This window comes from Bubalus bubalis, chromosome 17, assembly GCF_019923935.1.
Source record: "Bubalus bubalis isolate 160015118507 breed Murrah chromosome 17, NDDB_SH_1, whole genome shotgun sequence".
Lineage (NCBI taxonomy): Eukaryota > Metazoa > Chordata > Mammalia > Artiodactyla > Bovidae > Bubalus > Bubalus bubalis.
The window spans coordinates 36329861-36401949 of NC_059173.1; positions in this window are offsets into that span (position 1 = coordinate 36329861).

The following is a 72089-nucleotide window of genomic DNA, read 5'->3' on the forward strand; positions in this document are numbered from 1 at the left end:
CTGGTTCCAATTTGGGAAAGGAGTATGACAATGCTGTATATTGTTTATTTATAAATATACTCTGTTTATTTATCTTATATGCAGAGTACATCATGTGAAATATGGACTGGCTGAAGCACAAGCTGGAATCAAGATTGCAGTGAGAAATATCAATAACCTCAGATATGCAAATGATACCACTTTAATGGCAGAAAGTGAAGAGGAATTAAAGAGCCTCTCAATGAAAGTGAAAGAGGAAAGTGAAAAAAGCTGGCTAAAGCTCAACAGTCAAAATATGAAGATCATGGCATCTGGTCCCATCACTTTATGGCAAATAGATGCAGAAATATTGGAAACAGTGAGAGACTTTTTTTTTCCTTTGGGCTCCAAAATCACTGTGAAGTGTGACTGCAGCCATGAAATTAAAAGATGCTTGCTCCTTGGAAAAAAAAGCAATGACAAATCTAGACAGTGTATTAAAAACTTTGCTGATATTACTTTGCTGATAAAGGTCTGTCTAGGCAAAGCTATGGTTTCTCCAGTAGTCATGTATGCATGTGAGAGCTGGACAGTTAAAAAGGCTGAGCATCAAAGAACTGATACCTTCAAACTGTGGTGCTGGAGAAGACCTGAGATTTCCCTTGAACAGCAAGGAGATCAAGCCAGTCAATCCTAAAAGGAATTCAACCCTGAGTATTCATCTGAAGGACTAAAGCTGAAGATGAACCTACAATACTTAGCCCACCTGATGGGAAGAGCTGACTCTTTGGAAAAGGCCTTGATTCTGGGAAAGATTAAAGGGAGGAGGAGAAAGGAACTACAGAGGATGAGATGGTTGGATGGCATCACTGATTCAATGGACGTGAGTTTGAGCAATATCCAGGAGATGGTGAAGGACAGCGAAGCCTGACATGCTGCAGTCCTTGTGGTCACAAAGAGTCAGACACAACTGAGTGACTGAGCAACAACAAAACTCAGCTTGCATAGAAAATATGACAATAAAACTGCAGTGTTCTTCATATACAGACATGGGACTTATGACCTACCCAGAATGCTTAGGCTCAGCTTCAATTTTACCTTACCAAATTTTCCTAAAGCTTTAGTAAAATAAATTACATGGTATCTAAAATTGTGCCTGAAACCCACCAATAATTTCTCAATAAATTATTATTAGTATTCTTTCATAGAATATAATTTTCACAGATTCTATAAAATCAAGTTTATCTAAGATTAATGGTAATTTATCGTACAGGACTTCCCTTGTGGCTCAGCTGATAAAGAATCCACCTGCAATGTGGGAGACCTGGGTTCAATCCCTGGGTTGGAAAGATCCCCTGGAGAAGGGAAAGGCTACCCACTCCAGTATTCTGGCCTAGAGAATTCCATGGACTGCATAGTACATGGTGTCTCAAAGAGTCAGACACGACAGAGTGACCTTCACTTCACTTTCACCATACAGGAAGATTTACGATGGAATAATTATTTCTAAGAAATATATTAAATCACATGAATTAATAAGCAAATGTAAATAAAAATCTGGAAAGCTCAATTTTCACTATTAATTTCAGAAAATCATAACACACAACACTATGGTTAAATATCCCTAACATTACTAGCCTAAATGTATTGATGTAATTAATTTAGAAAATAAAATGGCATAAATATCTCTAATCTCAAGAATGATCAAATAATTTAAACTCAGGGGAAATTTTATAACAATAAATATTTGATGGGTTTCAAAAATACATATCAAGAGTGTATAGATTATTGAATGTTCATATAAAAATTGCATGACAAAAAAAGAAAATTGTTAATTTATAAGCAGTAAATAGCAAATTTAATAATTTTATATAGGCTACTAGTAAATTTAAATATCCTATAAAATAAGGCAATTAGCTATTAAAATGTCATCAAACAATGAAGGAATCTATTAATTTAGTATTAAATCAGGAATTTTATTTCAGTTCAGTTCACTCTCTCAGTCGGTCTGACTCTTTGCGACTCCAAGGACTGCAACACACCAGGCCAATAGAGTGCTGCTTTAGTAAAGTAGAATTTTAATAGAGTGCTGCTATTTGTTTAAGAATGCTTCTATGTAATAGCTCATTCTTACAACATGGTAGGTTTTCAACTGAAGCCTTAGGGTATATTTAATACTCTTTGATCCATAGAAAAAATTGAATTCTAATTTTAAAAAAAACTTAAATTAGAAAATTTTATATTTCAGCATAACTTTGAAAAATCATCTAAAGTAGTCCCACTCAAAAATAGTCTTAATACTTTCTACTATCAAATTTAAAATACATGAATATGGGGCATGTGTCTTGGTAGGAAGTTGCTAATTGAATACATCAGATCTGTTTTAAGGTTTTCTGGATACCCATGTCCTTTAACTTCTTGCCAGTTTTTACACGTTTGGGAGAATGATGTTGTAAGTGCTGGGTTGGAACAAAGTCCAGTATATTTAATCAAACCAGTAAAATCGTAGGAGTTTTATGAAAAACTATTACAGATTTAATTTAAGACTATGTTTTATAAAAGTCCCTTGAAAACTAGGCCTTTAGTGTCCATATTCTTGTTCCTGGGTCAAGACCCCTGAACTAAGATCTAAAACCCGATGCAGTAAAAGCCTGGAGATGAAATCAGGGTTCTCACTATGTTCCAGTATTTTATAAATCATACCAATTGACCTTTCTGTCATAAACAGAACAAAGACATTTAAAAGAGAAAATTTTTTACTTAATTATTTAAATAACTAAATTTCCCAACTTCAAAAAGATTACTTTGCACTTAAAACTGTCTTTATTTCCCAAATGTGAAGAAGACTGTTTTGAAGAAAACCATACCTTCCCAAGTGGCACAGTGATAAAGAATCCACTTGCCAGTGCAGAAGACTCCAGAGACATGATTTCAACCCAGGGTCCAGAAGATTCCCTGGAATAGGAAATGACAACCCACTCCAGTACTCTTGCCTGGATAATTCCATGGACAGTGGAGCCAATGGGCTACAGTCCATGGAGTTGCAAAGAGTCGGACACAACTAAGTGACCATACACGATGACATTAGAAAATTAATATCAAAATCTCCTTAATGCCTTCTTGAGCTCCCTCTGCTGATTTTCAGACAGTTGTTAACCTAACTAAAATGTGCAACAAAACATATATAATTAACGAGATGTCCAGTTGAGTGCTAGCATCCGGAGCCATTTTCACAGCTGGGTACACACTTCTACTCCAGACGCTACCAATTAAGCTGTACTATTTGTGCACAGACAGGGAAACAAGCACTTTTCCCTTACTCAGGCTTCAGGAAACCTGGGAAAGAGGACATTTGCCAAAAGAAAATAAACATAGGTGGAGGATAATTATTTGAAATTGCAGTTGCCATGAATTGTAAATATGTAAAATTTAAATGCAAAGCATTTTCTAGAAACTTTCCTCTTCACTTTGTTTAGCTCAATTAATTATAGCTTCATGAGAAATCTCACCAAAGAAAATAAGCAAAGCAAAGCACTGGCACAGTTTGTGCAAGTTCTTTTAAGCCTTACTTTTTTGTCAGTGTACTATTTTTTGAGACTGCTATAGAATTGAGATATTGTGCATCTGTTGCATTTATTTTGTTAAGTTATATGTGTTTTTATTGCATTTATTTTATTTTGCTTTTCCCTTACATGGTTCCATGATGTCACATTTTTTTGGTAAAAAGAATGCAATTACATAGTAACTAATAAACACTGTGGTTTCTCGAGCATGTGCACAAACCCAAAAGACATTTTAAGCATTTCTCTTTCCTTAATAATGCCATAGTGTCTGGGATAAAGGATCATTTGATAGAAATACCAGCCCACTGGATCACTGCTTCAGAGAAACACAGATTTCACAACACTTAAGTTTTCTATGAAAGAATGTGAAATTTTGAGCAAATAAACTGTACAATGCACAAAGAATACAAACTAATTTTTGGATTAACTTAAAGTCTAGAATTTAGATGCAACACATTCTGCAAAACATGTTTAAAAGAGGATGAAAAATTAATCTAAGTGACAGTTTAAATATATTGTAGAACCAAATTGGGGGAGGCTAATTTTCATTGATGAGAAAATCACAAATAAAAAGAATACAATTTTTTTCATGATGTCAGTCTTAGGGTTTTTGCCTATCATTTGACATTAAGAATGAGAAAGGAACCCTCATAAGTTGTTGGTGGGAATGTAAATTGATGCAGCCACTATAGAGAACGGTATGGCAGCTCCTTAAAAACTAAAAGAAAAGTTACGATATGATCCTGCAATCTCATTCCTGGACACATATCCAGAAAGAAAGAAAGTATAATTTGGAAGGATACATGCACCCCATTGTACATAGCAGCACAATCTACAGATAGCCAAGACATGGTAGCAATCTAAATATCCATTGTCAGATGACTGGATAGAGAAGATATGACACACGTATAAAATGGAATATTAGTCAGCCATAAAAAATCAGCAAATCATGCCACTGGTAGCAACATGGATAAACCTAGAAACTGTCATACTAAGTGAAGTAAGTCAAAGAGACAAAGATAAATACCATATGATATCACTTATATGTAATGTAAGAAAAAAGATACAAATGAATTCATTTACAAAACATTGACACACAGATATAGAAAATACAAAGGGAAAAGGAGGGGAGAGATAAATTAGGAGGTAGGGATTACCATATTCACACTAACATATGTAAAATAGATAAACAGAAAGTTCCTACTATATAGCACAGGAAACTATGCTCAATGTTTTGCATCAAACCTCTAAGGAAAAAATATCTGAGAAAGAATATATATACATATATATGCGTGTGTATATATATATATACACACACATATATATGAATCATTGTATACCTGAAACTAATACATCATTGTAAATTAACTATATTTCAATTAAAAAAAAATGGAAGATAGTCCAAAGAAAATACTTAAATGACCAAGAGGAACATACATAGATGAGATGCTCAACATCACTAATCAACAGGGAAATGCAAATCAAAACCACAAGGAAATCACCTCACATGTTCTATGATAGCTACTATCAAAAAGAGTACAAATGAGTTTTAAGGAGGATGTGGAGAAATGGTTAACCCTTGTGCACTGTTGAGAGAAATTGAAATTGGTGCAGTCACTTTGAAAAACAATCTGGAGGCTTCTTAAATATTTTTAAATAAAATCCCACATGATACAACAATCCTATTTCTGGGCATTTATCTAAAATAACTGAAAAATATATGTGTACACTCATGTTCATTGCAGTATTACTCACAATAGCCTTGAGCAATGTCAACTTATAAGAAACTACTTAATGAATACCTTAGAATAGCAAAGTTGGCTCCTATGATGACCCCTGTTTTAGGGAGCACTTTCACCCCTTAGCAATCCTTTCCCTATTCTCCTTTTTACCATAACACTGATCAATACCAGACATTATCCTTTGTCTTTATTGGTTGCCTATCATCTATCTTCCCACAGAAAGAAAGAGTTGGGAACTTTTTCTCTCTTATTTCTGCTCAACCTCCAGCAGCTGAAAGGGAATCTGAAGCACAGTAGGCAATTTGTCCATACTGAATTAATAGTTAATTTTATAATAAATGTGATCCATTTAAAAAAATAATTATTATATTAAAATTAAAAACTGAATTATACACAAGTTTTTTTAGCTTTTGTCAAAATAAAATTACCTTAATTGTATATAAACTATAAAAGGTATAAATTCAATGAAATGTTTCTGTATAATTAATGATAATAAAAGTAACTGTGAAATTATTTACCTATACTTAGACCAAATAAGCAAGAATAAAATTAATGATATCATATGTGTGACATTCTTTTGAAAGTGGCATTCTCTTAAATTGTGAAATTTCTCTCTCAAACTGAAGATACAATATATTTCTTGCATTTTTTTCTAAATAGAAAGCTTACATATTTTCACCTTTTACATAAGGTCATTATCATCCATAAAGCATAATATTAAACATAAATTCCTTATTTTCATGGGAGGTTTATGTTTCATGTTGCATGAAAAAGGATAATAATAAAAAATCCTTTGTGTGGTTTTCAAGTAGTCAAGGATCAAATACAAAAACATTAAAACAAAGCAGATTACCTAAATCTAAAATCTAAAAACATTAACTAATCCACGAGCATAATTCCTTAACAGTTTTAAATGTACAGAATACTCAAGAAATTTATTATTTAGTACTGTCTGGCTTTGATTCATTTAATGTTTTTAATATAAGAGTAATATTCTTTAAACTGCTAAAAAAAAGAAATTTATTATAATCTTACATATATGAAAGCACTACCTAATTGAAGCAAATATAAAAAATGTATTAACTTCAATGAACATTAAATAATAATATGTATATGAAATAATTGTAAACCACAAAGTTTTATATACATAGAAGGAACTCCTAAGCTTCTTCCTTTAAAAATAGATTAAAGTTAATTGGACAGAATGCCAAACTGTACACTGCATAAAATCCAGGTCATAAATACTGGGGAGGAGAAAGAAGGACTCAGAAGCACTATAGTAATGAAAAAAGATTCTAAAGTTCAATTCAAACTTTAACCCAATACAGTAGACAGAAATCTAACATGAGTCCCAATGACCCACATTTGTGTATAAGCACCTCAACTTATGTGTAAGCACAACCTTTATCATGATTTTGACCAACAGAATATGGCAAAGGTAATGTGATAGTGCTCTTTTGGTTGTTACGGTTTATGGTAAAGAGAACAGATCTTAAGAAGCAAGTAAGGTTTTAAATCAGTTCACTTTATGTATGTCAAAAAGGAGATTATTCTTTTAAAAAAAATGCAGATTATTCTCTCTGGACCTGAACTATTGAGGTTTCTTTTAAAGAAAAGCAATTCTGGAGGTCAGACCAAAAAGTCAGTGAGTTCTTTTCTGGCTTTGAAGAAACCATCTTCCATGAGTTCAGAGCTGCAAAGAAATAAATCCAATCTACAGCCTGGAGGAGGAAGCTGAGCCTCAAATAAGAGTCCAGCCCTGGATGAAAACTTGATGTGAGATCCTAAACAAAGGAGCCAGCTAGCCTGTATCCAGACTTGTGACACATGGAAGCTTTGAGAGAATCTTAGTGATATCCAGAGTGACAGTGACAAGCCATTTGTTGCAACAAAAACCACAGAGACTGAAAAGTACACATGAACATAATACACTCTTAGATTGTGAGAAAACTTGGCTGGATATAGGAGTGGGAATTCTGAAAGTTGGAATTCTGAAAATACAATGGCCCAGGTAAGGCCCATGCTTTATATGTTGACCTATCTCTGTTTTGCAAATATGCATTGTGTATATGAGAAAACTGAAAATCAGAGTTTTGCTTGCAGAGTGTAGAGTCAATTAGAAGAATCTTAAAAACAAACAGAGAATTTCAACTTAACACAGTAAAAATCAGAGATCCACTGATGATTTCAGAAAGCAGTGACATTTGAAAGCTTACTTTAATCAAGAGGAATCTCAAAGAGGTAAGAAGTCTGTATCTGCAGAGGATAATGATTGTAATAATGCAGCTGCTTCAGACAGAACTTGGTCTGAGTCCCAGCTCTGTGGGCTACATAACTCTTAAAGCTTTGGTCTCTCAATATCTACCTGATAAGCTGTTGTGAATATATAATAGAATGATGTTTATAAATACTTTTAACAAATGCATGGTATGCTATGAGTTATCAAAAATGTTACTTTGCCATTATAATCATGAATTGTTATCACTACAGGAAGAACCAGGAATTAGTAAGATCAATGTGGAAAATGTAAAAATAAAATTCTGGTTGACATGGGACAGTCTGGGTCAAGGTAAAAGTGAAAAGAGAATAGAAAATTGAGAATTAGATAAAGTTACATTACGAAGGGGAAAAAAAAAGTCAAAACATGGAGACCCATAATATAACAATAATGATGTAAGTTTAAAAGGTGTACGAAATCCCAGGCTTCGGTGAATGGAAAAAGTGTGTCACTAACTGACAGGCAGAAAAATGAGGCTCTCAGACCATGGTAGGGATGAGATGATGAGTTTGAAGAGTTTTTTCTGTCACCATAAAATCAGAGTTAAAATGTCTAGCAGACTTTTTGTAAATACATTTGTGGAGTTCAAATGTGTGCCAGAGTTATGGATTTGGAAGTTATCTATGAAGGGGGAATAACTGTAGCTGTTATAATGAATGAGCTTCCTGCAGGGCTCTAGTAAGAATGAGGAACAGTGAATAGTACACAAAATGGTGCAGAAATTTCAAGATTAAAATCTTTTACACCAGGCTTCATTTCAAAAGTAAAATTCTGAGTATTGCTAATCAACATGTAAAATATTTAATAAAAGCCCTATACATTTTTCCAATTTCAAGTTAAACTCTTTCACAAATCAAACTTTTCTATCTCCTTCGAGATCCACTTAATAAGGACAACCCAAAACTCAGATAATGAGGATTTACTAGGGGATCTGATGCAACTGTGTGGCTCTCCTGGGAGCTGTGTTATTATTACAGCCACCAGCCCTCACCTTTTCTACTCAGTCAACCTAAATGCCATGTGAAAGCAAAGAACATCAATTACCAGCCAACACTTCCCTTTGTATTAATACCTCAAATAGAAGAAACAATAAAGTAACGAATGTTTCCTAAGTTTTCAATAGCCCACTTAAACTACCTCTCTCTGTATTGTGCTTTGAAACTATGAACACAATTTTGATTATTTTATTTCATCTCATAGACTGAAATATTAGCAGTAACTAGTCTGAAGATTTAAATGTGAGCAGTGTTTTATAACACAAGTTACATTGCTTGAAGTTTAGTTCAAGATGTATTTGAAATTGAACTTGATATCTACAAGGACTTTTTAGAGAATGAAACAAGTAAACCAAAAAACATGAACTCTTTGGAAATTACTTTGTTATACTGTTTCTTATTCTATTTGAGATATAAAGGGAAATATTGTCTCCTAATATTATGGTCTATGAATAATGTAGAACCTCTAACATTAAATACAAAGGAAAAGGTCCTTAAGACTTTTGATATTATAAATTCTAAAGTTTGTATACTAAAGAATATATGTGCTATGCTGTGCTAAGTATGTCGTGTGCTTCAGTCGTGTCCAACTCTTTGTGACCCTATGAACTGTATCCCACTGGGCTCCTCTGTCCATGGGATTTTTCCAGGCAAGAATACTGGAGTGGGTCGCCATGTCCTCCTCCAGGGGGATCTTTCCAACCCATGGATCGAACTCATGTCTTTTACATCTCCTGCATTGGCAAACAAGTTCTTTACTGCTAGTGCCACCTGGGAAGCCCAAAGAATATGTGACATAAAATTATTTCAACAAAACTTAATAATTAAGGGAAAGATGGGGCAAAAAGGAAGACTAGCATTCATATTTAGTAAAGAAAGTAACAGGAAAAAAAAGTCTAGGTTTAAATGACACACTCATTTGAATACCTGACTTAAACAGTGGTGCTAAAAGTGGACAGTAGATGCAAAATGGGTGAGCTAATAAGCCCAGTGCCCAATCCATCTGTTCTTAATTGTGTGACTATGGGCTGGAGAAGTAGAAAGTTTTGACCTGAGTGTCTGCTTTCTCTTATCTAAAATGAAGATAATGGAAAACCTACATAGTCATGTAAATGGAAAATGCCTTAATATGGATAAATTAACCTAATATGAATAAAATGTGTATGTATACATATTAATACCTTAAATAGCATCTTTTTTCTATACTATTCCTCTTCTTGTACAGGCAAATCAAGGTTCACAGACCATATGCTCAAGTATCAATAAGTTGTTTATCATGAGCAGCAAAAAAGTGCTTACTAGTAGTAGCTCACTGGCCCTCTTTCTTTAGAAAGATTAATGGGACCACTCCCTTACTCCTAAATGAGGTAGTCCAGAGTTCAGTTGATTCCAAGACCACAACAAAAACCTGTGGCTTTGAGAAAAAGGGGCACATAACTCCAAAGGGCAGGGGGCATTTGTCACTTTATGTGTGTAAGAACTTTTACTTTGAAGACTTTAGAAACTAGAAAAAATAAGATCTTGGTGGTCATTAAAACACTATCTAATGTTTTTAATGAAAGTAGAAAGGAAAATTATTTTCATTTCATCATCATCTTTGGGGAACACAATTCAGACTTATGTTTTAATTGCTACCCTATGTGTTTTAATTGGTACCTTAGTGTTACTTGAACAGAAAAAATATATTACTGAAGTAAGTTTCTCTTAAGTGTCAATTATGATGAATATATTTAAATAAAACTCAATGAACAAAAAGTGTTTTCAACTCTTCTGCATTGTGTTTTGGAATTGTTAAAAGTGCTATGAACCAGTTTGAGTTGGAATAATATTCCTCTGTATTGACATGCAAATGAACACACTAAGCAAATACTTTGCTTTAGAGATTTACATAATTTGATACCAAAAGTCACTTTAAATTAATATTAATTATTTGGTTTTAAAGCAAGAGAGTTCAGTGTTAAGGTGCTCTTCCTCCCACATTTTACCACATCTGTGTATGAAAACATTGATATATAAATAACAAAAATATTTCAGATGTAAGGCTATCCAGGCTCTGTTCCTTAGAAGTACAAGGCTTATTACCTATAGATGTATACGAAGTGAACCTCATGTGTCTCTTCTAGAGATTATACTTTGAAAATCATTTATCATTAACCATATTTTGTGCAGAATCAATGTAGTACAATAATCTCTTCATTATGTACACATTCATTCTGCTACTTATCCTTGACAAATTTTTGTTTCCAATTGTCCTTTCCCTTGCCAATCAGCATGAGAGCTTCCAAATGACATGTTCATGGCAAAAACAAAGCAAAATGAAACTTGTGTGTGCTCAAGCTTACTAGCCTAAATAAATTTTAAAAATAACAATAATTAGAAAATAGTTTTGTCACCAAAAAGTGTATGTTGCATTGCAGCTTAGTATGTAAATTATTTTTATATTAAGTAACATTTCTTGAGCTTTCAAGTTCCAGATAAGTCCCATTGGTTTATGGTACAGTAGACTTTACCTAGACAGATCGATCGATAACATATACATATATATATATATACACACACACACACACACATATAGCACATGTATATAACATGCATATACTCATTAAGAGTGTTATATGACTGCTTCATTCTTCTTTCAGAAAATCCATGTTAAAACTCATTAGAATTCTGAATGTATCAAAAACACTATCTCATCTCATAGTTTATCTCATAATATAAAATATCAACTTCCTCAATACCAAGGTGATTAAGGAAGAAAGGGACCAATTATTTTGTTGTGTGGTGACCTATTTAATGAGCAAACTGAGATTTTCCACAAGGGACCCTATAGCTCATCTTAAGTAGACTAAGCCCAAAGGATTTTGGAGGTGTTGGAGAAGGTGATTAAGTTCATTTCATAAAAATAATTGGTAACGTGGCTGTTAGAATGATGTTAACAACAGGAAGTACTTTAGTAGCTTATTAGTTCTTAAGAGTTTTCTGAACTTATTACAGAGTATATTATATGTATGTTATCAAGTATACTATATTACATATATAAAGTCTATTACATAGTAAGTTAAAATATACTAGCAATAGTATGCTAATTTGGGGCAAATATGAAGGATTAAAAGGAACATATTACTTAAAGTATTTGGTTTCATGGATAAAAGAGTATTTAACATGAAATCTGGCCATAACAGAAAGAAAATTTTCACTAAACTACCAAATAATAATTATAATTCACAAGTTACTTAATAGCTTATGTTACTTTTAAGAAGTCAATTATCTAAAACTTTATATCATACTTCAGATTTACTACTTTTTGATTCCTCTATTGTACGTGTCAATAACCCTTTAAGAAAAATAATATGTAGCCTTGATAAAATAAAATCCAAGTTGTTTCACCATTGTCTTGAATCCCTCCAAACATACATAGTTATTACTCATATTTGCAAGGAAAAAAAGACATCGATTAGCAATGTTATTTTTTTACTTTTTATCTAGATCAATTTGCTTTAAGAAATTGAAAAACAAGAAAGGAAACTATTTGAACATATCAAGTGACATTAAATTATTTCAATAATTTGTATAATTTCAATAATTTGTAAAACATTATCTTGAAGTAGAAAGTTCTTTATACATTTGCAATATCTATGAAATGAAATGAATGAATGACTAGCAGAGTATCTGTTGTTATGGTATTGATTAGCCCCTTGAATTTCATATGGACAAGTTTTAATTCCAAACTATTGTCATTTCTTTATGGGGCAAATATTTATTGAAGGACCACAACATCTGAGTGTCTTTAATAGAAGTCCTCAAAGTTGGCAGTTTTACTTGTTTACAGTTAGAACTGCATTCTGTATCCAAATGGTATATCTTTTGTGCTAATTTGGGGCTTATTATGGTCACCTAATTTTACCTCACTTCAGAATATATAAAAGCTAAATGTAAGAAAATCAGTACAAAATGTTTTTCATGTTTTAAATTTGCAGTCTCATTGAACCTACCGTGGTTTCATTATTCCCAACAACACATTTTGATTTTAGTGTTTCACCATCTCATTGTGACAACTCTAAACTTCATCTAAAAGAATTCTAGACACTGATAGTTCAAGCTTTACTATTTCTACCCAAATAAAGACATACATCTTGGAAAACTTTATGGAAAAGTAAATCAATGAGATTCTTATTTGGGTGAATATGGTGTTTGTATATGTTGCTACTTTTAAACAAGTTATAAAATTAAAAAATATGTTTATGCTTCAGTGCAATAAATAGAACTAAAAAAATTAAAGCCATTATTCTGTTTAAAATTACACTGTCTGAATATTCATACCAAGCTTTAAAAAGAAAATTTCAAAATGTACAGAAGAGAAGAATGATTCTTTATGTAATTAAAAGAAGCTGTTTGGTATAAGATTCATGGCCCAGAGTTCCAGAGATCATAGTTTGATTTTCTAGCTGCTTAGTTCTTAAAATTTTGTACCACATTAATGTAAGATAGCATGACTGATAGGAATCTTACAAAAAACATCTGCTTAGGTAAAACCTGAGAACAAATAAAGGATTTATATTTGACCTCTGGTGCTTTAAATAATATCCATTTCTTGTAACAATCACTCTCATGTAGGACTGTGCTGTTAATAAAATGAAAAATCTACCCAAAGGAATCATTTTAAATAATAAACTCTAAACCTAAAGTTTATCTTTGGACACATAATGCAACTAGAGTAGAAATTTTTATGATAATTAAAACATACAAATTTTTAAACTTAGTGTACTTTTTTGTTGCTGAAAAACATAGCCCTAGTGAGTTGAACAATACTTATCATCTGAAAGAACTCATAATTTACCCATTCCTATTAATAAAGGGCATCTAGTTGCCACCTGAACTCTCTTCCTGGAATGTAAAGAACCTTCTTCCCATGTTTTGCCAGTCATCATTTATAGTTGATCTAATGTCATTAATGACATAAATGAAAGGACATAATATTACTTACCAGACAAATCATCATGCCTAGAAAAAGGTCATGAATTAACAGAAACACACAGAACACCAGCTAACTTATATCATTTAATAATTCTTCACTATGAGAAGTACTGTTGAGTGGTTTTCTGCACTGAATTCTTTCTCCATAAACACGCAAAACACACTGCCAATTCACAAAAGGAATGTAGCTTCAAAAGAAAATCTCCTAAGTAAAGAAAAGCTCTCTGTTAAGCATGCAAGAGGTTAAACATAGCTGAAATAGCGAGACATTTTCCCAGCCCACGCTTCCCAGTTCCATTCAAATTACCAACAGCAGTAGCGACTATAATACAAGCTAATACTGTATTATTAAATCTGAGCTTCCCATTTACATCCACCTCTAACCTGAGAGGGCGGAGGGGGATGACATTCACTAGTCAATAGCGGAACAAACAGCCCCCAAATTGGAAATACACATGACCTTGGGGTGCAGAAATCTGAGACCAAGTTTCACAAGTTTTATATGGATCTACTGCATAACAACACATCTAAATGAACCCAGCATGGTATAAATGCTCCTCTTCTAGCCACCTCCTCTACAAAATAATGTGAAGAAAGCGCTGCACTTTGCAGTCGATGATTTAGATACCATAGGCAATATTGATTAATCAGAGATTAGTCCACTCACATATTTTTAAGGTTGTATTTGTTTTAAACAACTTGTTGGATGATTTATTTAACATAATTTACTAACATGTTTGAGGACTTGCATCGAATGTTTCCTGTCCTATGAGCTATGCTAGAAGTGTTTCTCTACAAAATTTATATTTATAAAGCAAGATGTAACACAATGACATTAAGTTCACACAAATAAAACAAAAAGCCCTCAACTTCCTCTCTTGAATTCAGTGCCTAATCACCAACAGACATTCTTGTAATAGTAATTATTAAAATAGCTGTTTCAATTAATACCAACTATCCCGTTTCAAATTATAAAAATAATCATAACTTGCTCTTAAATATTTGTATGGCATTGCTCCCTCATTTGTAAAAATGTATAATAATATTCTTTTTCTTACCTTATTTCCAGAGTCAAAAAGTCTCCCAGAAAGGTTCCTAAACAGTGTGAATATGTAAATCACAATAATAAAAATAATTTAAAAAAAAAACTAAAAAATGATCTTAGTTGGGAAAAGAGGGAAATAGTTTGGTCTAAAACTATAGAAATCCCCGAAGTCACGCCTGAATGGGCGCCCAGGTGGCAAACGGAGGACTCTCTCCCACGTCCGATACCACACTCCTTTATCAAGTTAATAGGGTCCAGCTAGAGAAGAGGGTCCTGCCGGGCACAGAGGGTGGGAGAGGGCGTTGCCTGGAGCAGCGGGAGGAGCTGGTCCGCTCGCGTCCCAGGTTCAGCACCGACAGCGCAGTGGACAGCACCCGCTCTTCTCCCCACCAGTTTGTCTCAGTCACTGAATCAGGCTGATTCTCGCGCCTCCTCCCGGAGCAAGGGCTGCTGCCACTCAACCCGTGCGCGCCCCGCCCCTACCATCTGACGTAACGATTTTGCATTTCAGTTCTGAGCGAGGTGCGGGGCCGCCCCCTGGACTGGGCTTCTGCTGGGGTCAGCTGAGGCAGTGGAGGCGATGGAATCCAACCTGAGTATCAACGTGGGCATCATTGGACTTCAGGATCCAGCAAAACCAGCCCTGAAGAAACCGAATGCTCTCGGAGCAGCTGGAGCTTTGCCTTCGCCAGGACCCTCGCTCCTGTGCGCTCCGGAAACCTCAGCTGACAGGAGCTTTGACAGGAGACGGGGCTGAAGGGGCAGTGGATCAGAGGGCATGCTCGGGGAGGGGAGGTGGGGTGGCTGTGTTGGTGAAGGACCGCGGATCGGGGGACAGAAGGAATTCATGCAATCGCTTAGATTTAAAAAAAAATCCTTTTGATCTTTCCGTTCAAACTTCCCTGCTTCTCCCTGCCATTTGTTTACTGGAAAGAATGTGTTTGGTCTTCGTTCCTTTTTCTAGATTCACGAAACTGCTAGAGGGACTCACTGCAGCACAAACTTGTTCTGGAGAGGAGAAAACGCGTTGAGTACTGGGAGAAAATAGGAAAGCTTGCAATACTTGTCATTTGTAAACAATATTGTCTTAATTTTGTTTATATGAGTACCGCGTAGCATATCTCTGACTTCGTGTGTTCCTATAAAATCTGTGGAACCTTATTCTTGTGATTTAAATACATTGTCAAGTTAAATGGATTTGGCGATTCCAGGGTTAAAAAACATCATTTAATAATGAATAAAGTGAGAGTTCCCAAATTCAACTTCCACTGCCAAAATCCTGAAGGTTATGTAATATTTATTATGTCTAATATATCAGTTGTTCTGTGAAAGATGGGGTAGGCTGGAAGCATTTCATAGCCTTTAGCAATTCTTTCAGTATATGTGATGTTTCTTGTCCCAGTGAGGCTCTAAGTCCCTTGACAGCAAGAGAAAGGGGGCTGCCCTGTCAGATTCCTGAGTGCTTAACCTTGTAGACAAATATTTTTAGTGAACAGAAATAATCAGTCATCCCAAAGGGTCAGTATTCACATCCTAACCTCTACTGCTGCCTACAGTCATCAGGACTTACTTGTACAAAGAAATGGGCAAGTAAAATTAAGCCTAAATTTTCTTAGTTGGATAAAACATTTTTCACAGAAAATTGTTTATTCAAGAAATTTCATAGCATTCAACACATCATATTTTCATCAAAAATGCATACATACTGATATGTGTCATCATATTCCTGAAGCCTAAAATGATTTTGCACTGGATTCATTCATGAGTACTTTCAGGAGCTCTGATGGAATGAATTCACTTGTTTAATTTCCCATCAGGAAAAATGAACAATAATTTTGATTTTCTGCAATTTTTAAGAAATTATTTCAAGGAGCATATTTACTTTGTGGGCATATATACACAAATACCTTCTCAATTGTTACTTAAACAGGAGTAACACTGAGGGAAAAAAAGCATATTATTTTTGTTTCTGAAGGACTTATCTTTTTTCTGTTTTGTATCCATATGAACCTTGTTTTTTCAGCATTATTCCCAATTTTGTCAGTTTCTTTCCCAAATTTTGAAGATCTTGGGAATATCCCTCCAACACATCTAGACCATGTGTGTATTCCAGATAATCTGCAACATTTTATTTTCTTATAACCACTATAGATTTTATGTAGATATATAAATAACCAGTGCTGTGTCTTTTTGCACTGCTCCCTACACACACACTCACATATTCACACACGTTCACATAAGCACCCATATTCTGAAAGCCCCTCAATTCACAAAGTGATTTTAATAATGGCTTCTAAGGAGAAGGCAATGGCAACCCATTCCAGTACTCTTGCTTGGAAAATCCCATGGACGGAGGAACCTGGTAGGCTGCAGTCCATGGAGTCACACAGAGTCGGACACGACTGAAGTGACTTAGCAGCAGCAGCAGCAACACCACAGTAGAGCATGAAAGATGACATTTGGAGGCAGATGGCCATTCTACAATTGTGATTACAATGGAGCAATTGAATAACCTCTTTTTAGGCTGATCAAAGCACATGTGTTTTTCTTCTTTGGAAATGTCACATGATATAATTTGGTCTGCATCCTGCCAACCTGCCAAAATGTAAGAGAAGACTTAAAAGTTCACTATGGAAATATATAGAGAACATTATAAAAATTCCTACACAATTCCACAAAAGTCTGTGTCATATATTGTTTAACAGACACTATTTTTCAGATCATTTCAGTAATCATATTGTTTGGAGCTATGGATTCAATTAAGGCAAGGATAATATTATGCAAAAATCTAAATGGATAAAACTGGAAAACAAACCTATGTTTTAAATGTGGAAAGAAAAAAAAAGACCATTTTTTCACTGTCTCCAAAAGAGAGAGAAAGAAAGAAACAGAAACAGCAAAGCAAAATAAATAGAACTATTTTTGAATGCTTGCACAAAAATGCATCATACTGAAAACGAATGGGAGGACTGTACCCTTCCAGAGGATTTTAGTCTTCTGTTTTAATTGGCTGTGTGATCAAGAGCAAGTAATCCTTTCATCATACTTACGACTTGTAAAATTTGAGGAGTGTACTAAGTTACGGTTAAAGTCCTTTACATATCTGCATTAATGGGATTCTACATTGGTTCAAAAACTTAAGAAGTTTTCATATTAGAATTCAATATCTAAACAGCTTTCCCCTTAGGTGGGAAAAATTTACATCTTTTATTAAAACTATGAAAATGGTCCCTTAGGGTGGTAGTTTGGGAAGTGTGGAAAGAGGACCAACGATGAGACTAAGAGGTCAGAAAATGAATTTTACCTATCCAAGATGAAACTAAGAGAGGACTGAATGAGTCAGTTAAAGTAGTCATTTTTATATAAGCGATATTGCGCTGTGAAAGTCATTAGATGAATTGTTAGTTGTAATCGTCACTGGAAAGATGACTAAAATATTAAGTAAATATGCTCAAGGAAAATGTCTTTAGGGCTGAATGACCAACATTTATGTGAACATATTAAAATGGAGGAGGAAATGGCCACCCACCTGGAAAATCCTTTGGACAGAAGAGTCTGGTAGGCTACAGTCCATGGGGTTGCAAAGAGTCAGACATGGGACTCAGCAACTGAATACTCATGCATTTAAATGTAGTAAACAGACATCATGAAGTTCATTGTGTTGTCATCTTGTGTGTATTTATGTGTTGTCTTGTGTGTCATTTTGTGTGTATTTATGACAGATCTATCTTTTAATCATAATGCTTCTCAGCTCTCTATTTTTGGACTCCTGTAGTGTCATCAAATTTTACAAGCTCCTATTCAAATTATAATTATTTTAATGTATATATAGTACATTAGAATTATAAATACTTTAAAGATAATAGCAGTGTAGGTATTGTTAATTTTTCTTTTGAATCAATTATGAGAAAGTCAGCTGAGAATTAAGAACATGCATATTTTGAAAAGCAAATATTCACTACTATGTGATAGGTCATTTGCTCTCTTAATTTTGGGATATCAAAAACAAACAAAAAAAAAGGACAGGAAAATAATCATAGTCATAATGACCAAGCGTTCCTTAATTAAAGAGAGCAATGAGCTTACAACATAAGCACAAAATGTGTCTATGTTAGAGACCTCGAATCTCATGCAACGTGGACTTGGGTATGATTGTGCTTTCTCCTGATATATATTGTAAGGAGCGTTGTTGTTCAGTTGCTAAATCATGTCTGACTCTATGAGACCCCGTGGATGATAGCACACCAAGTTCCTCTGTCCTTCACTGTCTCATAGAATTTGCTCAAATTCGTATGCATTCAGTCAGTGATGTCACCTAACCATCTCATCTTCTGTTGCCCTCATCTCCTTTTGCCTTCAATCTTTCTCAGTATCAGAATCTTTTCCAATGAGTTGGCTCTTCATATCAGGTGGCTAAGGTTTTGAAATTTCAGCTTCAGCAACAGTCATTCCAATGAATATTCAGGGTTAATTTCCTTTAGTATTTACTGGTTTGATCTCATTACAGTCCAAGAAACTCACAAGAGTCTTCTCCAGCACCACGGTTAGAAAGCATCGGTTCTTCAGTGCTCAGCTTTCTTTATAGTCCAACTCTCATATCCATACATGACTACAAAAAACTCATACAGACTTTGTCAGTAAAATGATGTCTCTGCTTTTTAATATGCTGCCTAGGTTTAAAGAGTGGATGCTGCATTTAATAATTAGTTTTCAGGAAAAAATAATTTCTGAAATTTACCCTTATATGTCTGTCTTTTAATGTAACTCCAAATGCTAAATACTCAGTGTCCTACAATATTATTTGAAGATTTTACACCTGAAAATATTATTTCCTCTTTTGTTTTTCTTCTGTATATCTGCAATTTCCTTCCCTCCTCTTTCCTAACTCTTGCTCCCTTAGAGCCTTTCTCTATATATACTTATCTATTATTTCATTAATAAGACATTTAATAGTGATATGTCTGTTGTGTTATATTTAAATATAATATATATTAAAAATTGAGATTGTGTTTAATTTTTTATTTTCATTCTCTACCATAGTGAAAGCATTGTGTTGATTTTGAATACGAGATTTTTACTTTTATCATGAGTAATATGAAAATTAGTTTTTTTCTTACTAGTATTAACTTTAACACACAGGAAGATACACTAAGAAAGACTATTTTTATAATTTTTATTCATGAACTTACCACCAAAATGATGCATTTCATAAATGATTAGAGATATCTTTTTCAGAAATATTATACTAAAACTTGTATATGATATGTTATCCCTTAAACTCTCAGAACAGTACACTTATGAGTCCTTTAATTCCCTGTGTAAATGGGCCTTTCAGATTCCACATGAACTTGTGCAAGTGTATAGCATAAGTTAAAAGTTACAAATTAAAGAAATTGGTTGACATCAATCTATATTGAGGTAATATTAAATAGAAAAATGGTAGAACATGTTTCAAGAAATGCTTCTAATCTAAAAAAAACTAAAATCTAGAGCATTTAACAGAACAAACTATGTTGAGTTTAAAGAAATAGATTTGCTCACCATCAGTAATAATCTAAGTTCTTATTAGCAATAATTATCATCAATAATTTGGGATCAAATTAAAATTCTGAATACTGATGGATATTGAAAAGATCACTGTAGCCTAACAGGAAAGGCATGTGCTAGGAATGCTGAGTGTGGAAAAGCCTGTAAACCTAATATTTCTCTCACTATAAACATGGATCCTTGATTTTTTAAGTTTTACCTTCTAAACTGAAGGGAAAATAAAACTGGTTGTTCACATGGGCATATGAAGGGAAATGAACATTGACAGATATGCCAAACTCAGGTTTGTGTTATCTACTCTAGTTTTCAAGCTTTCATGCATTTTTATCTTCCTCATTTAATAACTCCTTTATAGACACACTCCCTCTGACTCCCAAGGGATATTACTATGAGTTCCTCCCAGATCTATATTTTTCTGTATGTTTTTTGGCATGATCAAACTGTCCTTTGTATGACTTAGTCCTAAAACAGTGAGAATAAGATCTTAATAAGAATTGTCATCGACCATTATGTCCATGGGCTTCTTTGGTAGCTCAGCTGGTAAAGAATCCACCTATAATGCAGGATACCACAGTTTGATTCCTGGGTCAGGAAGATCCCATGGAGGAGGGATAGACTATCCACTCCAGTATTCTTGGGCTTCCCTGGTGGCTCAGTCAGTAAAGAAACCGCCTGTAATGTAGGAAACCTGGGTTTGATCCCTGGGTTGGGAAGATCCCCTGGAAGAGAGTATGGCAACCCACTCCAGTATTCTAGCCTGGAGAATCCCCATGGACCGAGGAGCCTGGCGGGCTACAGTCCATGGGATCGCAGAGTCAGACATGACTGAGCGACTAAGCACAGTACAATATGTCCACGAACAGAATTCTCAGGCATACAGGGATAGTGTCAAAATGCATTGCTCTCTAAAGGAGGGTATCAAATGAAATAATGGATTGAGAAAACAGTTTTATAGTAAGTTGAAAATTGTTTTTATATAGCCACATGTCTATGCTTTTCAGGTAACTTCCTTAGGAGTATGACACATAAGGATATAAGCTTAGAAGAAAATCATTTAGTCCTTGACAGCACTAAAATTTAATCTAGGAGTAACTGAGTAATTTTTATAAACTGGAGAGAAAACAACATAGTACTATTTCCCAGTTTTATATAACAAATGAATCTGAATAATATTTTTCCTACAAAGAAACTTTAATGCAACAAATTTAAAAGAAGAGAACTATAATTAAAATAACTTCCATTAGCAGATCTTGACGAACACTGTGCTAATAACTGTTATAAAAATGATAGAAATTTTAGTAAAATTAGTAACATCCAAACATGTGAGGTAATACAAACAAACGCTTTAGAATCCAACCTGATTTTTCTTCTATGATTACATTAACCTTAGAGTTATGTTTACTCACTAGAGTATTGGCTATATTTATTGAAATTAGAAACAACCAATTGAAGTGGAACAGATTATCACTGATGTCATTGTAGTGTTTAAGGTCAATTTTGGAAAAGTTTCTCTTTCTTCTGTCATTTTAATAATCAGTGTTTGGGGAGGTAATTTGAAATTTGGTAATCTTAAGAGTCTTTGGAATCTAAAAATATTATGTCACTTCAAGAGTGTAATTGAACTATGAAAATAAAGTATAAGAACTTACCAATACTCAAATAGCTGATTTTAATTTTCAGAGTTCTTGTGTTTAGGAGATCTCTTAGGGCATCTATTGGCCAATGTTAGTATTGCATATGAGAATTTGAGTACAGCTGTCTGAACCTTAGAGTTCTGTGTATGAAAACAATTCTTTACATGCATGTTGAGGAAGGGACTTATGACATAAATATTTCATGTTTATTGCTAGATTTAAAGTATTAAGCAAATAAAAACACATATCATGCGAGTCGATCTTATAAAACTTTTGTAATGCTATATTCACATTTCAACATTTTCAAACTTTGTTGTTTCTTAGAATCTATATGTCATTATTCAGATTAGCTGCCATCAGTGATTTCTTAGTAGCATCAAAATAACTGTATTTTCTAATTTCAAGAGGGGCACAAACAGCAATATATTTTACATTATAAACTTGAAAAGCAGGCTGTAAAAGGATGTTGGAAATATGACTGTAAGTCTTGAGTTCAGGAATATTGCAATGTGTAAGGAAATACATTGCTAGAAGTGCACATAATCTGTGTATTTGGACTTTTTCTTGGACAGGTCTTTTTCTTCAAACAGTAAGCTACTTGCTAGACGTTTGGTCCAGCAATGAGAACAGATGGGAAAAGGCCTTGATCTGTATGTATATAATATATAATATAAATATATTATGTAGTAAATAGTATGTAAGATAGAGATAATTAATACAAGTACACCTAAAACATCACAAGTAAAAATTAATAAAATGGCACAGATACAAAGCTGATACATTGAAAAAGAAGAGTTTGGTGAAGTGAGCAATTACTACTAATTTTTCTTGTTCTCTTTAGCCTTCTCTGTGCATAAGATCCATCCTGAGCATATGGACCAAAGCATCTGTCCCAGTCTGTTCCCAAGAACAGTGCTAGTGCTAATGCTGTCTTGGAGGAATTATGATAGGGGCCAAAAGAGACATATATGTTACTTTTCTTGCAGACTCACTCCATTGATGTGTATTTCTGTTACTTACTAACGTTATTAAGATATTATTTGAACTTCAAATAACTCACACTGCCGATAAAGAAGCTTGAAGGCAATTCTGTGTTACAGTTTTATATTTGTTTTATATTTTCTATTGTTTTATATTCACTGCTTACCACATTTATTCTATCTATCTATTATTATATCTATCTACCACTATTTTATTCCTGCTTACCACATAACTCACCGTTCTTCCTGTTCTATGTTTGAATCTCACCTCATGGCCTCTGATGATTGAGTGGAGTCACATGCCCACTTCTGTACAAAGAACTATGAGTAGAAATGACATGTTACTTCTGCACTGAGAATTTAGCAATATCCTGCAGCATTCTAGTCTCTCTATTAAAGAAAAGGGTAACATTTGAGATAGTGGCCGCTCAGTTACCCTGGACTCCTGATGGATGTTCACGAGCTGGGTGGTCTCTGCTGACTGTGATATTTAATTTTACATGTCGACGTGACTGGGCTAGGTGATGCTGGGATATTTGGTCAAACATTGTATCTGGCTGTGTCTGTGAGGATGTTTCCAAGGAGAAATTAACACTTAATCCTTAAACTGAGCAAAGAAGATGGCTCTCACCAATATGAATGGTCATCATCTGATCCACTGAGGACAGGCAAATTCAACTCTGTTTGAGTGGGCTCATCTATCTTCTCTTGACCTCAGACATCAGCACTCCAGGTTCTTGGGCCTTTGAGCACAAAACAGAACTTATGCCACTGCCTCTCCCACACCCGACCCCTCATTTCTCAGGTCTCTGGACTGATTACACCAGCAGCTTTCTTGCCTATCCAGCTGGCAGATGGAGAGGAATTTTTTGGTTTCAATCATTCTGTAAGCCAGTTTCTATAACAAATATCTACCTGTCTCTCTCTCTCTCCCATCTATGTACTTAAGTCCTATTGGTGCTGTTTCTTGGGAAAATCCACTACCCTATGGTGATATGGAACATGAGTAAAAAATAAACCTTAATTTTTTAGGCCACCAAGATTTTAAATTTATTAATTACCACAGCATAAATAGCTTAACCAAATTGATAAGTGTCAGCAGCTGATTCTGAAATAGTTATACCTGCATCAAATTCTCACAACACCTGTTACACACAGCTTCCTACATGAACAATGTCACTGATCTCAGATATAGGTTTGTTTATTCCCTAGGTTTCACATTTATCTAGAATTAAACAAAACGAATCTTATCCTCTTAATATCCATCCTGAAATGAGTTTTGATTAGACTTGCAAAATAAGGTTCTCCAGGTACTGACCCAAGATGAGCTAACTTTTCCATCATTCCAACCAGCATGCATTACTCTAGAGTAATTTGTTTGGCTTCTATTCTAGACTTAATAGGAATGGACTTTAGTAAGGATACTGATGTCTCACTTTCTGTTAAGGATTTCATTTCCTCCTACCCACTGTACCCAGGGTTAGAACTAAGCCAGTTCCTTGGTGGCTCTTTCCAAGTGTTCCTTCACTTATCCATTCAACACATAAAAATCAGTTTCCTACTCTGAAACAGATATGCTGGGGGTTAGAGATACACAGGTAAATGATATGTCAGTTCAGTTCAGTTCAGTCGCTCAGTCGTGTCCTACTCTTCGCGACCCCATGAATCGCAGCACACCAGGCATCCCTGTCCATCACCAACTCCCGGAGTTCACTCAGACTCACGTACTATAAATAAAGTCCCAGGTGGTGCTAGTGGTAAAGAACCCACCTGCCAATGCAGGAGACGTAAGAGACAAGGATTCAATCCCTGGGTTGGGAAGATCCAATATGGAAACCCACTTCAGTATTTTTGCCTGGAGAATTCCGCAGACAGAGGAGTCTGGCAGGCTATAGTCCATACATAGGGTCACAAAGAGTCAGATACAACTGAAGCAACTTACCATGCACACACTGTAAATAAAAACTCAATTAAGCCATTACAATATGGCCTAGTGGACACTAAAGTAGGGTAGTGTAGGGAAACAATAAATTAGCCAAGAAGGTATGGTCAGGCTCTCTCACCCCAGGGACTTCTCTCTCACACCCCACATTTTGTAAATAATAATTATGTAACATCTGAGATCACTTATAGCACTGTGCATGCACTTCACAAGGTGCTTGCTTCATCACAGGTCATTTAGTGCTGTACCCATACATGCGCTCCATCTGAAAAGTGATTGATTTCCTGCTGCATCACAGCTGTATCTGCTGGATCAGCCATGAGAGGAGAGAATATAGCGTGTCTGCTGCTAAGGCTGCTGCACTAGCTAGGAGAGAATAAATGCACCTGAAGTTCCTACGGATCTTTGAGTTTTCTTCCAGTCTCTTAGATTGTGCCTTGCCTACCACGGGTTCAGCAAACAGTATGCACAGTTTGAACAGCAAGACAATTGATGTCACGAACAGGAAGAGTGGTACAGGAAGTATGCCTAGAAACCTCAGGCCAGTACGAGCCTTGTTGTTATCTCTACTAGAAACTAATTTTCTGCCTTTAAGACATTCAGGAGCATTGGCTGGTACTTTTCATGGACATTGCTCCCAGATCTAAAATATCCAATTCCAGATTTCCAAGTATTGTCAGCCTGCATTTTCTGTTTATATACTCCACCCACATAGGTGAGCATCAGCTAGTTAAAATGCATATTATCCTATACTATCTACCTAAAATTGATGATGAAATACTTGCTTCTTTGAATATTGTTGATTTGCTCAAATCTCTGAATTTCATCTATTAGACTTCTTGCTTTTTTTAAACTAATAAGGTGGTCTGGTGTTGTCAATTCATTTGCTGCCTTGTCCAACTCATGCTAGTGTTAAGCTGTTATGATGAAACTACTTAAAAACTACTTAAAAAAAATTCCAAGAAATTTCATCTAGAGTGCTAAGAAAACTATATTGGAGGGAATTGGCATTAAGTGAGAAAATATATTGTATTAAACACTCCTAGCATCTTAAAATTTATTTCTTTTATAACCCACTATGAAACTTGAAATTTATTAGTGATGAACAGTTGAGAGGCTACAGACAAATAAATTAATTTGTCCATTGTTAATGATCAAGTAAATTAAACAGAGCAAATTTAATTCAAGTTAACTTGGAAAATCTCCCCACTTTACCACTATAGTATGTCTTCATAGCCCTTAGTATTTCAAACTTGTTTGGCTGAGGCATGACAAAAAGAATTAGGGACAACCAATTCTATTTCGGAAACTAGAGATGGTTCCACTGGAGAGAAAATGATACAACTCCAGGCAGAGAGAAAGTGATAAACTGGGAAGGTGGGGACCGGCATTAAAGAGCTGTTTGTTTTATGGTTTAATAAAGTAATCTAGTCCAGAAAAAAACATAAGGTGTATAAGGTTCTTGGAAGGGAGTCTCATAAAAAAAAAAAAAAAAAGAATTTCATTTTAAAAATTGTATCCAATTGTTACTGCCTCCTGTTTCTCCTCATCCTTTCCATTCTCCAAACGCTACAGTCTTTAAATTCTGCTCCAAATATTCTTCGGAAACTTCGCTGGTGGGAGTTCAAATGATCCCCTTTTCAGTAAATCTTAAGGATACTTTTCCTGGTCCTGAGCTCACAGATAGCTGTTGGCCACTCCTATGTTGAAACATTTTTTGCTTGGCTTCTGTGAGGCTATGACCTCTTATTTAAACAAATTGCTTGGTCATTTTCAGTTTTTCTTTGCTTTCCTTCTTTTGTCCTGTCTCCTCTTTTCCCTCTTCCTCCCGTTTTCTTTTCTTTCTTCATTCCTTCATCCTTCTGACTCCACCTCCTCTGCTGTTCTGAGGTGTTTCTCAGGGACTGAATCTCCACCCTTCTCTCTCTTTATTCTAAATATTGTCTGGGATTCTCCTCCATCCTTTCCATAACCCTCTATATTGCATTGACCCTATTCAAGGAGCAGAGTAATATGACTCATTGAACACCTGCAACTAAGAAATACATAGGAATCTAAAGCATAACATGTCCCAAATTGAATGCACCTATCACACAGAAAAATTAGTCTTTTCTATTCTTTTGCTTATTGAATGATACCGCCTTCCATCAGATTAAACCTCAAAATCTTATTGTAACTTTTAAATTATTACACCCTAACTTAGATGTCACATTCTTCAGGAAGCATTTCTGATTCCACTTTTTTCAAACTTAATTAGGCATAAGCATCCCCAAATTATGGTCACTTGCAACTTCAGTTTCCTCAAAATTATTTCTTTTATTACATTATATGTAATTACATATGTAAGCATATATTCTGTTTCATACATTATAAGCTTCATGAGAAATTCCATTGTAGGATCTTTAATCTTATCCCATATCTGACTCATTGTATGGAGTCAATATTTAATAAAAGTTTTACTAAATTTTGTAAGTTCAGGAATCTTAGAATTTCCTGCATCCTAAATGGTGGCCTTTACTCTAAGGGAATGAAAATATGCATGTTGAGGATGGATTAGAAGGGGCACAGAGCTCAAGCAAAAGGATGATAACTATTAGAAAGATAACAAATACAACAAAAAGTGATAATTATGTATAAATTAAAAATCAGTTCAGTCACTCAATCATATGAACTCTGCAACCCCATGGACTGCAGCATGCCAGGCTTCCCTGTCCATCACCAACTCCCAGAGCTTACTCAAACTCATGTCCATCAAGTCAGTGATGCCATCCAACAATCTCAGCCTCTATCATCCCCTTCTCCTCTCACCTTCAATCTTTCCCAGCATCAGCGTCTTTTCAAATGAGTCAGCTCTTTGCATTAGGAGGCCAAAATATTGGAGTTTCAGCTTCAGCATCAGTCCTTCCAATGAATATTCAGGACTGATTTCCTTTAGGATTGACTGGTTGGATCTACTTGCAATCCAAGGGACTCTCAAGAGTCTTCTCCAACACCACAGTTCAAAAGCATCAATTCTTCAGTGCTTAGCTTTCTTTATAGCCCAACTTTCATATCCATACATGACTACAGGAAAAACCAAAGCTTTGACTAGATGGACCATTGTCAGCAAAGTAATGTTTCTGCTTTTTAATATGCTGTCTAGGTTTATCATAGCTTTTCTTCCAAGGAGCAAGGGTCTTTTAATTTCATGGCTGCAGTCACCATCTTCAGTGACTTTGGAGCCCCCAAAAATAAAGTCTCTCACTGTTTTCACTGTTTCCCCATCTATTTGCCATGAAGTGATAGGACTGGATGCCATGATCTTAGTTTTCTGAATGTTGAGTTTTAAGCCAGTTTTTTCATTATCCTCTTTCACTTTCTTCAAGAGGCTCTTAAAAACAGGGAAAATAGCAATTATCCACTGGAATTCCAAAAAAATTTTACAAACCATGGAATTTAATTTCAGCAAAGTATTAATAATGCTTCATATGAAAAATTTCATTAAAAGATCAAGACTTATAGTATTGAAGAAGGAGTAGAAGAAGAAATAAATAGCACTACCATCACCAATAACAAAAAAACTTCTTAAGGAGATACTCTTGTGTATCAAAATTTTTTAATTTTTATTTTTTTTTACTTTACAATATTGTATTGGTTTTGCCATACATCGACATAAATCTGCCATGGGTGTACACGTGTTCCCCATCCTGAACCCCCCTCCCACCTCCCTCTCCATACCATCCATCTGGATCATCCCAGTGCACCAGCCCTGAGCATCCTGTATCATGCATTGAACCTGGACTGGCAATTCATTTCACATATGATAATATATATATTTCAATGCCATTCTACCAAATCATCCCACCCTTGCCCGCTCCCAGAGTCCAAAAGACTGTTCTATACATCTGTGTCTCTTTTGCTGTCTCACATACAGGGTTATCGTTACCATCTTTCTAAATTCCATATATATGCATTAGTATACTGTATTGGTGTTCGTTTTTTTTATGGCTTACTTCACTCTGTATAATAGGCTCTAGTTTCATCCACTTCATTAGAACTGATTCAAATGTATTCTTTTTAATGGCTAATACTCCATTGTGTATATGTACCACTGCTTTCTTATCCATTCATCTGCTGATGGACATCTAGGTTGCTTCCATGTCCTGGCTATTATAAACAGTGCTGCGATGAACATTAGGGTACACGTGTCTCTTTCAATTCTGGTTTCCTCGGTGTGTATGCACAGCAGTGGGATTGCTGAGTCATAAGGCAGTTCTATGTCCAGTTTTTTAAGGAATCTCCACACTGTTCTCCATAGTGGCTGTACTAGTTTGCATTCCCACCAACAGTATAAGAGGGTTCCCTTTTCTCCACACCCTCTCCAGCATTTATTGCTTGGAGACTTTTGGATCACAGCCATTCTGACTGGTGTGAAATGGCACCTCATTGTGGTTTTGATTTGCATTTCTCTGATAATGAGTGATGTTGAGCATCTTCTCATGTGTTTGTTAGCCATCTGTATGTCTTCTTTGGAGAAATGTCTGTGTAGTTCTTTGGTCCATTTTCTGATTGGGTTGTTTGTTTTTCTGCAATTGAGCTGCAGCAACTGCTTGTATATTTTTGAGATTAATTCTTTGTCAGTTGCTTCATTTGCTATTATTTTCTAACATTCTGAAGGCTGTCTCTTCACCTTGCTTATCATTTCCTTTGTTGTGCAGAAGCTTTTAATTTTAATTAGGTCCCATTTGTTTATTTTTGCTTTTATTTCCAATATCCTGGGAGGGGGGATCATAGAGGATCCCGCTGTGATTTATGTCAGATAGTGTTTTGCCTATGTTCTCCTCTAGGAGTTCTATAGTTTTTGGTCTTATGTTTAGATCTTTAATCCATTTTGAGTTTATTTTTGTGTATGGTGTTAGAATGTTCTAGTTTCATTCTTTTACAAGTAGTTGACCAGTTTTCCCAGCACCACTTGGTAAAGAGATTGTCTTTTCTCCATTGGATATTCTTGCCTCCTTTGTCAAAGATAAGGTGTCCATATGTGCGTGGATTTATCTCTGGGCTTTCTATTTTTTTCCATTGATCTATATTTCTGTCTTTGTGCCAGTACCATACTGTCTTGATGACTGTGGCTTTGTAGTAGAGCCTGAAGTCAGGTAGGTTGATTCCTCCAGTTCCATTCTTCTTTCTCAAGATTGCGTTGGCTATTCAAGGTTTTTTTTTTTGTATTTCCATACAAATTGTGAGATTATTTGTTCTAGCTCTCTGAAAAATACTGTTGGTAGCTTGATAGGGATTGCATTGAATCTATAGATTGTTTTGGGCAGTGTACTCATTTTCACTATATTGATTCTTTTGATCCATGAACACGGTATATTTCTCCATCTATTAGTGTCCTTTTTGATTTCTTTCACCAGTGTTTTATAGTTTTCTATATATAGGTCTTTTGTTTCCTTCAGTTCAGTTCAGTTTAGTCGCTCAGTCGTGTCCGACTCTTTGTGACCCCAAAAATCACAGCACACCAGGCCTCCCTGTCCATCACCAACTCCCAGAGTTCGCTCAGACTCATGTCCATCGAGTCAGTGATGCCATCCAGCCATCTCATCCTCTGTCATTCCCTTCTCCTCCTGCCCCCAATCCCTCCCAGCAGCAGAGTCTTTTCCAATGAGTCATCTCTTCTCATGATGTGGCCAAAGTACTGGAGTTTCAGCTTTAACATCATTCCTTCCAAAGAAATCCCAGGGCTGATCTCCTTCAGAATGGACTGGTTACTCTCTTACACTGTTGGTGGGAATGCAAACTAGTACAGCCACTATGGAGAACAGTGTGGAGATTCCTTAAAAAACTGGACATAGAACTGCCTTATGATCCAGCAATCCCACTGCTGGGCATACACACTGAGGAAACCAGAAGGGAAAGAGACATGTGTACCCCAATGTTCATCGCAGCACTGTTTATAATAGCCAGGACATGGAAGCAACCTAGATGTCCATCAGCAGATGAATGGATAAGAAAGCAGTGGTACATATACACAATGGAGTATTACTCAGCCATTAAAAAGAATACATTTGAATCAGTTCTAATGAGGTGGATGAAACTGGAGCCAGAAAGAAAAACACCAATACAGTATACTAATGCATATATATGGAATTTAGAAAGATGGTAACAATAACCCTGTGTACGAGACAGCAAAAGAGACACTGATGTATAGAACAGTCTTATGGACTCTGTGAGAGAGGGAGAGGGTGGGAAGATTTGGGAGAATGGCATTGAAACATGTAAAATATCATGTATGAAACGAGTTGCCAGTCCAGGTTCGATGCACGATACTGGATGCTTGGGGCTAGTGCACTGGGACGACCCAGAGGGATGGAATGGGGAGGGAGGAGGGAGGAGGGTTCAGGATGGGGAACACATGTATAACTGTGGTGGATTCATTTTGAGATTTGGCAAAACTAATACAATTATGTAAAGTTTAAAAATAAAATAAAATTAAAAAAAAAAAAAGAATGGACTGGTTAGATCTCCTTGCAGTCCAAGGGACTCTCAAGAGTCTTTTCCAACACCATAGTTCAAAAGCATTGTTTCCTTAGGTAGATATATTCCTAAGTATTTTATTCTTTTCGTTTCAATGGTGAATGGAATTGTTTCCTTAATTTCTCTTTCTGTTTTCTCATTATTAGTGTATAGGAATGCAAGGGATTTCTGTGTGTTGATTTTATATCCTGCAACTTTACTATATTCATTGGTTAGTTCTAGTAATTTTCTGGTGGAGTCTTTAGGGTTTTCTATGTAGAGGATCATGTCATCTGCAAACAGTGAGAGTTTTACTTCTTCTTTTCCAATTTGGATTCCTTTTATTTCTTTTTCTGCTCTGATTGCTGTGGCCAAAACTTCCAAAACTATGTTGAATAGTAATGGTGAGAGTGGGCACCCTTGTCTTGTTCCTGACTTTAGGGGAAATGCATTCAATTTTTCACCATTGAGGATAATGTTTGTTGTGGGTTTGTCATATATAGCTTTTATTATGTTGAGGTATGTTCCTTCTATTCCTACTTTCTGGAGGGTTTTTTTTTTTTATCATAAATGGATGTTGAATTTTGTCAAAGGCTTTCTCTATATCTATTGAGATAATCATATGGCTTTTATTTTTCAATTTGTTAATGTGGTGTATTACATTGATTGATTTGTGGATATTGAAGAATCCTTGATCCCTGGGATAAAGCCCACTTTGTAATGATGTATGATCTTTTTGTGTGTTGTTGGATTCTGATTGCTAGAATTTTGTTAAGGATTTTTGCATCTATGTTCATCAGTGATATTGGCCTGTAGTTTTCTTTTTTTGTGGCATCTTTGTCAGGTTTTGGTATTAGGGTGATGGTGGCCTCATAGAATGAGTTTGGAAGTCTACCTTCCTCTGTGATTTTCTAGAAGAGTTTAAGTAGGGTAGGTGTTAGCTCTTCTCTAAATTTTTGGTAGAATTCAGCTGTGAAGCCATCTGGACCTGGGCTTTTGTTTGCCGGAAGATTTCTGAAAACAGTTTCATTTTCTGTGCTTGTGATGGATCTGTTAAGATTTTCTATTTCTTCCTGGTTCAGTTTTGGAAAGTTGTACTTTTAAGATTTTGTCCATTTCTTCCAAGTTGTCCATTTTATTGGCATAGAATTGCTGATGGTAGTCCCTTATGATCCTTTGTATTTCTGTGTTGTCTGTTGTGAGCTCTCCATTTTCATTTCTAATTTTATTGATTTGATTTTTCTCCCTTTGTTTCTTGATGAGTCTGGCTAATGGTTTGTCAATTTTATTTATCCTCTCAAAGAACCAGCTTTTGGTTTTGTTGATTTTTGCTATGGTCTCTTTTGTTTCTTTTGCATTTATTTCTGCCTTAATTTTTAAGATTTCCTTCCTTCTACTAACCCTGGGGTTCTTCATTTCTTCCTTTTCTAGTTGTTTTAGGTGTAGAGTTAGGTTATTTATTTGACTTTTTTCTTGTTTCTTGAGGTATGCCTGTATTGCTATGAACCTTCCCCTTAGGACTGCTTTTACCATGTCCCACAGCTTTTGGGTTGTTGTGTTTTCATTTTCATTCGTTTCTTGCATATTTTGATTTCCTTTTTGATTTCTTCTGTGGTTTGTTGGTTATTCAGCAGCGTGTTGTTCGGCCTCCATATGTTGGAATTTTTAATAGTTTTTCTCCTGTAATTGAGATCTAATCTTCATTGTGGTCATAAAAGATGCTTGGAATGATTTCAATTTTTTTTTTTTAATTTATCAAGGCTAGATTTATGGCCCAGTATGTGATCTATCCTGGAGAAGGTTCCGTATGCACTTGAGAAAAAGGTGAAATTCATTGTTTTGGGGTGAAATGTCCTAGAGATATCAATTAGGTCTAACTGGTCTATTGTATCATTTAAAGTTTGTGTTTCTTTGTTAATTTTCTGTTTAGTTGATCTGTCCATAGGTGTGAATGGGGTATTAAAGTCTCCCACTATTATTGTGTCATTGTTAATTACCCCTTTCATACTTGTTATCATTTGTCTTACATATTGTAGTGCTCCTATGTTGGGTGCATATATATTTATAATTGTTATATATTCTTCTTGGATTGATCCTTTGATCATTAAGTAGTGTCATTCTTTGTCTCTTTACACAGCCTTTGTTTTAAAGTCTATTTTATCTGATATAAGTATTGCTACTCCTGCTTTCTTTTGGTCTCTATTTGAATGGAATATCTTTTTCCAGCCCTTCACTTTCAGTCTGTATGTGCCCCTTGTTTCAAGGTGGGTCTCTTGTAGACAACATATATAGGGGTCTTGTTTTTGTATCCATTCAGCCAGTCTTTGTCTTTTGGTTGGGGCATTCAACCCATTTACATTTAAGGTAATTATTGATAAGCATGATCCCATTACCATTTACTTTATTGCTTGGGGTTTGAGTTTATACACCCTTTCTGTGTTTCCTGTCTAGAGAATCTCCTTTAGCATTTGTTGGAGAGCTGGTTTGGTGGTGCTGATTTCTCTCACCTTTTGCTTGTCTGTAAAGCTTTTGATATCTCCTTCAAATTTGAATGAGATCCTTGCTGGGTACAGTAATCTGGGCTGTAGGTTATTTTCTTTCATCACTTTATGTATGTCCTGCCATTCTCTCCTGGCCTGAAGAGTTTCTATTAAAAGATCAGCTGTTATCCTTATGGGAATCCCCTTGTGTGTTATTTGTTGTTTTTCCCTTGCTGCTTTTAATATTTGTTGCTTGTGTTTGATCTTTGTTAATTTGATTAATTGATCTGGGGTATTTTGCCTTGGGTTTATTTTGTTTGGAATTATCTGGGTTTCTTGGACTTGGGTGATTATTTCCTTCCCCATTTTAGGGAAGTTTTCAACTATTATCTCAACTATTTTCTCACGATCTTTCTGTGTTCTTCTTCTGGGACTCCTATGATTTGAATGTTGGAGCGTTTAACATTGTCCCAAAGGTCTCTGAAATTGTCCTCATTTATTTTAATTCGTTTTTCTTTTTTCCTCTCTGATTCATTTATTTCTACCATTCTATCTTCTACCTCACTTATCCTATCTTCTGCCTCCGTTATTCTACTGTTGGTTCCCTCCAAAGTGTTTTTGATCTCATTTATTGCATTATGCATTATATATTGACTCTTTTTTATTTCTTCTAGGTCCTTATTAAACCTTTCTTGCATCTTCTCAGTCCTTGTCTCCAAGATATTTATCTGTAACTCCATTTTATTTTCAAGATTTTGAATCATTTTCACTATCATTATCTGGAATTCTTTATCAGGTAGATTCCTTATCTCTTCCTCTTCTGTTTGGTTTGGTGGGCATTTATCCTGTTCCTTTGCCTGCTGGGTATTCCTCTGCCTCTTCATCTTGTTTATATTGCTATGTTCGGGGTGGCCTTTCCATATTCTGACAGTTTGTGGAGTTGTGGAGTTTCCTCTCTGTGGGTGGGGTTGGATGGGTGCTTTGTCAAAGTTTCCTGGTTAGGGAAGCTTGTGTCGTTCTGGTGGGCGGAGCTGGATTTCTTCTTTCTGGAGTGCAATGAAGTGTCCAGTAATGAGATATGGGATGTCAGTGCGTTTGGAGTGACTTTGGGCAGCCTGTATATTGAAGCTCAGGGCTATGTTACTGTGTTGCTGGAGAATTTTCATGGTAAGTCTTGCTCTGGAACTTGTTGGCCCTTGAGTGGTGCTTGGTTTCAGTGTACATAGGGAGGCATTTGATGAGCTCCTATCAATTAATGTTCCCTGGAGTCAGGAGTTCTCTGGTGTTCTCAGGATTTGAACTTAAGCCTCCTGCCTCTGGTTTTCAGTCTTATTTTTACAGTAGTCTGAAGACTTCTGTACAGCATCGTTAATAAAACATCTAGGTTAAAGATGAAAAGTTTCTCCACAGTGAGGGACACCCAGAGAGGTTCACAGAGTTACATGGAGAAGAGAAGAGGGAGGAGGGAGATAGAGGTGACCAGGATGAGATGAGGGAGAATCAAAAGAGGAGAGAGCAAGCTAGCCAGTAATTACTTCCTTACATGCACTCCACAGTCTGGACCACTCAGAGATGTTCACCGAGTTATACAGAGAAGAGAAGAGGGAGGAAGGAGGCAGAGGTGGCTAGGAGGATAAAGGGGGGAATCAAAAGGAGAGAGACAGATCAAGCCAGTAATCAGTTCCCTGAGTGTTCTCCACAGTCCGGAACACACAAAGAGATTCACAGAGTTTGGTAGAGAAGAGAAGGGTGAGGGAGGAGATAGAGGCTACCTGGTGGGGAAAAAGGAGAGTCCAAAGGGGAGAGAGCAGTCAAGCCAGTAATTTCACTCCCAACTAAAAATGGGTTCTGAAGATTGGGTTCTTAAAGGTACAAAATTGATAACAAATACCAAAAAGCAAAGATTAAAAATCTAGAGTAGAGGTTAGATTTTCAAAAATACAATGTTAAAGAAAAAAAAAAAAAAAAACAAAGTCACAAATATTATAAAATATATATATATGAAGTTTGCTTAAAAATGCAGTGTCCTTTTTTTGCAAAGTAATAGTAGGTTATAAAAATGAAAATTAAAGGAGTAATAGAGGACTTAAAAAAAGAATAATGAATGATAATAGCAAAAATATATCTAGGACTTTCTCTGGTGTTGTTGTGGACAGTGTGGGGTCAGTCCATTTTCAAATAGTTCCTTGATCTGGCTTATACTTCTCAAGATTTATAGGCCCCTTCCTATGTAGTTGCTACTAACTACATGGTTTTAATCTATTGCACCTATCACTTCCAAGGTGGTTCCCTCTGTTTCAGCTTCTGCTGTTTGCTGGTCTCTGCTGCTGCTACTAAGTCACTTCAGTCATGTCTGACTCTGTGCGACCCCATAGATGGCAGCCCACCAGGCTCCCACATCCCCTGGATTCTCCAGGCAAGAACACTGGAGTGGATTGCCATTTCCTTCTCCAATGCGTGAACGTGAAGTTGCTCAGTCATATCTGACTTGAAGCGACCCCATTGAACTGCAGCCTACCAGGCTCCTCCATCCATGGGATTTTCCAGGCAAGAGTACTGGAGTGGAGTGCCACTGCTGGTCTCTTCAGTGTCTTATTTCCGCCCTGACACAAGGGGGCAGTGGTGGACAGTTTTTTAGGCTCACTGTTCACTCCTGCTGTGGGAAGGGAGGGATGCTGCAAACAAATAACACTGGCATGTGCTCGCAGTGCCTCAGCCACACTGGGTTTGCCCCCGTTCAAGGTGTGTGTGCTTTCCCTGTCTACGCTGCTTAGGCTCTAGTTTGCTCTGCCGGGAACTGTCTGAGGCCGGCCCTGCATTGTATGCAATTCCCAGGTCTAAGCGCTCAGGTTCAGGTACCCGGGTACTCCTCAGAGGCTCAGACTCAGTTGGGCCTGCGTTTTGTGCCCTTCCCAGGTCTGAGCAGCTCAGGTAACCAGGTGTTTGGCGAGCGCAGTCGCTGTAACCTATCACCTCCCCTGTCCCTGCCACTCTATTTTCTGGGTGTACAACTGGCACACCTTCTCAGGCAGATGTTGACTGTCTAGAATCCCAAGAAGTCTTGGTTAGCAACAAAGCCTGCTTGAAGTTTGGTAGATAATGACTCTCTGGAGTGTGATTGCCCACTCCCAGCTCTGGCTGCCCTCACCTGTCTGTCTCCAGAGGGGGATGGGCCCATCCACAGCTGGCTAGCTCTGATCAGTCCTTTGTTCTGTGAGCAGGCCTGGCAATGTCTTCAGTTCAGTTCAGTTAAGTAGCTCAGTCATGTTTGACTCTTTGCGACCCCATGAATTGCAGCATGCCAGGCCTCCCTGTCCATCACCAACTCCCGGAATTCACTCAGACTCACATCCATTGAGTCAGTGATGCCATCCAGCCATCTCATCCTCTGTCGTCCCCTTCTCCTCCTGCCCCCAATCCCTCCCAGCATCAGAGTCTTTTCCAATGAGTCAGTTCTTTGCATGAGGTGGCCAAAGTACTGGAGTTTCAGCTTTAACATCATTCCTTCCAAAGAAAACCCAGGACTGATCTCCTTCAGAATGGACTGGTTGGATCTCCTTGCAGGCCAAGGGACTCTCAAGAGTCTTCTCCAACACCACAGTTCAAAAGCATCAATTCCTCAGCACTAAGCTTTCTTCACAGTCCAACACTAACATCCATACATGACCACTGGAAAAACCATAGCCTTGACTAGATGGACCTTTGTTGGCAAAGTAATGTCTCTGCTTTTCAATATGCTGTCTAGGTTGGTCATAACTTTTCTTCCAAAGAGTAAGTGTCTTTTAATTTCATGGCTGCAGTCACCATCTGCAGTGATTTTGGAGCCCCAAAAAATAAAGTCTGACACAGTTTCCACTGTTTCCCCATCTATTTCCCATGAAGTGATGGGACCAGATGCCATGATCTTCGTTTTCTTTTTTCTTTTTTTTTTTCTACTTTTTTTTAAATTTTATTTTATTTTTAAACTTTACATAACTGTATTAGTTTTGCCAAATATCAAAATGAATCCACCACAGGTATACATGTGTTCCCCATCCTGAACCCTCCTCCCTCCTCCCTCCCCATTCCATCCCTCTGGGTCGTCCCAGTGCACCAGCGATCTTCGTTTTCTAAATGCTGAGCTTTAAGCCAACTTTTTCACTCTCCACTTTCACTTTCATCAAGAGGCTTTTAAGTTCCTCTTCACTTTCTGCCATAAGGGTGGTGTCATCTGCATATCTGAGGTTATTGATATTTCTCCCAGCAATCTTGATTCCAGCTTGTGCTTCTTCCAGCCCAGCGTTTCTCATGATGTACTCTGCATAGAAGCTAAATAAGCAGGGTGACAGTATACTGCCTTAACGTACTCCTTTTCCTATTTGGAACCAGTCAGTTGTTCCATGTTCGGTTCTAACTGTTGCTTCCTGACCTGCATACAGATTTCTCAAGAGGCAGATCAGGTAGTCTGGTATTCCCATCTCTTTCAGAATTTTCCACAGTTTATTGTGATCCACACAGTCAAAGGGTTTGGCATAGTCAATAAAGCAGAAATAGATGTTTTTCTGGAACTCTCTTCCTTTTTCCATGATCCAGTGGATGTTGGCAATTTGATCTCTGGTTTCTCTGCCTTTTCTAAAACCAGCTTGAACATCAGGAAGTTCACGAAGCCTGGCTTGGAGAATTTTGAGCATTACTTTACTAGCGTGTGAGAGGAGTGCAATTGTGCAGTAGTTTGAGCATTCTTTGGCATTGCCTTTCTTTGGGATTGGACTGAAAACTGACCTTTTCTAGTCCTGTGTCCACTGCTGAGTTTTCCAAATTTGCTGGCACATGGAGTGCAGCACTTTTACAGCATCATCTTTCAGGATTTGAAATAGCTCAACTGGAATTCCATCACCTCCACTAGCTTTGTTTGTAGTGATGCTTTCTAAGGGCCACTTGACTTCACATTCCAGAATATCTGGCTCTAGGTGAGTGATCACACCATCATGATTATCTTGGCCATGAAGATCTTTTTTGTACAGTTCTGTGTATTCCTGCCACCTCTGCTTAATATCTTCTGCTTCTGGTAGGTCCATACCATTTCTGTCCTTTATCGAGCCCATCTTTGCATGAAATGTTCCCTTGGTATCCCTAATTTTCTTGAAGAGATCTCTAGTCTTTCCCATCCTGTTGTTTTCCTCTATTTCTTTGCATTGATTGCTGAGGAAGGCTTTCTTATCTCTTCTTGCTATTCTTTGGAACTCTGCATTCAGATGCTTATATCTTTCCTTTTCTCCTTTGCTTTTTGCTTCTCTTCTTTTCACAGCTATTTGTAAGGCCTCCTCAGAAAGCCATTTTGCTTTTTTGCATTTCTTTTCCATGGGCATGGTCTTGATCCCTGTCTCTTGTACAACGTCACGAACCTCTGTCCATAGTTCATCAGGCACTCTATCTATTAGATCTAGTCCCTTAAATCTATTTCTCACTTCCACTGTATAATCATAAGGGATTTGATTAAGGCCATACCTGAATGGTCTAGTGGTTTTCCCTACTTTCTTCAATTTCAGTCTGAATTTACTATAAGGAGTTCATGATCTGAGCCACAGTCAGCTCCTGGTCTTGTTTTTGTTGACTGTATAGAGCTTCTCCATCTTTGGCTGCAAAGAATATAATCAATCTGATTTCAGTGTTGACCATCTGAGGATGTCCATGTGTAGAGTCTTCTCTTGTGTGTTGGAAGAGGGTGTTTGCTATGACCAGTGCATTTCCTTGGCAAAACTCTATTAGTCTTTGCCCTGCTTCATTCTGTATTCCAAGGCCAAATTTGCCTGTTATTCTAGGCATTTCTTGACTTCCTACTTCTGCATTCCAGTCCCCTATAATGAAAAGGACATCTTTTTGGGGTGTTAGCTCTAAAAGGTCTTGTAGATGTCTTAGGTTAGGGCTTTTCACGGGGTAGCTATCCCACAGTCTAGTTTGCTATCTCAAGTTAGTTCCCTCAGATTGCCCTCAGGGCATTCAGGCCCAGTCCTTACTCTAGGCAATCCAGCCCGCACCTCCCTGCCCAGCCCCTGCTTGCTAGTGGCGGATGCCAGCGTCTGTGCTGCTTCTCCACCTAGAGTTACCGTTGGGCACATAATCTGTGGGTTTGAATTATTTATTTATTTTTCCTCCCAGTTATGTTGCCCTCTGTGGTTCCAAGGCTCACCACAGACTCGCTAGTGAGAGTGTTTCCTGGTGTTTGGAAACTTCTCTCCTGAAGGCAATGGCACCCCACTCCAGTACTGTTGCCTGGAAAATTCCATGCACGGAGGAGCCTGGTGGGCTGCAGTCCATGGGGTCGCTAGTCGGATATGACTGAGCGACTTCACTTTCACTTTCACGCATTGGAGAAGGAAATGGCAACCCACTCCAGTGTTCTTGCCTGGAGAATCCCAGGGACGGGGGAGCCTGGAGGGCTACCATCTATGGGGTCGCACAGAGTCGGACACGACTGAAGCGACTTAGCAGCAGCAGCAGCAGCTCTCTTTTAAGACTCCCTTCCTGGGACAGATCTCCGTCCTTCCCTCTTTTGTCTCTCTTTTTATCTTTAATATTTTTTCCTACCTCCTTTCAAAGAAGGAAATGGTAACCCACTCCAGTATTCTTGCCTGGAGAATCCCATGGATGGAGAAGCCTGGTTGGCTACAGCCATGGGGTGGCAAAGAGTCTGACATGACTGAGCGACTTCACTTTCACTTTTGAAAACAATGGACTGCTTTTCTGGGTGCCTGGTATCCTCTGCCGCCATTCAGAAGTTGTTTTGTGGAATTTACTCAGCATTCAAATGTTCTTTTGATGAATTTGTGAGGGAGAAAGTGGTCTGCTCGTCCTATTCCTCCACCTTCTTAAGACCGCCCCTTGTCTAGCAAATTAAATGAAAACTCTTAGTTTTGCCTTAGCTTCTTTTTCACCTCACACACAATTAAAACTGGACAGAAAAAGTTTCACTGAACTTTATATATTTATTTGTCATTTCTACATACCTTTTTTCAACCTATCATCATCTATGGCCTATGAACATCTACATTAGACACAATCCTATTATCTGCTATTATCTGATTGCCTAACTGATCTCTTTATTTACACTCTAATCTCTGTTAAAATGCATTCCCAACATTAGATATAGTTATTTTTAAAATATATGTCACATTATGTCCACAGGTCCTCCCATCACTAGACACACACATCTTCAGATTAGAGGCTACTCCTTATCTTTATGAGTTTCAATCATTGTAGCATTCTTGCTGTTCTTGAATATATGAAGCTCATATTCATTTTAATGATTTTATACTTGAAGCCTCTTTTTCTCAATTATGTTCCTCAGACTTTATTACGAGTGAGTCTTTAATATTCATGCATGTAGAGTGGACTTTTTCTGGCTACCAACTCTCTATACTGCCAAATCTTAACCTTTTCACAGCTACTTTTTTTCACAGATTACATTCATACTTGAAGGTATATTATTCATTCATTCATCAATATTATGTCTTCTTCCACTCAAATATTAATTCATTGATATCCAACTTGTTCATACTTGGATTCTATGCATTCGGAGAGCTGCCTTTAATGTAACTGTTCAATATATTTACTGAGTGAATATATTAATGTATTTGTCAATGCAGTTGTTTAACTATATTTTTTAAGACATTTCAAAATCCACACATTCTTGAAGAGTATACTGAATGCTATATCTTTCATAAAGTTTATATTATTTACAAGCTGTTGTCATGTTTCTTTCCTTTGAACCAGTGTAGAAGTCTATCATAAACCTCTTTATGATCCTATTCAAAGTGTTTTATTTATTCTTTTAATTAATTTCTCCAATCACTAGATAATGATCACCTCAGAGAAAACAGCTATGCTGTACAAGATTGATATCCAGAATATAATGTGAATTTCTAATTCACGAAAAACACATAATCTAGAAGCGTATATATTTACTTATCTACATATTTGTTGTCTATCCCTAAAGGGGAGTTTGACCTTCTGTTGTGCTCACTGCTATATCCTCATTTCCTTGACAGGAATTGGCAAGTAAGAGAAGCCCCACTAACAGTTGCTCAAAGAATGAAACAGGTTGGACATTTTCTCACTGAATTCCATGTTCCCTAAAATACTATTTTACATTGTCAGTCAAAACATTAGTATCATTATCATCTGGTAAATTTATTCCAAAATTTATATTCTGTTATAATCACTTAAATTGCTTATTTGATCAAGCAGTGTTTTGAGATTAATAGAATTTTAATTATGCCTAATTATTTATCAAACAAATGGTTAATTTAATATTTTATGAATGGTTAAGGAATAAAAATGATTCTAGCTTCTAGGAATAGTGTTAGTAGAAAATGTATTATCTGAGAATAAACAGTATATCCTGTGATTTGTAGATTTCAACTTCTTAACATGAAGTTAGGTGGCTTACCTTACTCTGTAAAGTGTTTTGTATATTCTTTATTTAGTCTACACTTATTCTCAGTAAACATAGGAGAGTGGGTATGCAAACCAGGATAACTTACAAATATACACTTCAAAATTCAGAACTTTTAAACCAAATTTATACTGACAAAACAATACTTGTTAATCTTACATGGATACATATTCAGTTCCTCTTTGCCACAGTTCTATCCATGACACAAACACAATTTATAAGATTTCACATAATTTACAAAATGAAATCTGATATACAGAATATGGCTATTACATGTTCATTTTAAACAACCCAATAGTAATTTTTATATTGAGTAATCTGCCAAATATGTAATCACTAGCAATTATTAATTGAATTTACTGTATTTGTTGAGTCATTTTGTTAAAGAGCTTCCCTTGTGGGGCTTCCCTAGTGGCTCAGATAGTAGAGAATCTGCCTGCAATGAAGGAGACCCAGGTTCAATGCCTGGGTCAGGAAGATTCCCTGGAGAAGGAAATGGCTACCTACTCCAATTCCAGGGACAAAGGAGTATGCTGGCCTATAGTCTATGGGGTTGCAGACACAACTGAGTGACTAATGCTTTTACTAAGCAGCAGCAAAGAAACTGGTATACTAAGTTCTACCAATGTAATATTATCTCCTGTCAGTTAAAAAAATGCAATACCTTGATTTATGAAGAAAAATAATAGTTTCATCTAGTCAAGGCTATGGTTTTTCCTGTGGTCATGTATGGATGTAAGAGTTGGACTGTGAAGAAGGCTGAGCGCCGAAGAATTGATGCTTTTGAACTGTGGTGTTGGAGAAGACTCTTGAGAGTCCCTTGGACTGCAAGGAGATCCAACCAGTCCGTTCTGAAGGAAATCAGCTCTGGGATTTCTTTGGAAGGAATGATGCTAAAGCTGAAACTCCAGTACTTTGGCTACCTCATGAGAAGAGTTGACTCATTGGAAAAGACTCTGATGCTGGGAGGGATTGGGGCCAAGAGGAGAAGGGTACGATGGAGGATGAGATGGCTGGATGGCATCACTGACTCGATGGATGTGAGTCTGAGTGAACTCCGGAAGTTGGTGATGGACAGGGAGGCCTGGCGTGCTGTGATTCATGGGGTTGCAAAGAGTTGGACACGACTGAGCGACTGATTAGATCTGATCTGATCTGATCTGATACAGTTATATTTAAGTAATATATGCAGTTATATTTAAGGAGAAAATTGGTGACAAATTAAATATTTCTTTATTATAGGATTTAAATATTAATATTATGTACAGGATACAGTTTTTACCTAAAAATTGATATTTAATGAAATTATCATAGACACAGAAATTCAGAAAAAACACAATATAGTTGTTATACAGGAAAACAATTTTATTTAAGTTATGTTCAATGGTACATATCAATTATGAATAACAATACAATGTTACTAAATTTTGTATAAAATCTTAGCCAAGAAAGCACAATAATATTATTTCTTTTACAGAATGCTTCTTAAATTATTGAAAATAGTTCTATGAAGACACTTCACCCTGAATCAATAAAAGCATTATGTTAGTGAAATACAAGAAAGAAATTAAAAGTTATAAACAAAGAGAAATAACACATTTAAAGTAAGTTTTAAAGATAAACATATTTTATTTGCTATGTTTACTATTGAGCATAAAATATCAAGGCAAACTAGTAAGGAAATTTTATAAAAACACATTAATCAGATGCCTTCAACTTAAGTAACAACTCTGTGTGCACATAATGCAATGTTTTGTTTGGTTATTTATTTATTTTTATTTCAAGTTAGGCCATATTACTGGCACAATATTTTATATATGTACTCTAGACAAGCGACAAGTTTTGCTTAGCCACACAATATATGTCCTAGAATAATCATAGCTGACTTCACAGAGCCGCTTTCTTGGTTTCAGGTCACAGACAACCTGCCTTATTACCTATTTCTGTGTTCAATTAATTGTTTCAGTCCCCTTGTTTCATTATCATTTTAACATTTAATCAATCCTAATTAAACCAGAGTTGAGGATTCTTAATACTCTCCACCTCATCTATTACAAAAGTTTCTATTTTTTCCTACAAATGATATTGCATTTGCTACAACCTTAACATTTTCATGAAATATTTTGACAAAGATGTATGACTGGATACTAATTTAACTTTAACCATGCTTCATGTATATTTCCAAATATGAAAGAGAAAATCCTCTATGGTTTGCTTCTAAATTACAGATTTTTCTGCCTGAAATATATACATGAATTAGCTTCACCAATATTGTCATATAAATAAAGCTAAAGTAAGCAAATTTTGCTATTAGGAGCTGATGATCTGAGTCACAGTCAGCTCCAGGTCTTATTTATGCTGACTGTATATGGCTTCTCCATCTTCAGCTACAAAAAAAAAAAATCAATCTGATTTCAGTATTGACTGTAAAGTTGTCTCTTCTGTTGTTGGAAAAAGGTGTCTGCTATAACCACTGAGTTCTCTTGGCAGAATTCTGCTAGCCTTTGCCCTGTTTCATTTTTTACTCCTAGGACAAACTTGCCTATTACTCCAGGTATCTTTGGATTCCTACTTTTTGCATTCCAATCCCCTATGATGACTAGGACATCTATTTTTGTTGTTAGTTCTAGGAGTTTTTCTAGGTTTTCACAGAACTGATAAGCTTCAGCTTCTTCAGCCTTAGTGGTTGGGGCATAGACTTGAATTATTGTGGTGTTGAATGGTTTGTCTTGGAAACAAACCAAATTCAGTCTGTCGTTTTTAAGGTTGCACCCAAGTACTGCATTTCAGAGTCTTTTGTTGATTGATTAGGAGGGCTACCTCATCTCTTCTATGGCTTAAACTATAGAAAGTGGAGAAAACAACTAGGCCAGTGAAAGTGAAGGGAAGTCACTCAGTCGTGTCTAATTCTTTGCGACCCCATGGACTGTAGCCTATCAGGCTCCTCCATCCATGGGATTTTCCAGGCAAGAGTGCTGGAGAAGATAGCCATTTCCTTCTCCAGGGGATCTTCCCAACCCAGGAATCAAACCCGGGTCTCCCACATTGCAGGCAGACGCTTTACCGTCTGAGCCACCAGGAAGATCTAAGGCCAGTTAAGTTTGACTTTAATCAAATCCCCTATGAATATACAGAGGAGGTGTAGAATAGATTCAAGGGATTAGATCTAGTAAACAGATGTAGAGAGGTTTGTAATATTGGAACTATGGAGAGAGGTTTGTAATATTGTACAAGAGAAAGAGAACACTGTTATCCTAAAGAAAAAGAAATACAAGAAGGAAAAGTGGTTGTCTGAGGAGACTTTACAATTAGCTGAGGAAAGAAGAGAAGTGAAAAGTAACAGAGAAAGAGAAAGTTATACCGAACTAAATGCAGAGTTCCAGAGAATAGCAAGGAGAGACAAGAAGGCCTTCTTAAATGAGCAATACAAAGAAATAGAGGGTAACAATAAAAAGGGTAAGACTAGAAATTTCTTCAGGAAAATTGGAAATATCAAAGGAGCATGTCATCCAAAGATGGGCATAATAAAGGACAGGAACAATAAAGACCTAATAGAAGCAGAAGAGATAAAGAAGAGATGGAAGGAATACACAGAAGGACTATACAAAAAAAAAAAAATCTTAATGATCCTGATAACCATGATGGTGTAGTCTCTCACTCAGAGTCAGACAACCTCGAGTGTGAACTCAAGTGGGCCTTAGGAAGCTCTGCTGTCAACAATGCTAGTGGAAGTGATGTAATTCCAGCAGAGCTATTTTGATGCTATTAAAGTGCTGCACTCAATATGTCAGCAAATTTGGAAGACCCAGCAGTTGCCACAGGACTGTAAAAGGTCGATCCTCATCCCAATTCCCAAGAAGTGTAGTACCAAAGAATATTCAATCCACAGGACAATTGTACTCATCTCCCATATAGTAAAGTGAAAGTGAAGTCACTCAGTCATGTCCGACTCTTTGCGACCCCATAGACTGTAGCCTACCATGCTCCTCAGTCCATGGAATTTTCCAGGCAAGAGTACTGGAGTGGGTTGCCATTTCCTTCTCCAGGGGATCTTCCCAAACCAGGGATCAAACCCTGATCTCCTGCACTGCGGGCAGACGTTTTACCTTCTGAGCCACTAGGGAAGCCCTCCCATATAGTAAGGTTATGCTCAAAATCCTCCAAGCTAGGCAACAGCATTACTTAAGCCAAGAAATTCCAGATTCTCAAGCTGGGTTTATAAAAGGCAGAGGAACCAGAGATCAAATTGCCAATATTCATTGGATCATAGAGAAAGCAAGGGAATTCTGGAAAAATATCTACCTCTGTTTTATTGACTACACTAAAGCCTTTGCCTGTGTGGATCATAACAAACTATAGAAAACTCTTAAAGTGATGAGAATACCAGATCATCTTACCTGTCTTCTGAGAAACCTGTATGTGGGTCAAGAAGCAACAGTTAAACCCTATGTGGAACAACTGACAAGTTCATGATCGAGAAAGGAGTACAACAAAGCTGTTTATTGTCACCCTGTTTATTTAACTTATATGCAGAGCACATCAGGTGAAATGCCTGGCTGGATGAGTTACAAGCTGGAATCAAGATTGCTGGGAGTAATATCAACAACCTCAGATATGCAGATGATACCACCCTAAAGTCAGAAATCAATGAGGAGCTAAAGAGCTTCTTGATGAGGGTGAAAGAGTAGAGTGAAAAAGTCAGCTTAAAACTAAGTATTAAAATAATAATAATAAGATCATGGCATTTGGTCCCATTACTTCATGGCAAAAAAAAAAAAAAAAAAAAAGGAAAAGGTAGAAACAGTGACAGATTTTCTCTTTTTGGGTTCCAAAATCACTGGAGATGGTGACTGTGCAGCCATGAAATTAGCAAATGGTTGCTTCTTGGCAGGAAAGCTATGGCAAACCTGGACAGTGTGTCAAGGCTACGGTCTTTCCAGTAGTCATGTTCAGATGTGAGAAGACAGAGCACTGAACAACTGATGCTTTCAAACTGTGGGGCTTGAGAAGACTCTTGAGAGTCCCTTAGAAAGCAAGGAGATCAAGCCGATCAATCTTAAAGGAAATCAACCCTAAATATTTATTGGAAGGACTGATGCTGAAGTTGAAGCTCCAATCCTTTGGCCACCTGATGTGAACAGCTGACTCAATAGAAAAGACCCTGATGCTGGAAAAGACTGAAGGCAGGAGTAGAGGGCAACAGACAGTGAGATGATTGGATGCCATAACGGATTCATTAATGTACACGAACTTGGGCAAATTCCAGGAGATGGTGTGAAACAGGGGATTCTGGTGTGCTCCAGTCCATGGGGTTGCAGAGAGTCAGAAACGACTTGGTGCCTGAACAACAATGACAAAAAAGCAAATTTTAGATCTTAGAGAAATAGCTTGATATTAAATGTGAAGGAGGTGTTTTATCATTTAACATTTTTATTATTTTAATCATTATAGAAATATTTTTGAGCACTTTGGGATCAGTTGCTATAATAAGCACTGGGAATGTGGTAGTAGTAGAGAGAAAATATATACCACATTAAACAGAATAAAAGACAAAAACTATATGATTATCTTAATTTATGTATAAAAACCATTTGATAAGATTTATAATTTTCATGATAAAAACTCAAAAAAATTAGGGATAGATGGAAATTGCATCAATATAATAAAGGGCTTCCCTGGTGGTGCAGATGGTAAAGAATCTGCCTGCAGTGCAGGAGACCTGGGTTCAATCCCTGGGTTGGGAATAGCCCCTAGAGAAGGAAATGGCAACCCACTCCCATATTCTTGCCTGGAGAATTCCATGGGCAGAAGAGACTACAGTCCATGGGATCACAAAGAGTTGGACATGACTGAGCGACTAACAATAAAGGATATGTATAAAAGTCACAGGTAACATCATACTCAATAAGAAACAGTTTTTCATCTAAGAACAAAGCAAGGATTCCCTTTTTTGCCACTTATATTTAACATATTACTGAAGGCCCTCGCCAGATAAATTAGTCAATAAAAAAGAAATAAAAGCCCCCAAATTGGAAATCAGAAAGCAAAATGATCTCTGTTCACAGATAATATGATCTTATATATGGAAATATTTAAATTTCAAAACATGAAAACTCTATTAGAACAAACAGGCACATTAAACAAAATTGCAGAATACAATATCAACATGCAAAATGAGTTGTATTTCTGTAAAACAACAATGAATAATCTGAAAACACATTATAAAAACAATCTCATTTATTCCATATAATAACATCAGAAACAATAAAATACTTTGGAATAAACAATCAGGGAGGCAAAAAACTTGTTCACTAAAAACTACAAAACACTGATGAAAAGAATTAAGATAGATATAAATATAGGGAAAAAATCTATATTTATGAATTAGAAGACTTAATATTGTTAAAATACCCATATTACCTCAATGATCTACAGATTCAATGTAATCCCTATCAAAATCCCTTGGAATTTTTTCCAGAAATGAAAAAAGAAAAGCTAATATTTGCATGAAATCTCAAGGGACCCTGAGTAGCCAAAACCAACTTGAAAAAAAGAACAGATGGAGACCTCACACAACCTGATTTCAAACATATTAGAAAGCCACAAAAAGCAAGAGTGTCCTTTTGGCATGACAGACATATAGACCAGTGGAAAAGAAGAGACAGCCCAGAAATAAACTGTCTTATGCAGTCAAATAACCTTCAACACAGGTTCAAAGACCTAACATGGGAAAAGGACAGTCTCTTCAACAAACGGTGTGGGGAAAAACAAACTGAATATCCACATGTAAAAGAGTAAGTTGGAACCACCTTACACCATATACAAAAATTAACTCCAAAAGGATTAAACACCAAAATGTAAGATTGTAAATACTTCTAGAAGGACATGCAAAGGAAAGACTTCATGATATTGGACTTAGCAAAGGTTTCTTTCCATACAACAGTAAAAGCACAGGCAAAAAATGCAAAATACATAAATGAGAATATATCAACTTTTAAACTTTTGCTCAGCAAAAAATACAACCAGCTGAATGAAAAAGAAACATGCAAAGGGAGAGAATATTTGAAAATCATATTCTGATAAAGAGTTAATATTCAGAATGTATACGTCCTACAACTAAAAACAAACAAAAAAAATAGGAAGAAATTTGATTCAAAAATGGACAAAGGACTTAAATAGATATTTCTAAGAAGAAAATATACAAATGACCAATAAATATATTAAAAGATTCTGATAACTAAACATTAGAGAAATTCAAATAAGAACTACAATGAGATATCACTCATAACCATAAGAGTCACTATCAAACAAAGCAAACGAAGTAGAACAAGCCCAAAGAAAACAAACAAACAAAAAATGTTGAAGATGTGCAGAAATTGGAACTCTTTTTGGAAACCTAGTGCATTGTTGATAGGAATGTAAAATGGAGCAGCTGCTATGGAAAACAGAATTGAGCCGCCTTGACAAATAAAATATGTAATCATGACGTTACCCAGCAATTCCACTTTCAGATACATACCCATAAGAATTGAAAGCAAGCTCTTTAAGAGATATTTGATATCCAGGTTCATGGCAGCATTATTCATAATAACCAAGAGATGGAAGTAACACAAAAGTCAATCAGTGAATATAAGACTGTGGTCTGCACAAACAGTGGGATTATTTCCAGCCTTTGAAAAGCAGGGATCCTGGTACATGGTACAATATGGATGAAACTTGAAGACATTATGCTAGGTGAAACAAGATAGTCATATGAAAATAAATACTGTAGCAATTCAGTTCAGTTCAGTTCAGTCACTCAGTTATGTCTGACTCTTTGAAACCCCATGGATGCAGCAGGCCAGGCCTCCCCATCCATCACCAACTCCTGGAGTTTACTCCAACTCATGTCCATTGAGTTGGTGATGTCATCCAACCATCTCATCCTCTGTCGTCCCCTTCTCCTCCCGCCTTCAATCTTTCCCAGCATCAGGGTATTTTTCAAATGACTCAGTTCTTCTCATTAGGTGGCCAAATTATTGGAGTTTCAGCTTCAGCATCAGTCCTTCCAATGAACACTCAGGACTGATCTCCTTTAGGATGGACTGGTTGGATTTCCTTGCAGTCCAAGGAACCCTCAAGAGTCTTCTCCAATACCACAGTTCAAAAGCATCAATTCTTTGGTTCTGGCTTTCTGTATAGTCCAACTCTCACATCCATGCATGACTACTGGAAAAACCATAGCCTTGACTAGACAGACCATTTTTGGCAAAGTAATGTCTCTGCTTTTTAATATGCTGTCTAGGTTGGCCATAGCTTTTCTTCTAAGGAACAAACGTCTTTTAATTTCATAGCTGTAGTCACCATCTGCAGTGATTTTGGAGCCCCCCAAAGTAAAGTCTGCCACTGTTTCTACTGTTTCCCCATCTATTTGCCATTCATGGGACCAGATGCCATGATCTTAGTTTTCTGAATGTTGAGTTTTAAGCCAACTTTTTCACTCTCCTCTTTTACTTTCATCAAGAAACTCTTTAGTTCTTCTTCGCTTTCCGCCATAAGGGTGGTGTCATCTGCATATCTGAGGTTATTGATGTTTCTCCCGGCAATCTTGATTCCGGCTTGTGCTTCTTCCAGCCCAGCATTTCTCGTGATGTATGATTCCACTTATATAAGGTATCTAAAGTAGTCAAACTCAGGGCAGCACAATGTTGAATGGTGGTTGCCTGAGTCTGGCATGAGAGGAAATTAGGGGTTTTTTAGTGGGTTTAGAGTTTCACTTCTTTCCTCCAATGCAAATGTTTTAGAAATCTGTTGCACAACTAACAGAATATAGTTGATACTACTAAACTGTACACTTAAAAGTGCTTAAGATGCTGAACTTTTTGTCATGTGATTTTAACACAATTTAAAAGTTCATTCTTAAATTTATCCTTATCTTAGAGGAGAAAACTATTATTTTCAAGTATAGTATCCAGAAACAGTTAAAACTAGGCTCCACATAAAATTCTGCCTTCATCTAGCAACTATGATTTTTTCCACCAATAGTTACAATTGTGTTGCTCAACAAAAGTCCAGGTTTTTAGATGGGATGAGTGCAACATTTTTTAAATTTGATTTGTTTTCCTTTTTCTCCATGGGTGAAGACAGTGGTAAGGTAGCTTATGATTGATGTAACTCCAAAATTTATAATTTCTTCTACTCTATCAGATATTTTCAAGAGTCTATTTCTAGATAGTGAATATATACTTACTAGTCATGGACACCAGCATATAGCTTTGAGGATCACAAGTAATTATTAACTGCATGAATGGAGAAGGCTGATGTCATTGGTGTATTCTCTGCCCTGGTGAAAACTAGTTCCTAAATAGAGTCTAGTAGACACAAGATGGATAAAGCAATGGCAACCCACTCCAGTATTCTTCTCTTGAAAATCCCATGGATGGGGGAGCCTGGTAGGCTGCAGTCCAGGGGGTCATGAAGAGTTGGACACGACTGAGTGACTTCACTTTCACTTTTCACTTTTATGCATTGGAGAAGGAAATGGCAACCCACTCCAGTGTTCTTGCCTGGAGAATCCCAGGGACAGGGGAGCCTGATGGGCTGCTGTCTATGGGGTCGCACAGAGTTGGACACAACTGAAGCAACTTAGCAGCAGCAGCAGCAGCAGCAGTCACAAGATACCACTATGTCTGTATATGCAGACTAAGGATCACAAAGGCAGAGAAAGAAAGGACATAGCTGACTGATGATGATATCTACTAAGATCCACATTTATTGCCTAGATTATAGTAATGTCTATGATTATTGATGTTTGCCTAGCAAATAAATGCACTCTCTCATCTAATTATGCTCCTTTTCCATGGCATAGAATCCAGCCAACCTTGATGGTAAGAAATTCCTGATTTGACTTATTGGGCAATAAAAAGTCATGTTTTCCAGGTTTACCATCATTTTCCTTATCTTACACTCACTTCATTGCCTCCTCAAAAACTCATTATTTCAATTGAATTTTTCTCAAGCTAATGTATGAATTCTCTTATTCTCTAATCTTATTTTCATTTCTTATGCCTTCTTTTTTATTTATAATGTAAAATTTATATTTTCCTTTTTTTTTTTTTTTCTGTGAAACTATAGTTTTATCTATCTCTCCTGTGACTTCACTGACCGTGACTTTCCTGACCCTTATCTCATCATCCTCCTGCCTCATCTGCAGCCTTATTTTCTGGAGCATTTCTCCTCTGCTTTCACACAAGCTTTTCTATTTCCTCCCCAGAAACATAGTGTTTAAACAAATATGCAGAGGAAATGGCAGCATAATGACTGGCATGATCTCAGAATTAAAATATTCCTACAATGACTATAAATATTTATGCTTCATTTAATCTGCCTTTTGTCCTAATCCAAGATACACATGATTAACATCAAGGATCTTGTCAAAATAAAGCCTAAAGCTTATTATTCTTTTCTTCTTTTTACTTTGGAAAAAAAATGAAAGTGTTAGCCTTTGTGATGCCATAGGCTTTAGCTTCCCAGGCTCCTCTGCCCATCTAATTCTCTAGGCAAGAATAATAAAGTGGGTAGACATTCCTTTCGCATTGCAGGTAGATTCTTTACTGCCTGAGCCACTAGGGAAGACCTCTTTTTACTTTATATTTTCTCAAATACACACTTATAATACCATTTAACATTTATTTATTGTTATTATGACATTGGAAGCATTATTTTTAAACTTCATCCAGACACAGGATGAAGGGCTGGACACAGTGTCAAAGAGGGCTTGTGCACATGAGATTTGCATTCCTGCTCAAGGAGCAAACATTTGGGTAGCCTGGGATTCTGCCCAGTGGCCATGCCCACCTGCCCTGATGGAAGACCAGCCACCCTAGGCTGCAGACGCACAGTACCACTGACAGCAGATTATGTGCCACCCCAGAGCCTTTGCCCAATGAGGGTTACAATTCTGAAGTTCATTTTGGAGCTTGACATGTAGTCTTCTAGTTATTAAAAATTTCATATTTTGTTAAGTTCTTGGTGAAGTCATAAGGTAAATTAAAGGACCTTTGAAACAATTCTCACTTATTTTTAAGATATTGGTTATCTTGGAAGAATAATTATATAAAATATAGCATAATATTACATATATATATATATGTGTGTGTGTGTTGGTAGTGGTGGTTTAATCACTCAGTCATGTGTAACTCATTGTGATACAATAGAGTGTAGCCCACAGCCTCCTCTGTTCATAGGATTTCCCAGGCAAGAATACTGGAGTTTATATATATATATATATACATATATGTATATATATATAAAACTTTGTCAACAAATGTCCATATAGTCAAAGTTATGGTTTTTCCAGTAGTCATGTATGGATGTTAGAGTTTGATCAAAAAGAAGACTGAGCACTGAAAAACTGATGCTTCTGGACTGTGATGCTGGAGAAGACTCTTGGACTGTAAGGAGATAAAACCAGTCAATCCCAAGGGAAATCAACCCTGATTATTCATTGGAAGGAATATTGCTGAAGCTGAAGCTCCAATACTTGCCCACTTGATGTGAAGAGCCAGCTCATTGGAGAAGATCCTGATGTGGGAAAGATTGAAGGCAAAAAGAGAAGAGGGTGACAGTGGATGAGATGGTTAGATAGCATCACTGACTCAGTGGACATGAATTTGAACAAACTCCAGGAGATAGTGGAAGACAGAGAGGGGCCTATGATTGTGCAGGTTGCAAAGTGTGAAACATGACTTAGTGACTGAAAAACAACAGCAACAAATATATACATTTCATACATATAATCTCTAAGAAACCTTATTACTAAGTATCTGAGCATCTAGTAGACCAGTTATTTTACATTCATTTTTTTTTACATTAGAACAATATAATTTCCATTTGTACTCCACATACATTTCCATCAGTTTCACCATCACTCCTACTCTGCAATTAAATGATCTTATTTCTAATTCCACTGGAACAACTTCACTATTAGGTACTATGTTTCCTCCTAAGTCTTGGCTGCTGCTGCTGCTAAGTCACTCCAGTTGTGTCCGACTCTGTGTGACCCCATAGACAGCAGCCCTCCAGGCTCCCCAGTCCCTGGGATTCTCCAGGCAAGAACACTGGAGTGGGTTGCCATTTCCTTCTCCAATGCATGAAGTGAAAAGTGAAAGTGAAAGTGGAAAGTGGAAAGTGAAAGTGAAGTCGCTCAGTCGTGTTAGACTCTTCGTGACCCCATGGACTGCAGCCTCCTAGGCTTCTCCATCCATGGGATTTTCCAGGCAAGAGTACTGGAGTGGGGTGCCATTGCCTATTCCTACCCTTTCATGTTTGTTCCACTACTTGTTGTGCTGGTAGTACTCGTAGTCAAAGGAAACACCTCAAACTGGAAGTAGAGAAATAAATGCCTTGAATTTGCTTTGCAGCTTCCCATTTCCAAATATCCTTATGATATCACCCATTTACTGAACTCAACTGGAAAGCCCACTAATGTAACCCACTAATATCTTAGGCTCAAGAAAAAAAAAAAAAAACACAGGGAGAGTTGGGTAGAGTGCCTCTGGAGAACCAAAGGTAAAATGTTCACCACATACTCGGTAGCTTTTAGAATATGTTTCATTTCTTCCACTTCCTATTAAATATCTATGAGATAATATTACTTAGAGTTAAATGATTTTTTTATTAAAAGGTATTATTTTTGAAAACATTTAGATTTAGGTAATTTCATTTTTCTATTAAAGATTTCCACAGAAAATATTAATCAGAAAGCATAATAAGCATAGAAGATAGAGGAGAAAATGGCAAGTAACATTTATTATTAAGAAATTAGAAAAAGAACCATCTTCAAATATTCTACACAAATACAGTGAGAAATGTTTCTTTAATCTGAAAGCAAAAATTAGATTGAAAAGTATCAGTTTCTCACAATTAAAAGATACATATTTTCATTACAATATACTTATATACATATATAGCTCCAATACAGGGCTGAAAAACAATTTTAATTTTTCATAGATTACATGGAAATAAAAGACTGGGTATTGATTTCCCAATGCAGGTCTTTCAAATTATAACCAACCTGTATAGTATAAAATGTCTATTTATATGTGTGTGTGAACTGTGAAGTATGAAATTCTCTCAGTCATGTCCGACTTTTTGTGACCCCCATGGACTATATGGTCCATGGAATTCTCCAGGCCAGAATACTGGAGTGGGTAGCCTTTCCCTTCTCCAGGGGATCTTCCCAACCCAGGGATTGAACCCAGGTCTCCTGCACTGTAGGCAGATTCTTTACCACTGAGCAACAAAGGAAGCCCATTTATATGTATGTTCAACTGTTATTTGTGAAATACCTGGAATTCAATGTCTAGACTATTGGTTTACAGATATATGTAGTACATGTTAAGGACATGATCTTGGTTGTTTGTCCAAAGTCACAGAATAGAGTCCCCAAAATTCCATGAGCAGAGGGGATTTCAACAAAGTGTATAATCTAGGTTTCAATTCCCTCTTCCATAAAGTGGAAAAATAATATTGTGCAACTATGTGTACAGGGGGCTTCCCTGGTGGCTCAGAGGTTAAAGCGTCTGCCTGAATGCGGGAGACCCGCGTTCGACCCCTGGATCAGGAAGATCCCCTGGAGAAGGAAATGGCAACCCACTCCAGTATTCTTGCCTGGAGAATCCCATGGATGGAGGAGCCTGGTAAGCTACAGTCCATGGGGTCACAAAGAGTTGGACACGACTGAGCAACTTCACTTCGCTTCACATGTGTACATTGCATGGCACATTACCTGGTAAATGATAGGAAGGTAACAATAGTTACAATGATGATGGTGGTGTAATTACTTTTTGCCCACTGATGGATTAGACAAACACTAACTTATTAAGATTGATGTGATAGCTTCTCTGTGGATGCTATATTCATTTTATGTACCAGCAAACCATTCCCTTTATAGCCAAGTTGTTTCTTAAAAGAAATTTTCCTTCCCATAATTTGTCTGTTTTCTTGTATACAGGATTTCCTCATAATTATTTATAGACTTGTCCTTGCTTACTTACACTTCACTTAAGTTGATCATAGTGTTCGCTTTTTCAAAGTACAGATATAATGTACTCCCTTTATCACCTACTCAGATAGCTCAATAAAATATCTGCCTTTATGCTTTCTATCACTTTCATTCAATTTAAAATTTAAAATTAAAAGGCTGAGACTACAAAGCTTCACTTATATAAGATAAATAAGTTCTAGAGGTCTACTATACAGTGTGGAGATGCAGTTAATAATACTGAACTATGCACTTCACTAAGATAATAGAAGATCTTGTCTTAAATGTTTTTATCATAGATAAACAAGTACAAATGGTGGGAGAGAACTTTTGGAAGCGATGGGTATGCTTATGCCACCCATTGTGGTGATCGTTTCATGGGCCTGTGTGTGCATGCATGCTCAGTCACTTCAGCAATGTCAGACTCTTTGCAACCCTATGGACTGTAGTCCGTGAAGCTCCTCTTGTCCACAGGATTCTCCAGGCAAGAATACTAGAGTGGATTTTCATTCTCTCCTCCAGGGGATCTTCCCAACCCAAGAACTGAACCTGCGTCTCTTGCATTGCAAGTGATTCTTTACCTATTGAGCCACCTGGAAAGAACTTCATGTTCAAATAATGATCTCCAAATTCATCATCTTGTATGAATTATTAAAAGGTTTTTGTAGAAATGTCTATTTAGTTCTTTGGCCCATTTTTCGATTATACAGAGTGAAGTAAGCCAGAAAGAAAAACACCAATACAGTATATTAACGCATATATATGGAATTTAGAAAGATGGTAACGATAACCCTGTATGTGACACAGCAAAAGAGACACAGATGTATAGAACAGTCTTTTGGACTCTGTGGGAGAGGGAGAGGGTGGGATGATTTGGGAGAATGGCATTGAAACATGTATAATATCATATAAGAAACGAACCACCAGTTCAAGTTCGATGCAGGATACAGGATGGTTGGGGCTGGTGCACTGGGATGACCCAGAGGGAGGGAAGAGGGAGGGGGGTTCAGGATTGGGAACACATGTACACTTGTGGCGGATTCATGTTGATGTATGGCAAAACCAATACAATATTGTAAAGTAAAAAATAATAATAATAATAAAAAAAAAGAGGAAAGAGCATTCCCCCCCAAAAAAATAAATACAAAAATAAAAGGTTTTTGTATATCATTCATAACTCAACAAAGTGGTTAAAAAGAAACAACTGCAGAATTTGATACTCAGAGGTTAGATACTGGATTTACTATATCTATCAAATGTATTTGTATTTACAGAAAGTAAAGAGCAAATTTAAAATATGAAGGGAGAGGGAACAGCCCTAATAGCAATTGATACATATAAGTAGAACTGGGGCTTCCTTGGTGGCTCAGTGGTAAAAAACCCACTTGCCAATGCAGGAGACTCAGTTTCAATCAGTGGTTTGGGAAGATCCCCTGGAGAAGGAAATGGCAACCCACTCCAGTATTCTTGCCTGGGAAATCCCATGGACAGAGGAGCTTTCCTGATATTTTTTTTCCAGAGAAATATGTTTATTCCCTGTGTTACCTTAAACACCATTTATTGATAACATGGTATTTCAGTATTATTTACCTGTTAGTGTGATTTTCTTGATTTTCAAACAAATATAAAGAATTTCAGTATTATTTACTTTGACAACTTGATCATAGTAATCTAGGGCTTCTAACCTTCATTATATTAGAATATTATACTGATTGTATGGGAAAATGATAAGCACCAAAACAACTTCTTAAAATTATTGTTTGTGCTGAGGGATAGGTGGCTTGCTGTGTAGGATAATACAGAAAAAGAGAGAAGAAAAATCAATTGTGAAAATATTGGAGCATATGAGTTTCTAGGTTAACAGTTTGAAAAATTATCTGTACTTTTAAGAATAACTTAGATAGCTAAGAATTCTGCAGATAAATATAAATTATCATCTTAGTACTTGAAATGTCATAATTCACAGGAAAGCATCATCATAGAATCCATAATAATTGAAACAACTTTATTTAAAAAAAAAATTTTTTTTTCCAGGCCAAGAACACAATCAGAATATCTTGCGCATACTAGGGCCTCACATTCCCAGCCATGCTGGATCCAAACACTGTAACCACTGCTAATTCCTCACTCTTCCTGATAGTAAGTACCAAGTCCTATTCAGTTAATATCTGTAACACTGCTTCATTCAATTTGTAATATATGTTCTCTCTTCCTCTCCATTGTTTCTGCCCTAGTTCAGATTTTCAACGTATTTCCTGAGATGATTAAAAACCAGCTGGTGTCTCTGCTTCATGTCTTTCTTATCTTCATTCCTTTTCACACATTTCTCTCAAATTAATCTTTGTAAAGTATTTTCCACATCATATCAGTGGCCCACTAAAAAGCCTGCCATGGTTCCCCATTGCTCTAGTGACCAGATAATTTGTCATCCAAACAGAAATACCTTTGAGAGTAAAAGAGTCATGATTAGTCACCCACAGGCAACAGGATTATCATGGCTGGATGGAGAAGTATGGTCATTCTACTCACTGACACAAACTGCCCATGCTTCTTTTTTTAAAAAAAGTATTTGTTTATTTTAATTGGAGGCTAATTACTTTACAATATTGTAGTGTTTTTTGCCGTACATTGACATGAATCAGCCATGGGTGTACATGTGTTCCCCATCCTGAACCCCTCTCTCACCTCCCTCTCCATCCCTCAGGGTCATCCCAGTGCACCAGCCCTGAGCAGTCTGTCTCATGCATCGAACCTGGACTGGTGATCTATTTCACATATGATAACTTATATGTTTCAAAGCTATTGTCTCAAATCATCCCACCCTCGCCTTCTCCCACAGAGTCCAAAAGTTTCTTCTTTACATCTATGTCTCTTCTGCTATCTCATATATAGGGTCATCATTACCATCTTTCTAAATTCCATATATATGCATTAATATGCTGTATTGGTGTTTTTCTTTATGACTTACTTCACTCTGTATAATAGGCTCCAGTTTCATCCACCTCATTAGAACTGATTCAAATGCATTCTTTTTAATAGCTGAGTAATATTTCATTGTGTATATGTACCACAGCTTTCTTATCCATTCGTCTGCTGATGGACATCTAGGTTGCTTCCATGTCCTGGCTATTGTAAACAGTGCTGCAATGAACACTGGGGTTACAACGTGTCTCTTTCAATTCTGGTTTCCTCGGTGTGTATGCCCAGCAGTGGAATTGCTGGGTCATATGCTCATGATTCTTGACAAACTATTTGACTATTCAAAATGTGTACAACCTATTAATTCAAACAAAATTAGTTTATATTCTGATCACTCATCTCAGTTTTACCCACTTCAGTAAAATGTGGATTGTTAGCTCTCAGTTTTTTATGATAATAAAATAAAATAGTGTAAAAATATTGGGACATATCTGGCAGTCCAGTGGTTTAGATTGCACTTCCACTGCAGAAGACACAGGTTCCATGTCTGGTCAGGAAGCAAGATCCCTCATGCCACACAGTGTGGCCAGAAAAAAAAAGAAATATACAGCACTCAAATAATGTTACTATCTTATTATCTGTTTTATCCAATAAGTTTCATTAAATATTACAGAATACCTATTCTCAACACAGGACACAAGCTATCAATGCCATGTAGGTAGTTTTACTCCTATTGACAGCATTGCTGCTGCTGCTGCTGCGTCGCTTCAGTCGTGTCTGACTCGGTGCGACCTCATAGACGGCAGCCCACCAGGCTCCCCTGTCCCTGGGATTCTACAGGCAAGAACAGTGGAGTGGGTTGCCATTTCCTTCTCCAATACATGAAAGTGAAAAGTGAAAGTGAAGTTGCTCAGTCATATCCGACTCTTAGCGACCCCATGGATTGCAGCCCACCAGACTCCTCCGTCCATGGGATTTTCCAGGCAAGAGTACTGGAGTGGGGTGCCATTGCCTTCTCTGATTGACAGCATTATGCAATAATTAATTAGAATGTTGCTTAAATTTGTTTGGAAAGTCTCTATATAAATTGCCTTCATCAACTCTTACCCTTTAACTACGATTAATCTAAAATGGGATCAAGAAAGTAATTATTTTGAATGTTTTTTAGGTGTATGCATAATACATTGGGGTATACATTGTTGACTTTACCATTGCAGATTATGAACACAATACTATTTTTAACAGTGTTGTGTGTATAAAGTTAAAGTGTAAATTTTATTTAAATTATGTTATATCACCATATATTTTTCTTAAGAATTTACATTTGGCTCTCTTAAAAACTTATCTTTAATTAAGTATGGCATTTGATGTCCCCCTTCATCAAACAATTATGTAAATGTAGAATTATATCTTGACTAGGAAGAAAAAAATAAAACCCTTACCTCCAGGAACATTTCTGGTATGTATCAGATATATATTATTCTACTTATCCTATAATCAATTCATTATTTCATAGGTAGATTTATTGAAAAGTACCCAATGAAATATGCTTGATCTAATTTCAATTATATTATCATTATGCTTGACTTCCCACTTTTGCATTCCAGTCCCCTATAATGAAAAGGACATATTTTTTGGGTGTTAGTTCTAGAAGGTCTTGTAGGTCTTCATAGAACTGTTCAATTTCAGCTTCTCCAGCATTACTGGTCAGGACATAGACTTGGATTATTGTGATATTGAATGGTTTGCCTTGGAAATGAACAGAGATTATTCTGTCATTTTTGAGACTGCATCCAAGTACTGCATTTCGGACTCTTATTGACTATGGTGGTAACTCCATTTCTTCTAAGGGATTCTTACACATAGTAGTAGATATAATGCTCATCTGAGTTAAATTCACCCATTCCAGTCCATTTTAGTTCACTGATTCCTAAAATGTCGATATTTACTCTTTCCATTTCCTGTTTGACTACTTCCAATATGTCTTGATTCATGGACCTAACATTCCAGGTTCCTATGCAATATTGCTCTTTACACCATAGGACTTGACTTCCATCACCAGTCAAATCCACAAGTGGGTGTTGTTTTTGCTTTGGCTCTCTCTTCACTCTTTCGGGAATTATTTCCCCACTGATCTCTAGTAGAACACTGGGGACCTACCAACCTTGGAAGTTCATCTTTCAGTGTCCTATTTTTTCCCTTTTCATACTGTTCATGGGGTTTTCAAGGAAAGAATATTGAAGTTGTTGCCATTTGCTTTTCAAATGGACCATGTTTTGTCAGAACTCTCCACCATGACCCATCCTTAGTGGGAGGACTGAAATACCTGGGCAATAGGCAAATTTGACCTTGGAGTACAGAATGAAGCAGGGCAAAGGCTAATGAGTTTTGACAAGAGAAAGCAATAGTCATAGCAAACACCCTCTTCCAACAACACAAGAGAAGACTCCACATGGACATCCTCAGATGGTCAACACTGAAATCAGATTGATTATATTCTTTGCAGCCAAAGATGGAGAAGCTCTATACAGTCAGCAGAAACAAGCCCAGGAGCTGACTGTGGCTCAGATTATGAACTCCTTATTGCCAAATTTAGACTTAAATTGAAGAAAGTAGGGAAAACTACTAGACCATTTAGGTTTGACCTAAATCAAACTCCTTATGATTGTACAGTTGAAGTGAGAAATAGATTCAAGGCATCAGATCTAATAGAATGCCTGAAGAACTATGGATGGAGGTTCATGACATTGTACAGGTGGCATGAATCAAGACCATCCTCAAGAAAAATAAATGCAAAAAGGCAAAATGACTACCTGAGGAGGCCTTACAAATAGCTATGAAAAGAAGAGAAGTGAAAAGGCAGAGGAGAAAAGAAAAGATATACCCATTTGAATGCAGAGTTCCAGAGAATAGGAAGGAGAGATCAGAAAGCCTTCTTCAGTGATCAATGCAAAGAAATAGTGGAAAACAATAGGACGGGAAATACTAGAGATCGCTTCAAGAAAATTAGAGATATAAGGGAACATTTGATGCAAAGAAGGGCACAATAAAGAACAGAAAGGGTATGGACCTAACAGAAGCAGAAGATATTAAGAAGATGTGGCAAGAATACACAGAAGAACTGTACAAAAAAGATCTTCACGACTAAGATAATCACTATGGTGTGATCACTCACCTAGACCCAGACATCCTGGAAAACAAAGTCAAGGGGGCCTTAGGAAGCATCACTACAAACAAATCTAGTGGAGGTGATGGGATTCTAGTTGAGCTATTTCAGATGCTAAAAGACGGTGCTGTGAAAGTGCTGCAGTCAATATGCCAGAAAATTTGGAAAACTCAGCAGTGGCCACAGGACTGGAAAAGGTCAGTTTTCATTCCAATCCCAAAGAAAGGCAATGCCAAAGAATGCTCAAACTACCACACAATTACATTCATCTCACATGCTAGCAAAATAATGCTCAAAATTCTCCAAGCCAGGTTTCAATAGTATGTGAACCATTAATTTCCAGATATTCAAGCTGGATTTAGAAAAAGCAGAGGAACCAGAGATCAAATTGCCAACATCCACTGGATCATCAAAAAAACAAGAGAGTTCCAGAAAAACATCTACTTCTGCTTTACTGACTATGCAAAAACCTTTGTGTGGATCACAACAAACCATGGAAAATTCTTAAAGAAATGGGAATACTATAACACCTGACCTGCCTCCTGAGAAATCTGTATGCAGGTCAAGAAGCAACAGTTAGAACTGGACATGGAACAACAGACTGATTCCAAATCAGGAAAGGAGTACATCAAGGCTTGTGTATTGTCACCTTGCTTATTTATCTTACATTCAGAATGCATCATGAGAAATGCTGAACGAAGCACAAGCTGGAATCAAGATTGCCGGGAGAAATATCAATAACCTCAGATATGCAGATGACACCACCCTTATGGCTCAAAGCAAAGAATTAAAGAGCCTCTTGATGAAAGTGAAAGAGGAGAGTGCAAAAGTTGGCTTAAAATTCAACATTCAGAAAACTAAGATCACAGCATCCAGTCCCATCACTTCATGGCAAATAGATAGGGAAACAATGAAACAGTGAGACAGTTTATTTTGGTTGTGGGGGGAGGGGCCTCCAAAATAACTGCAGATGGTGACTACAGCCATGAAATTAAAAGACACTTGCTCCTTGGAAAAAAAGTTATGACGAACCTAGACAGCATATTAAAAAGCAGAGACATTACTTTGCCAACAAAGGTCTGTCTAGTCAAAGCTATGGTTTTTCTGGTAGTCATGTATGGATGTGAGAGTTGGACTATAAAGACAGCTGAGCACTGAAGAATTGATGCTTTTGAACTGTGGTGCTGGAGAAGGCTCTTGAGAGTCCCTTGGACTGCAAGGAGATCCAACTAGTCCATCCTAAAGGAATTCAATCCTGATATTCATTGGAAGGACTGATGTTGAAGCTGAAACTCCAATACTCTGGCCACCTGATGCAAAGATCTGACTCATTTGAAAAGACCCTGATGTTAGGAAATATTGAAGGCAGGAGGAGAAGGGGAAGACAGAGGATAAGATGGTTGGATGGTATCACCAACTCAATGGACATGAGTTTGAGTAAACTCTAGGAGTTGGTGATGGACAGGGAGGCCTGGCATGTTGCAGTCTATGGGGTCGCAAAGAGTTCATGTGACTGAGCAACTGAACTGAACTAAACTGATCACTATGCTGTGAATCTAGTTTATATTCAAACACTGTTCCCCACCAGTTAAAAACAATTTAGTAAGAATCTCTTTTCTGTATTTCAGTTTATCAAGTTATATTTGGTGGTAATGGCATTTTTCATCTTTTCTTGTTTTCTTAGATATTTGATAGAATAAAATTGACGTAGTATCTTATTTTGTCTTTTAAATTCTCCTCTCACTATGTCCATATTCAGTTCAGTCACTCAGTCGTGTCCTACTCTTTGTGACCCCATGAATCACAGCACGCCAGGCCTCCCTGTCCATCACCAACTCCCATAGTTCACTCAAACTCATGTCCATCAAGTCAATGATGCCATCCAGCCATCTCATCCTCTGTCGTCCCCTTCTCCTCCTGCCCCCAATCCCTCCTAGCATCAGGGTCCATATTAGCAGAGCATCAGTTCACAATGATTTTATAATGTTATATCCTTTTAGAAAGGAAAACTATGTATTTTATTATTCTGTTTATATCAGTTATGTTTTATGTTTATGATAGTAAAAACATTATATTTTTACTCTGTGAGATTTCCCATTATTCAGCTCATGGTTGATATTCCCCCTCAAATGTCCATGCAAAATAATAAATAGGTATATTTTATATCTGTTATTTATAAACTGTACCAACCATTAGAACCCCCTACTAATATCCTTTGCTTCAGTAGAGAAATGTATAATATGTCATAATTTTTTTGTAAAATCTATGATACTGTGTATGTAAATACTTTTTTATATTACTCTTTCAGAGATTGCTATTTTAATATTCTGGAATGCTCTTAACAGTGTACAACTGAGTCACTTGAACACTATATCCTATCAGTTTTAAATGTTATTTATTTATTAGAACGTTCTCTTAATGGCAAAGAAACCTTAATCTACACCTCTCTTCATTATTACAAATTTCAAATCAATAGTGCTTTAAGTATTCATCAGTTTCCTCTTATTAAAAAAAGTCTAATATCTTTTGGGTCTGTATTCTTAATTCTTGAACCCCCACCTTCACTATAAGCATTAAATCTAGTACAAAAGTCTAAATGTGTATGATAAAAGCAACCCAATACCTGCAAACATATTGGCTGAAATTCTCTATGAGAATTCACTACTTGCTTATTTTCAGGCTAAGTATTATTGGAGATACATAATTTCTTAACTAAAGTTTATAGTTATTATGATAACTACATGTGGATTGACATATCTTCTGACCAAACTATAAACATGAGGTTTGATTCTAATATTTTTTAATGTAATGGAACTATCAAATCCTAGTGGTGGTCAATACCTTAGAGGTCCTTTGTAAGAAAAAGTTCTCTACCACATCTTTATTGTATAGTCATCTAACTTAAATAGCTACAGAGCAAGGTCACATAAGGTCTTTTTATTTGGGAAAACTTTAACTGTTGAAACAAATTTAAAGAGTAATAAATAGACTTGAAGGAATTCCCCAGGGATCCAGTGTTTAGGATTGCACACTTCCAGGGACTGCAGGGGATTCTATTCCTAGTTAGAGAAATAAGACCCCATATGCTAAGCAGTAAAAATAACCATAATTATAATAATGTCAGTTAGCTGGACTTGCTTGGAATTTCAAATAATAAGGCTCACTCCCTAAAAGAGAGAGTATATGTATATTCTCTGGTCTCTGTCTCATTCTGCTCACTTAAAGAGACAAATTCCTATCCCTACTCCTATCCAGCATTGTTCAAGGCTTTATAATATCAGTTGCAAGATGTCGTTGCTTATCTATGAAATGTGTAGAAGCAAAATCTCACCAGGATTGCTTTTCTTTCTTTCTTTTTTCTTTTTCTTTTTTTTTTTTTTTTTTTGTTTAGACCCTCAGTCACTTTTGGGGCTGTGGCCTTTTTTGCTACCTCCATTGTGGGTCTGATGACATTTTGGACACACTGTGATGCTCAACGACAAATTTTCTTGATAAGTAAGGCTGTTATTTGATTCCCTTCTACACAGAGTCCATTACTCAATAAGAAATAACCCATCATTGTGAAGGAAACAGGGCCAGCAAGGCCTGCCTCATCAAAACATCTCAAGTAAAAGTCAGGGAAAAGTTCCTCTTGGAATTCTATAAAACAATATTTGATTTGCTAGTAACTTCCTACATCATACTGAGTAATACTTTCTAGGAACATATTTTCTAGAAATGTGTTGTATAGAAACAAAGGTAATATTAGTTTTCACTATTTTATGTTTGGAAAATGATTGTGGTGATTCTTTATGTAGGGAGTGAAGTGAGAAAGAGAACCAATATCATGTAAGCAAGAATCTATGCAGACATAGGGGGTCTAACTGTCTGATATTATTACTTTTTATTTACTAGAAAAAGTACCTTTACCACAAGTTACTTAACTATTTTTTATTGAATATAATTGACATACAACATAATGATTTTACATTTGCATACCTTATAAAATGAGCACCATGATAAATCTAGTAACAGTCTGCCCACATAAAAAATATATTACAATACTGTTGACCATAATCTTTATGCTATATATTGCATTCTGGTGACTTATTTATTATATAACTGGAAGTTTGTAGCTCTTAATCTCTTTTTTCTGTCTCCTTTATGCCTTCCACCCTCTGACAATCATGTGATTGTTCTCTGTATCTATGAATATGTTTTAATTTTGTTTAGCTTACTTCTTTTGTTTTTTAGATTTCACATATAAATGAAAATATGCAGTATCTGTCTTTCTCTGTCTGACATTTCACTTAACATAATACCTTCTAGATCCACTTGTGTTGACACAAATGGCAAGATTTCAATTTCTATGGGTGAATAATATTCCAATGTGTAAAAAAAATATTCTTTATCCATTCATCTATCAATGTACAGCAAGGTTGCATGGCTATTGTAAATAATGCTACCATGAACATAAATTTTCGCATCTCTTTTGAATCAGTGTTTTTGTTCTCTTTGAGTAAATCCTCAAAAGTGAAATTGCTGGACCATATGACAGTTCTACTTTTAATTTTATAAGAAGCTCAATATTGATTTCCACAATGGCTACACCAATTTATCATCTTACAAGCAGTGCATAAGGGCTCCCTTTTCTCAACATTCTTACCAACACTTGTTATTTGCAGACTTTTTAATGATGGTCATTCTGATAGGTATGAGGTGATGCATCACTGTGGCTTTGATTTGAATTTTCTGATGATCAGTGATGTTGAGCATCCTTTCAAGTGTCTTCTGGCCATCTATATATTTTCTTTGAAAAAATGTCTATTCAGGCCGTCTATCCATCTTTTTTTATTCTTTTGCTTTCTGCCATACGTCAACATGAATCAACATGAACATATGTATACCTATAGCCATAAGTATAGGAGGTTCTCCTCCCTCTTGAACCTACTCCCACCTCCCACCCCAGACCATCCCTCTAGATTGTCTCAGAGCCCTGGTTTGAGTTCCCTGTGTCATGCAGCAAATTCCCACAGGCTGTCTATTTTACATATGGTAGTGTGCTGCTGCTGCTGCTGCTGCTGCTGCTGCTGCTAAGTTGCTTCAGTCGTGTCCAACTCTGTTCGACCCCAGAGACAGCAGCCCACTAGGCTCCCCTGTTCCTGGGATTCTCCAGGCAAGAACACTGGAATGGGTCGCCATTTCCTTCTCCAATGCATGAAAGTGAAAAGTGAAAGTCAAGTCACTCAGTCGTGTCCGACTCTAGTGACCGCATGGACTGCAGCCTACCAGGCTCCTCCGTCCATGGGATTTTCCATGCAAAAGTACTGGACTGGGGTGCCATTGCCTTCTCCTATGGTAGTTTTTAAGACATTTTTTAAGACAGTTGTTTGTATTTTTGATGTTTAATTTTATGAATTATTTGCATATTTTAGACATTAAATCTTTATCAGATATATCATTTGTAGATATCTTCTTCCATTCAGTGCATGATCTTTTCATTTTGAAAGTGATTTTCTCTACCTTGCAAGTTTTTTTTTTTTTTTTTAGTTTTGCATAGTCTCATTTTTTTCTGGTTTTGATTCCCTTGTCTAAGAAGACAAGGCTAACTAAAGCAGGGAGAAAGAGTCATGAGAATGATAATTTCAGACAGGGTAAGCCACCTGATGTGACAAGTTGACTCATTGGAAAAGAACCTGATGCTGGGAAAGATAAAAGGCAGGTGGAAAAGAGGACAACAGTGGAAGAGATGGTTGGATGGTATCATCGACTCATCGGACATGAATTTGGGCAAGCTCCGGCAGATGGTGAAGGACAGTGAAGGACAGTCTGGCATGCTGCAGTTCATGGGGTCACAAGAAGTCGGACATGACTAAGCAACTGAACAACAACAACAAGGAAAGGAGACCCCTTTAAAATGAAATATTTCCTAGAGACCTGAAAGTTATGACCAAGAAAGTCATATGGTCTCTTAAGGTCAAGATTTCCAGGTAGAGAGAATGGCACTGCTCAGCAAGTTTCAGAAATAGAAGAAGCCATTGATTTATGTGGTGAGAGAGGAGAGTGATGGAGACAAATTCTGCGATACAGAAAAACACTAGGAGGATGGAGGTGAAGGATGATGCAAAATAACTCAAGACAGAGAACATAATTTCAACTTAAAACATTCCCTCAGGTTTGATCTTGAAGTTCATACCAATAGGATCATAAAATGTTTAATCTTTCTGGTCTGGTTTCTTTTCCTCAACACAATGTTTTGAGATTAGAATCTGTTGATTAGTTATGGTGGATTATTTCTTATTGATGGGTAGTTATATATTGTAAGTTATATCACTGATTTTCCACTTTTCTGATCATAACTATTGTTTATGGTTTCCCCTCTGAGATCTGTCATGAATAAAGCTGTTATAGGTGCTGTTCAAGATTGTTGACATATAATTTTTAGTTTTTCTTAATTAAATATTATATTTTCTAGGGCTGTTATAGAAAAGTGCCACACACTAGGTGGCAATGTATAATAGACCATAATAGAAATAATAGAACTTTTATCCTATTTAATTTTTTCAAATGTGTATTTCTAACATATAGAAATGCAATTGATTTATATATATATATTGACCTAGAATCCTAAGAACTAAAAATTTCCTTATTAATTGTAGCAGATGTGTGTACATATTTAGGATCCCTATATACACAGCCAAGTAATCAATAGTTTATTTGTACTCTTTCTTCATTCTACTTATTTTTCTTAAGTTATTTCTGGTAAGTAATTAAATAAAAGATGGGAGGATAAATATTAAGGCATTTTCTCCCCCTGAAAATATGGGGAAATGGATCAACATTGATTTTGTAGATGCCTTTTGAAAAATTGAGGATATTCTTCTATTCTTACTTTACTGAACATTTTTGCCTAAGTCATATATATCTGTGGAATTGCATCATCTGTTTTTTGTGTATCAATTGAGGTAGGCCTCTGTGGTTTTTATCCTTTTTATCCTATATTTAATGTGATGAAATAGTTTAATTAAATTTAAAATATCAAAATATTACTCAACCCCCGAAGAAACCTAATTTTTCATATTATATCATAGTTTTATCATTATATGGTGAGAAATTTTATATCAGTGTTTCTGGAAGCTTTTTTCCTGCCCTTCTCTTTTCTTGTAACATCTGTCCCAACTTTAAAAAGACAATAAGGCAGGCTTCACAATATGATTTTGGTGGTGCTTTTTGTCGCTTTACTTTGAGACAGTCCATGGACAGAGAATGTTTTTTCTTCTTTAAATAATGAACAAAAAATCAGCATTTGAACCATCCTGCTCTAAAATTTTCACTGTGAGAACTATTTTGAATAGAAATTAAATTATTAAGTGGATATATTTCTAGTTATATTTTCTATGACTATTCCTAGTTATGTTTGCCTTCACTTTCTTTGCAGCTTTTAGTCGAACTACTTTTTTCCCCTAATGGTAAAATCATTGGAAATGGCCTTATTCTTCTGCAGTTTCAAATTAAATATAGCAATAAAGTCACAATTAAGAAGAAGATTTTGTAACCCATGTTGATGATCTTGATCTTTATATATTTTTCATCTTTAACATTGACAGTGTAATTTCTAAGTATGCTGCAGAACATTAAATATTGTCAGCATTTCCTTAAAGACTAAATCATAATTTCATTTTTTCCTTGTTTGCATCATGTGTTGTTGGAAGTTAGTCTCTGTTCAAAATGAGGAAATATTTTCTAACAAAACAGTGTTTATTTTCTTGTTGACAGTTATGTATAAACAATAAATTGGACAATAAATAAACAATAAATCTCTTATTGCATTGATTTCTTTTTTATCTCTTTCAAGAAATTGTCAATTTCTCTTGCCTTTCATTGTACCACTTGGCTTGTGATAGAAAAATTTTTGCTTCTATATAAATGACAAACTGTAGCAACGCTCTATGTTCTTATGTGTTTCCTCTTTTCTCAGGTTTCCTAGACCACTGTGTTTTTTCCATGCAAGGAAACATAAAATTGTAGACATTTCTCAAACAATAAACATCTGTTTTATTGTATTAATGTAAATACCCACTACTATTTCCAAGCCTTTTGTATACCACATAACTTTTGGTTTCAGTGTCATACATAGTATGCTCTTTTTGTTGAAAGTATACTAAGTGACAGTTAAGCTTAACAGATGCAGTTCCAAAAATGTACATAACTCCAGTGAAGTATGGACAATGTTGACTTCCCTGGCAAAATATCCCATGCACATGCATTGTGACTGCTTTTTTGTTGCCTATGTGTATATTAATAAAAGTATACTAACAATTGATAAGATTGTAGTATGCAAACTAATTTTATCTAATTTTTCAAAATTTACAAATTTTAATTTTTTCTTGTCATATAATAGTAGCTAAATCATCCCAAACATGGTTCAAACTATTAGTAACCACTGCTATTAGAATCTTGTTCTTGAATTTAATAGAAATGTCTTCAGGGTTGTAATATTTAATATCATATTTCCTGTTACTTGGTATAGTTAGACTTTATTTTGTATAATGGTTTCTTGAATTAATTACCCTAAATTAGTTTTGCTATTGAATAATTGAATTGTAACATGCATTTAAACTATTAAATAATTCAGTAAGATTTTTTTAAAAAGATGGCAACTGCTTCCCTTCCATTTATAATTCCCTAACACACTTTATTTGTATTCTTTAATCTGATGCTTTTCAACTAATTTCTAGATACCTAAGTATGTTTTTATTTCTAATTATCGGATTATTCTTCATTAAAATCTTTGTTTTGTTTTTGCTTTTCATGTTGGAAGTTGAAGATGCAGCTGATTATTACCCAACAGCCAACTAATACACACAAACACACATAATTTTCATCTCCTTGATATAGTTTAGGTATAATATTTATTTGATCAAAATTCAATGATTAAAGCTAGGTAATTCAAGATTTCACAGAAGTCCCTCAGATATGGGGATCAGGCATCTGATGAGGGAGCACCAACCACCTGATACTGACACATTTAAAAGGGAGACCTAGTTTTTGCCATACCAGTCTGGATGCTGGAATGAACCAAATGGTACTGGAGTGATGCTGGAAAAATCAGAAAATAATACAAAGAAAAAGAGTTGCTGCTGAATTTATCCTGCCTTCTTATCTCCTTTATGCTTTGATTTATAAAAACAGCTGGGACATTGGGTACATGTATCTTTTCAAATGAGAGTTTTCATCCTTTCATGAGGTATGCATGGAGTTCTATTTACAATACTCAAGTTGTGAAAAGAACTCAAATGCCCTTTAATGACAATCGGTGTAATATTATGTGGTTTGTATATGCAATGGAATATAACTCAGTGATAAAAAATGAAATATTGCCATTTGCAGCAATATGGATATATCTAAAGAATATCATGCCAAGTGAAGTAACTCATATAAAGACAAATATATGATATCACCTATATGTAGAATCTAAAAAACAATATAAATGATCTTTATACAAAACAGAAACAGATTTATAGACATAGAAAAGAAATTTATAGTTGCTGATGGGGAAATGGAGGTGGAGGATGGAAAATTAAAAGTGTGAGATTAATATACACAAACTATTATATATAGAATAAGTAAACAAAAAGGTTTACTGTATAAAACATGGAACTATATTCAATATATTATAATAAACTATGAATAATGTAGATAGGCAAGGTTTACTATATAGAATAGATTAATATATTCAATATCTTATAATAACATATATAATGTGTGTGTATATATATACGTGTGTGTGTATATATATATATATATATATATATATATAATTGAATCAGGTTGCTGTAAACCTGAAACTGACATAATGTTGTAAATCAACTATAAGTCATTAAAAATAAATAAAAATTCCCTTTAATAATACTTAAAAATTTATTTAAAACACC